The 60,948-nt window shown below is 39.6% G+C and overlaps 3 protein-coding genes across 10 annotated transcripts in view; 2 read left to right on the top strand and 1 right to left on the bottom strand.

Moving 5' to 3' along the window:
- The first annotated feature begins 235 nt into the window (after nt 1-235).
- On the top strand, nt 236-14,842 carry Prp16 (ATP-dependent RNA helicase l(1)G0007). Of its 4 annotated transcripts, none has more exons than XM_045729445.2 (3): nt 577-713; nt 5,128-5,212; nt 9,028-14,303. In XM_045729445.2, exon 3 carries the CDS (start codon nt 9,034-9,036, stop codon nt 12,778-12,780), a length of 3,747 nt encoding a protein of 1,248 aa, XP_045585401.2. In that variant the 5' UTR covers nt 577-713; nt 5,128-5,212; nt 9,028-9,033; the 3' UTR covers nt 12,781-14,303. The 4 variants fall into 4 exon arrangements, with proteins under 4 accessions (XP_045585404.2, XP_045585400.2, XP_045585401.2 ...); XM_045729446.2 differs by lacking the exon at nt 577-713 and adding an exon at nt 1,488-1,503; XM_045729448.2 differs by lacking the exons at nt 577-713; nt 5,128-5,212 and adding an exon at nt 236-316.
- A 1,648-nt stretch (nt 14,843-16,490) lies between these two features.
- Nucleotides 16,491-39,975, bottom strand: LOC123747329 (targeting protein for Xklp2). 2 transcript variants are annotated; one of them, XM_045729452.2, is made up of 12 exons: nt 39,835-39,975; nt 35,601-35,705; nt 34,256-34,684; nt 29,705-29,823; nt 28,814-28,908; nt 27,624-27,972; nt 26,895-27,063; nt 24,387-24,534; nt 22,496-22,613; nt 21,000-21,188; nt 18,721-19,113; nt 16,491-18,308 (listed from the first exon to the last, which is right to left on the bottom strand). In XM_045729452.2, the coding sequence occupies exons 2-12, from the start codon at nt 35,695-35,697 to the stop codon at nt 18,069-18,071; spliced, it is 2,346 nt and encodes a 781-aa protein (XP_045585408.2). In that variant the 5' UTR covers nt 35,698-35,705; nt 39,835-39,975; the 3' UTR covers nt 16,491-18,068. The 2 variants fall into 2 exon arrangements, with proteins under 2 accessions (XP_045585408.2, XP_069176017.1); XM_069319916.1 differs by having other exon boundaries at nt 26,916-27,063; nt 39,835-39,974.
- A 13,812-nt stretch (nt 39,976-53,787) lies between these two features.
- Nucleotides 53,788-60,948, top strand: part of LOC123747330 (putative inorganic phosphate cotransporter) — an 82,225-nt gene continuing 75,064 nt past the window's right edge. Inside the window, exons 1-2 of one of the 4 annotated variants that reach the window (XM_045729454.2) lie at nt 53,788-53,935; nt 55,374-56,180. In XM_045729454.2, the coding sequence (XP_045585410.2) occupies nt 53,905-53,935; nt 55,374-56,180 (838 nt within the window). In that variant the 5' untranslated portion in view covers nt 53,788-53,904. Of the gene's footprint in view, nt 53,936-55,373; nt 56,181-56,850; nt 56,921-60,948 lie in introns of those variants that run through there. The other 3 variants (XM_045729455.2, XM_045729457.2, XM_045729456.2) reach the window with 3 other exon arrangements.

The raw sequence follows: 60,948 nt of genomic DNA, 5'->3' as shown, positions 1-60,948 counted from the left end.
CTGTACCAGGTCAAGCAAGTGTTCGTGATGTCAAGAATCTGCCCGAAACGCTGCGCGTACTAGTGGCTTTACAAGAATGTAATTACTATGCTATGTATCCTCACAATCCCAATGTACCTTCTTGTATATATATATATAAATAAAATAAAATAAAATCACTGAAGCTATAATTACAATGGGCACGTATCCCAGCTTTGTTTATTATTTGTGTTGTGTGTGTGGGGGGGGGGGGGGGCATTATAAACTCGTTCTCATACAGTAAAACTGGGCGCATCCGATCCCACGATCGTCGTCGCCCCTAACTCAACAACATACAGTAAAACTTTCATTTCAAACGTTTGGGTTCCGCATTTATTTAAGAGATTTTAGTCTCTCAACATTAAAAACTAATAAGTGTTTGTTTTTGTTAACAATTGTCAGTTTGTGATGTGTTGTGTGTGTTTTATGAAGTGTTGATTTTTGGGGGCTTATGGGATTTAGTGTTTTGTGTTGGTATTTTGGGTGTAAGGTGGGGGGGGGGGGGGGGGGAGTCGTCCTGGCGTATGTGAAGCTGGCCTCGGCAGGATGATGACGCTTCAGTGTGGCTGGTAACAAAGTGGGTGAACACGGTGTTCCTCTCGTCTTTCTGTGGTTGTCTTGGTGATGGGCGACTGTGACCACGGGTCTGCACCTCCTCCACCTGGCTGCCCTCTGCCCAACATCTCCAGCAAAGGGTAAAGGCTTAGTTTGCAGGCTCACGGTTCCTCTTATTTAATGCACCATTAAACGGCAATCTAGTGATTATACTTCTATTTATAGTAGTGTTTAGTGAGTCTTGTCAGTGGTTTTATGAATGTCCATACTCTGTGTAGGAAAGGTTTGTGAAATGGGATACTCCATTACTAATTTGAGTGTATTGTACCGTAAATTCCGTATTTGTTGCCTTTGTTTTGCTTTTTTTTTTCCTCTCTTCATTTGATTTCCTGGCAAGTTTTTTTTTTTCGCCTGCTAATTCACCCATTAGGTTCAGTTTTGTTCTGTTCATTAAAAAATTGTAGGACTTAAAAATACTGTAAAGTAAATATCTGTAACTGTGAGTGGGGTTTGAGAAATTTATAACAAATTTAATTAAATGTCATTGCTATGTATACATGCTTTATTTAAACCCAATCTATCTTATATCTTATCCTAACCAAATGAAAATTAAATTTTTACTCTGTAAGGTGTGATTTAAATAAGTTTATAGAATAGAACCACAACATCTTTCCAGTAAGCATTACAAATATTGCCGAAACGAAGGTGGATGCAACATTTCCACACAATATTTTGTGGATGCAAAATGGGTTGAATTAAAGAGGCGCTTGCACAGGTTCTTGCAAGAAGTGCCGGACCAACCAGGCTGTAGTGGATATGTGGGCCTGAAGGCCTCTCCAAGCAACAACCTGTTGGACCAAGTTTTCACAAGACGAGCCTGGGCCTCAAGCTGGGCTCGGGGAGTAGAAGAATTCCCGAAACACACTCCAGGTATGCTCCAGGTATCGAGATAATGAAATACTACATCTAAAATGGATAGAGAAGCTTAGGCTATGTCTACCCTCGTCTATTTAATGTCCCTCAAGGGGCTCATAAACTCATAGTACCCAAATATTAATCATATTTTACATTTTACATTCTAATAGTAATCACTGAGAGCTCTTATTGGGTATGGTGCACCTGTCATTTCTTGTTTTGATAAAGGTAGACCAAACTAGTTGGAGGAAAAAATCAGAATAATCTTGGGATGCCAATGAAATGCTTTGAATGAGATAATGAGGATGGAATTTAACTTAGTCTTGGGGATAAAATTTCAGAGATAAATAAAGCTTCAACAATTGGATTACTGAGAGGTGAAGGAGCTAATGAATTAATCCTCTCACTTCAAAGGGCAGAAAGAAATGAACAATGCATGTTAAAGTATAATAAAATGGCATATATGAGATCCTTATGTTCTAATGTTACAAAATATGATGTCTTTCAAAAATGTATTGCATTGTCAAAGAAACAATTGACACCAACATAGTAGGAATGTAACATATATTTGGTGATTATTCACTCTATTTTCTTCCTTGACAAGTTTTCAGACTTTTAAATTTGCCGCTATCTGACTGAGAAGTAATAGCGCCTTGGACATAGGCTCTCAGCATTTTAATACTGCCTCTTGCTCAAGACTTGTTCACCCACTACAGTCAAATGTAATGCTATTCTTAACTGTGTATTCAACTTCTATTTTATAAACCATTTTTCCTGAGCTTTTGTTTCAACATTTTTCACCACACTGGGTTGAACACTGCCATCACTAGAGGATAGATAATTTTCATGAGACTCTTCCATCCGTGATACTCCATCCTCTTACTTACCTTCTTCCCCCTCTGTTTCATTCCCCACTTCACTCTCAACTACATGCCATCTGTCTGCCGTAGCTAATTTTTCTAGTGCTTCAATCCTCGTGGCCAACTTTTTGAGGTGTTCCAAGATCTGTGTACTAACCTCAGAATTCATGACGCTGTCCTGCACCTCATCACTATGAGGGTGCACTTTTTCGGTTTTGTTTCCTACTGCCACTAGGCTAGCTTTAGTCGTCACTATTCCTTTCTCCCAAACTTTGGTTACAGGGGCCATCTTTGTTGCTCATCTGTTTATTCTGGGTTTCTGCTGTATGATTTTGCCTTCCTTCAGACCTTTATTTGCCCTGATTGTGAGTGACGATTTGGAATCTTTTACATGGGGCTTCATGGGACATATAGAGGAACCAGCATTGTGAATGTTTTGACAATTGCTGCAAGATGGCAAAAATTCTTCTCCTTTTTCCAACCCTGACACTACACTCATGAGTCGTGCTTCTTACTACAATACCGACATCTGGGGTCAAACTGGCATTTCAAAGCTATATGTTCCCAGCGAGAACACTTCATGCATAGTGTAGGCTCCTCAGTATATTTTGCCACTTTCCTGTATCCAAGTTCTAGACGCTAGTGCTCTCTAGGGTGGAATACTGCTGCACAATGACAGCCGTTTTCAAAGCTGGAGAAATTGCTGACCTGGAGAACTTGCAGAGATCCTTTACTGCTAGAATCCACTCAGTAAAGCATCTAAACCATTGGGACCGACTTAAGAGCCTAAATCTGTATTCTCTTGTGTGCTGGCGGGAGAGATACATAATAATTTACACATGGAAAATAGTAGAGGGGCTGGTCCCAAACCTGCACACAGAAATAACATCACATGAGACCAGAAGGCATGGCAGGATGTGCAGAATACCTCATTGAAAAGCAGAGGTGCAACAGGTACTCTGAGAGGGAACTCTATCAACATCAGAGGCCCGAGGCTGTTCAACACGCTTCCAATACACATAAGGGGTATAACTGGCCGACCCCTCACAATGTTCAAGAAAGAACTTGACAAACACCTCCAAAGGATACCTGATCAACCAGGCTGTGACTCATACGTCAGGCTGCGAACAGCTGCATCCAACAGCCCGGTTGACCAGTTCAGCAACGAGGAGACTTGGTCGACAACGGGGCCGCAGGGTCGCTAAGCCCTGGAATCACCTCAAGGACGCTCAAGGAAGGAAGGAAGTCTTTGCACAGTCTTTTTGGAGCCTCGCCCTTTAACAAGGCAACAATCTGGCTTTATTTTTCACCACATACATTGTACCCATTAGCCCACACAACACTTTCATTGATGAGAAAAAGAAATTCAGGATTAGGGTACACTGTACAGTGGTAAGTTCGTGTACGAATTTAATCCGTTCCAAGAGACGGTTCGTAAACAGAGAATTCGTAAACAGAATGCAAATTTCCCATAAGAAATATTGTAAATTGAATTAATCCATTCCACACACCCAAATATATCTACTTAATACATTTTTACACAGTACTACTCATAGGTACCGTACCTTTATTTAGGACTCTTGTTGGCATATGGAAGGTGGTGAGGAGGGGAGGGGTGGGGGGGAGAGAGAGAGAGAGAGAGAGAATGTTAGTTTGGAAGGGGGAGTCCCCTTCCATTATAACATAACATCAGGCAGTCATGACATTATGGGATTCTCTCTCTCCTGTGTTTTGCAGGCATACCACTAGGACCTGGTTGTGGCTCACTGCTTCCTTGTCTTACTAAGAATCTGTCTAAAGACACTGGTTTTTCCCTACGTTTTAACACTTGTCTGTAGCGAGGCATCACATTCATTCACTATGAATGATCTCTTGTTTTTCCTCATTCATGATCCTCAGAACTATTTTCTTAGCTTGAACTTTACCATGATTTTTTTGGGACCCATGGCATGATATATAATAAGAACTTTTATGTTCAGAAACCAAAAAAGCAGGTAAACAATTAAATTCTTCACAAAGAATTCAAGCGCTGTCGTCACTTGGCAGGATACACTGGTAAACTGAGGGTGCCTCGCTCCGCGCCCAGCAGGACCATGTGCTTGTTGACCCATACATGTATCTACAAACTCGACAACCGAGGCAAGCCTCAAATACAGCATCAAATTTTATGAGGAAATAGACCTCGTATGCCGAAAAATTCGTAAAGACGGGCATTTCGTCAACCAGAGTTCCACTGTATGTCGGATTCTTAAAAACGATAACCTTAGGATAAATTATTCCTGCTTCAGGGGTAATGAGAACAATATTATTAAATCTGTTAGTCAGTAGTTGTCCCACTGCCTCTTCTGCCCCAACTTTTATGTAGGGGTGGTAAATACCCTCATTAAATAACGGTTCATATTCCCCAAATTCCTTGGCCAACTGAACTATCCACTCCAATTTCTGATGAAAATTCAGTTGACATGTCAAGGGGCCACTTCCTTCCATTAATCTGTTCCTCTTGCCGTGTGAGGTCCTATTGCATCCTTCTGGTGAGATTTTCCTTCTGAGATTGTATAACACTTTGAAACTCTGGTCCCCATCTGTCTTCGATCACTATACTTCTTTGGTTGTGGTTTCCCTGTCACTGTCACTATCTCTTAACTGTCTATGAATATTTGCCCTTTTTTCAATTTTGTCATTGCTACCAGAATCGTCGTGTCCATTATCCTCACTCTTAGTTTCTGCGAACATAGCACAAAATCTCCTTTCACTCATGCAGCCCTTCTCCATTTCCTAGGTCCATAAAGGCACTGGATCACAAGTTCACAACTTTCTAGAGCGCTCCAAGACACATCAGTTCACCACTAAAGCTGGGATAGAAGGTGTGATGCCATTGGCTTGTCTCTTTTTTATTTTTTCTATGGGGGACCCCGTCGGCTTCCTGGAGCTATTGGACTGATATTAGCTAATATTAGGATGGGTCTTTAGTCATGTGGAGTTGTCATGTCTACCAGGGACTACTAGCCAGAACATGGTTCCCTCCGAGAGGCACAGGTATTCTTCTTCTTTGTGCATCGGACAGGTGCTTGCATCTCTTTATTACTGCATTATCCCTCAGTTCTAGTTGATAGGAGCTATTCCCCTTATCAACAAAACATTCTTCTTTTTTAAAAAAGTTGTCTAAAATCCATTTCTGAAAATATTGGGATGAAACTTTTACGAAGCTAAAGCCAATAAGTTGGAGATATTTTTAACATTTAATATTAATTTTCACATAATTCAAATATATTTTTGTCCAGCCCCAGCTTATACCCCCATTTACAGCCCAGGCTGTAGCAGTGTAAGGGTTAATATTATGCCTATTCTTAAATCTTTCCAACCATTCTTCACTAGCTCAAAAATTGGGAATGTTCATCTTTAAACATCAATTACATCATTGTGGCTAAATGGATTGGTGGCTGACTGGTGGTCAGGCGGATGGACAGCTATTCGTGTGGGGTTTGGATGGATTTGGGCAGGCGGATGGGCGGCTATTCGGGTGGGCTGGGTGGGTTTGGGCAGGCAGATGGGTGGCTATTCGGGCTTTGAGCAGGCGGATGGGCGGCTATTCGTGCGGGCGTTTTGGCCAGGCAGATGGCCAGCTTACATAGAGGAACTAGGTTTGTACACCCTACAGTAGGCTGAAGTTTAAGCGAGATCCCGTAACATAAATTTTTCTCAAATATTGGATTTATATCATATATATTTTTGGGGTTATATATTTAGTTTAGCAAAATTATTAGGATAATAAGAGCTATGAAAGTACAGTACTTATTTTAGAAATGATTTATTAATTTTATCATTTCGAGGTCGTAGGTCACTGAACTGTAGCGACATTCGAACGAAAAGCACATCGTGCTGTGTGTACAAGGAATAGACAAATCCACCCGTGCTTGAGTTGTTTTGAAAGCTAGAGCCAGTAACATAGACATCTGCTATTTGAGAAATTATTTATCATATTACAGTATATTTTTATTTTATATTTGGTTTAGAAATATAATTGGGATAATAAAAATCTACTAAAACACCTGTTTTAGAAAAGATTTATTAATCTGAAACTTTCACAGTCATGGATCGCTGAACTATGACGACACATCGAAGGAAAACCAAGTGAGGTTTACAGTACAGTGTTCCCTATATCTCTCCACCCTCACTCATGTTGTTTCATCACAGAAAATATCTATAAGGAGATTCCACCACATGTAGCTAGCTTCTCACACTTCAGCCTTTAAATTAATTTACAAAGATAGGTGTGCCATAAATAAGTGAACGAAAATCATTGAAACTCAGTTGTTCACTTGTTGTGTGGACCATTCTGGCTGGTGTTTGATTAATATGGTTCACTTGTTGTGTGGACCACTTTGGCTGGTGTTTGGTTAATATGGTTCATGTGTTGTGTGGACCACTTTGGCTGGTGTTTGGTTAGTATGGTTATCTTGAGGTTATCTTGAGATGATTTCGGGGCTTTTTTTTTTTTTTTTTTTTTTTTTTTTTGTGTCCTCGCGGCCCGCTCCTCGGCCAGGCCTCCACCCCCAGGAAGCAGCCCGTGACAGCTGACTAACACCCAGGTACCTATTTTACTGCTAGGTAACAGGGGCATAGGGTGAAAAAAAACTGCCCATTGTTTCTCGCCAGCACCTGGGATCGAACCCAGGACCACAGGATCACAAGTCCAGCGTGCTGTCCGCTCGGCCGACCGGCTCACTTGTTGTGTGGACCAGTCGGGCTGGTGTTTGGTTAATATGGTTCACTTGTTGTGTGGACCACTTTGGCTGGTGTTTGGCTAATATGGTTCACTTGTTGTGTGGACCAGTCTGGCTGGTGTTTGGTTATCTTGAGGTTATCTTGAGATGATTTCTGGGCTTTTTAGTGTCCCTACGGCCCGGTCCTCAACCAGGCCTCCACCCCCAGGAAGCAGCCCGTGACAGCTGACTAACACCCAGGTACCTATTTTACTGCTAGGTAACAGGGTCATAGGGTGAAAGAAACTCTGCCCATTGTTTTTCGCCGGCGCCCGGGATCGCAAGTCCAGTGTGCTGTCTGCTCAGCCGACCGGCTCCCTTTATGGTTAATATGGTTCATGTGTTGTGTGGTCTACTTGTCCATTTGTGTGATCCAATTTGTCATATATCATATTGTGACTGAATTTAAATAATATATCTTGCATGAATGTTAAGATATAGTTGAATAAAGAATACCTAACAATCGCCAATATTTGGACACCCAGGCAACGTAGACTGACCAAGGGGCAAACACAGGCCACACAATACTGATAAACTATGTAATTCATATTGATGTTTGCAATTCTCTCTATTTTTTGGTAAAGAACGAGTCAGTGGACTTTCAGAAGTGTTGGTTATTGATGCTTGATCAGTTCAGCCAGGGGTGCATCATTGGTTTTGTGTTTGGTGGCAGCTATTATTCGCTACCTGTGTGCAACCACCTCTGCTTCAGCGGATGCTCTCTGGGTTGATCTAGTCTCCTTAGCCTCCTGTTACAAGGCATATGTTTCTCATGTCCGCAGTATTAAGGCTAGCCAACCCATAGTCTGTCCCCAGGCCCATGATGTTTGCAGATATGCTGCACTCACTGTGGTCTTTTCTAATATATCTTGGGCAGATATTTGGGCTTGGGGGTTTTGGCCAACTAACAAGGTATCTGCCAGGTATTTAGTTATTGTCCCTGTCCTCTTTGGTCCTGTGTTGCCCTGGGTCATGTTTCCTGGCTGTTGGTCTACTTCGATAGAGTGTCTGCTGCCTCTCCTCTCTGGTAAGCCTCTCTTCTTTTTCTTCTCTCTCTGTGATTATTTAGCTACAGGGGCTACCCCAAGAAACCCAGCATTGAATGTAATGAAATGCATATTTCTGATAGATTCACAGTGGCTCCCTGTCTCTCTCTCCCCTTCCTTGTTCAGCAGTTCGTTGCAATGTTTATCTGTTCTTGAACTGATCTTATAGCTGACACTGGACTGAGAGCTGGGTTGCCTGGTTGCTGGATTTGGTACTTAATAAAAGCTCTAGCTAGTTTTTTGTTTTCCTTTGTATTTACTGTATATTGTTTGGGGAGTTATTTGGCAGTTTAGTAGTTTTTGAGTCTTGTGAACCCAGTAGTTGTCTGTAAAGCTTCGCTGACTTAATGGAATCTTTTCCAGTGAAATGACAGAATGTCATTTGCTCCCTGCGCAACATGTGAAGGGGCCAGGTTTTGACTCCAGCCCCTGGAAGGCCAAATGAACGCTTGCAACTGATGTGATTGGTAGATTGGAGCAATCTTGGCGTGATAGCTACAAGGAGCCACTGGGGCTCTTCCAGAAAGATGCATTTCATTACATTCAATACTGTTTTTTTTACAACCATGAAATTAAATTTGTATAAATTAAAAATTAAGTTTTGCTGATTTTTATTTTTTACTGGATTCAAATACTTGAACAAAATATTGTATCACAGACAATATTCTTATGGACAGTACCATGCAACACAAACCCCTTAAAATTAAATTCAAGCCTATATAACAGTTCAAAATTGACTAGATAATGTCTATAGGGTGTATTGCATTATGTAAAGTGTATGATAGTCCAAGGCTCTTGAACAAATGCATGATTACTTTATTATACAGTACTTTAATAGAGTACCTGAGTAAATTATTTTGTATATTGCAGGTGATAATGTCTCATATTCTGGAAGGATCAAGTGGTGGCATTGGTGGTCTCATAATTCGCAAAACCAAAAAGGAAAACGATGATTTTCAGTTTAAAAAGCCTGCTATTCCAATACGAGGATCTGTCTTGGGTTTGGACAAGCTTGCAGCTCTCAAGAGGAAAATTCGTGAAGATGGAAATTTTGAGAAAAGTAAATTGAAGAGTAGAAAGCACTCGTCTTCAAGTGACTCGGACAGTGATGATGATGATGATGATGATGATGATAATGATATTGGTGATAGCAACAGAGAGAGACAAATAAAGGACATCAATATAGGTAAAGGAAAAGAGAGGGAGTATCGTTCCAGGTATGATGAGACGCCAACATATACAGGTGGAGTGAACAGACAAATTAAAGATAAAATTATTGAAAAACAAAGGAAAATTAGAGATAAATATGTTAAAGCATCAACAAAAGAAAAAAAACGGGAAAAAGAAGGCGACCCAAAGGATCGTGATGAGAACAGGGACAGAAAAAGTAGAGATAATGAAAGAGACAGAAAAGATCAGCATAGGCATAGGGATAATTACTGGGATAAATATTACAAAGAAAGAAGTGACAGGAGAGATTTTAATGATAGAAGTGAAAGAAGTGAGAGACGAGTTGACCGATCAGAAAGATCGGGGGGGATAGACCAAGACTGGTCAGAGAGATCCGATAGAACACCAAGGTTTTCTGAGGCCCCAGAGACTCCTAGGATCCCGGGTGTGAAAGATACACCTTCTCACTCATCTTGGGATGATGATGATGGTACACCATCAAAGTTATCTTCATGGGATCTGCCCACACCCTCTTCATCCCAACGCCGATCTCGAGATATTGATTGGTCTATACGCAGTGGTAACCGGTCTGTGAGAGATGCATCTCCAAATAGAAAGTCCTATCAATATGGTGACAGAACTCCACTTCCAACACCTTCATACAAATATAATGCATGGATGAGTGAAAGGGAAGGGAGAGAAGAGAGAGAATTTGAAAATGAGGAAGAGCGGGAGAAGTGGGAAGAGGAGGAAAAGAGATTAGATCGACAGTGGTATGACATGGACCAAGGCTATGATGACACTAACAACCCATTTTCTGATGTGTCTGCTGAATATGAGAGAAAAAAAACAGAAAAGATTGAGAAAAGTAAAAGAAAGATGAGTGCTAAACAGAGACAGATTCACAAAGATAATGAATTATGGGAAACAAACAGAATGTTAACAAGTGGTGTTGTACAAAAAATTGATTATGATGAAGATTTTGAAGAAGAATTTACTAATCGTGTACATATTTTGGTACACAATATTGTCCCACCATTCTTGGACGGACGCATTGTATTTACAAAGCAACCAGAACCAGTGATTCCTGTGAAGGACTCCACTTCTGACATGGCTATTGTATCCAGAAAAGGCTCTGCAGTTGTTAAAGTACGGCGTGAGCAGCGAGAACGGCGAAAAGCTGCAAAAAAGGAGTGGGAACTTGCAGGAACACAACTTGGCAATCTTATAGGTGTCAAAAAAGAGGATGAGACTGATGATAGAAAGATTGAAGAGGGAGAAACTGATTACAAAGCTGATCAGAAATTTGCAGAACACATGAAGGTAGCAAGTGAGGCTAGTAGTGACTTTTCAAGAAAGAAAACATTCAGAGAACAACGTCAGTACCTTCCAGTGTTTGCGGTAAGAGAAGAGCTTCTCCGTATCATTAGAGAAAACTCTGTGGTAATCATTGTAGGTGAAACAGGAAGTGGAAAAACAACACAACTAACACAGTATCTTCATGAGGAAGGCTACAGCACACTAGGTATGATAGGATGCACACAGCCACGTCGTGTAGCAGCCATGTCTGTTGCCAAGCGTGTATCCGATGAAATGGGTACTCATCTTGGAGAAGAGGTAGGTTATGCCATTCGGTTTGAAGACTGCACGAGTGAAAATACCATTATTAAATATATGACTGATGGTATACTACTTCGTGAATCTTTGCGTGAGAGCGAATTAGACAATTATAGTGCAATCATTATGGATGAAGCTCATGAACGTTCTCTTAATACCGATGTATTATTTGGCTTACTCCGTGAAGTTGTGGCTCGTAGACAGGATCTTAAACTTATTGTTACGTCTGCTACAATGGATTCCCAGAAGTTTGCCACTTTCTTTGGTGAAGTACCTGTGTTTACAATTCCAGGAAGAACTTTCCCTGTGGAGTTATTCTTTTCCCGCAATGCAGTGGAAGACTATGTGGAGGCAGCAGTGAAACAGGCACTGCAGATACACCTTCAAGCTGAAGAAGGTGATATTTTAGTTTTCATGCCAGGTCAAGAAGATATTGAGGTAACTTGCGAACTAATTGTTGAAAAGTTGGATGAGATTGATAATGCCCCACAGTTGGCTGTGCTACCCATATACTCACAGCTTCCATCTGATTTACAAGCAAAGATTTTTCAGCGTGCACCAGATGGTCTTCGAAAATGTGTTGTGGCTACCAATATTGCTGAAACTTCACTCACTGTAGATGGTATTAAGTATGTGGTAGATTCTGGATACTGTAAATTAAAGGTATACAATCCACGGGTAGGTATGGATGGCCTCCAGGTATACCCAGTTTCACAAGCTAATGCCAACCAACGTCTTGGGAGAGCAGGTCGCACTGGTCCTGGCATGTGCTATCGTCTTTATACAGAACGGCAGTATAAAGATGAATTGTTACCTACAACAGTCCCTGAAATTCAGCGTACCAATCTAGCCAATGTTGTTCTTCTTCTTAAGTCGCTGGGAGTTGAAGACCTTCTTGTTTTCCATTTCATGGATCCTCCTCCACAAGACAACTTACTCAATTCACAGTATCAGCTATGGACTCTTGGAGCATTGGATAATACAGGAGTTCTAACCAAATTAGGACGTGCAATGGTTGAATTTCCTTTGGATCCAGCACTCTCCAAGATGTTGCTAGCTGGTGTGGAAATGCATTGTTCTGAAGAAATCTTGACTATAGTATCTATGTTATCAGTGCCAGCATTATTTTACCGCCCCAAGGGCCGTGAAGAAGAGGCTGATGCAATGCGAGAAAAGTTTCAAGTGCCCGAGTCTGATCACCTGACGTATCTCAACATCTATCGACAGTGGCGTCTTCAGAAGTATTCCATGAACTGGTGCAACAAACACTTCTTACACTTTAAAGCCTTAAAAAAAGTAAGAGAGGTGAGACAGCAGCTCCATGATATCATGGACCAACAAAAACTAGTAGTAGTCAGCTGTGGTATGGATGAGGATTTGGTGCGTAAATGCATTTGTGCAGCTTACTTTCACCAAGCATGCCGTTTGAAAGGTATTGGGGAATATGTCAACCTGAGGACAGGGACACCATGCCACCTGCACCCAACCTCAGCATTGTTTGGTATGGGCTATACTCCTGATTATATTGTGTACCATGAGTTGGTCATGACAAGCAAGGAATTCATGCAGTGTGTAACTGCTGTAGAAGGAGGTTGGCTGGCTGAAGTCGGAGATAAATTTTATAGTATCAACGAAGGTGGTGCATCACGAATGGAAAAACGTCGCCAGGCTTTGGCACACAAGGCTGCCATGGAGGCTGAAATGGACCGGGCCCAAGGTACCCTGAAGGCACGGGCTGAGGAAAGGCAACGCAAGCAAGAGTCATCACGCCGCCAGCAGGTATATGATATTGGCACACCTAGACGAGCGCAGTCATCTGCCCACTTTGGTATTTAATTAACCAATAGATGTGTGTTGATATTTTACAGGTGTTTGGCTAAAAAATATTATTGTTGAGCAATATTCACTTTGTGAACTGTTAATGACTCCAGTCTAGTACAGTACTGTATATAAATCATGGTACAGCAAATTGGAAAACTAGGTACCATAAAAAGGAACTTTTACCATGGTTATTGAAAACTGGTGAATTATTTTGTTGAAGCTTTGGAGATCTAATGATTTAGGTTTGGAAAAGTCTCTAATTTTAAGATATTAGATGTTGGAGCACGGCTCAATAATAGAATACAGTATTAGAAGTATTTTGACCTATTAATGAAATATCAGTTTAGTACATAGTTGTGGGCAACTGAAAAAAATTGCCGCCAAAAAATATGGATGTTTGTACTTTCATGCCTCAAGAAAATGAAATCAGTAAGTAGGCATGCATTTTTACTTTTGTTAATTTTTATAGGTTGCATTTTTATAGTATAATATTGATATTACATGCTAAATCACAATTGCATAGGTCAAACTTGAATAATTTTATTATCTAATATTTTTTAGAGCTCGGTCAGAAACTGTAAACACTTCTTCCTTGGCCTTGTATTCTCAGGTTTACATAGCCATACAGCAATTGGTATTTTAAAATTTCTTTACCTTCATGTGAATTACAGCATTAATTGAAATGCCCCTCAATGTACTGTCATTGACTATTTTTATGCTTGTATATAATTACTTCGTCTGTTAGGAATTCTGAAATGTCATCTTTTAATGGAGTTCATTACCTATTTTCTCTGTATACAATTGAAATATAGTTGTCTGTAATGTTTTATGGTTGAAGAACATAACAGTACAGTGTTTAGTTATAATTATTCACACATTTTTCTTATAGAAATTGCAATGTAGTACAATAATATTTTTGTAAAGTTCAGTGTACTTACAATCTTTAATGTTAAATATTTTATAAACAAGACATCCATATAAACTTGTGCATATATCATTAATATGAAATTTTACAAGGACTTTAAAATTATATTTTTTTACTAGACACTACTTTAGTGCATCTATGAGAATTGCATTGCTGTATGATTTGGAAAAAAAATACATATTTTAATGTACTTAGGCCACTCGGAAATACTGTCATTATTCAAGACTTGTGTAGCGTACTGTATTTGCAATTGGAAATCAAACCTGCTTGTGGTGGGCCTTCCTGCTGTTTACATAGAGAAGCATCATGTTAGGAATCTGAGTATTAAAGATATATTCCAAGTACTTGTTTTTTCAAGCAGGTTAAGAATATAGTACAGTACATCATTGCTTCAGTAAATTGTGTACCATACATGTATTTTACTGTATATATTTAAGAAGCACTAAAGTACAAGGATGTGCTAGCTTAAAAAAAAATGGGTTTTATTATTTCTTAAAATGAAGACACTATTTTTGTTGAGAAAAGTGTGCAAGTTATTCTTGACTTTAAAGCAGTCATAAATTAAATACTGATTACTTGTTATAATTACATAATAGACCCCCCAAAATAAAAATGTTTTATTAGTATCACAATGATTGGTCCTAAAGCTTCCTTAGCATTCTGATAATGTATTTTCATTAGTGATATGATACAACACACTTATGCAAATTTTGATACAAAATTACATTGGGGGGGGGATAAATTTTTGCAATGCTATGGATGTTTTGAAAAATGTATTGTCAGTAAAATTCTCATCCTCCTAGGTTAGCCAATATTGCAGATCTCGACATTTTCCACAGTATAACATATTGGAAATTGGAGAAAGAAAGGAAGAAAACTCGTAGAGTGAGGGAGGTAGAGAGGTGGAAGAAAGGAGTGAAGAAGAGTAGTTAGGAGAAAGGTTAAGTTTAGAATGAGAGAAAATGGGAGGGTAAGGAAAGAGGTAGAAAGGAGGAAATTAGAAAGTGCTGCTACCATCCTTCAAAAGTAATAAGACAAGGAATGGAACTTGTCTGTACAACAATATTAACTGGTGTTATCAAGTACTAACTGTACGAATGTAAATCATATAGTCATGAATCTTTAAAACATAAAACTTCAGAGTGCTCTCCACTCAGGCTTTCACTATCCATGGGATCAACCAAAGATCTAGGGATCAGAATTAAAGACAATTTAAAAAGTAAATTAACCCATAATAGTAAATATATATAATTGATTATCATAATTCAACCATTTCACTCGACATATTTGGAAACCCATACCTGGGTCCTGCCAATGAGACAGCTATACCAATACAGGACAAAGCAGCAGCTAGGCTGGTGGCTACCTGCTTAGAAGGGGCCTAAGTGATATGCACTGGTCCAGCCAAGGTTAAAGCTAACATGGGTATCCACCATCAACAAGGTACTCTTGTACGTGTAAATCATCAGGGAAGGTAAGGTCATCCATAAAGATATCAAAAACATTTAGGCCACCAGTGGTTGAGAAAACCAAGAGTTCAATTTTAAGTACAGCACTGTGGTCTCATTAAAGTAATGGGTAAGAGGCACAGTTTAATTAACAACCAAAAATGGAGTAACTCCCGGTGATGAGGCAGTTGCCACTGGTGGACTTTGTTTGACCATGTCAATAGTGGCAGAAGAACAGGAAGGATTAATAGGGCAAGTAATTATCAAAAAGCTCCAAGCCAGGAAGACTATGTAGCATCATCAGATGTGTGGGACATTCATAGGATGCTAAATATCACTAAGGGTGCCAATACGAGAACACAATAGCACGAGGCGAACGATATCAAAGGTGTCAGATTCACCAAGAATTCAATTGAGGTATGGTCGGGAAGCAAGACACTCACGTCCTGGAAGTCCAGACATTCAATAAGGATATATACAACCGTAAAAGGAACAATAAGGAGCAAGGTGGTGCTCCATTAAGTGCCTGCGAGTTTACGTAATCTCGCCAGAGCCATTTCCCATCCCGGTTATGGTGGGAAACTACCCTTGGAGCATGCAATTTGTTACAAGTAACAGAAGAACGACCCTGCCAATGGGCAACAACTGAGGAATGAATAATTGGGTAGAAGTCAGAATAAGGAACACCTTTAAGGGAGATGGGACAAGTGCGAATAGCCTTCTTAGCGGCAGCAGCCGCACTCATTTAAGGACACCAATATGGTTGGGTCAATAGGATTAGTGAAAGACATACCCAGGTTCGGGCTCGCTGTAGCCAGGGCTATTGATCCCGATCTTCCATGATGGGGGTAGGTTGTCTGCCCTAGAAGCGAGCGAGAATCATTTTCCATATACATCTTTTCAAAAGTTTGGGAGCAGAGCCAAGGAATACTAGTCTGAAGAGTTCTTCCATTTTAACTGGTGTCCTACTGCATTGTAGGACACCACACTGGTACAAGACCCTTCTGCCTCTCACCTGTCTAGGCACCTAACTTGCCTTTGAAGGCAGTCCTTCCAGCAGATGGTCTGATGACCCAAACAAAGAGCCCAATATTTGTTTCAAACTATGCCTGGAAAAGGGGACAAAGACAACCCCCCTCCCAATAACCCCACTGAGTAATACACGAACACCCGCACTACAAGGCACTCTTGGGAAGACCCACCAAGGTGTAGGAGCAAGGTATTGGTACAATACCTTGTTCTATACAATACAGCAAAGTCTATGGTATACAAGTTTCTGTAGTACAGAGCCAGTTTGCTTACCAACTAGTCAAAAGACAAGGAGTTTGTTGCAAAGGTAGGTTAAAAAAAAATTATTACATACAGTATGTTTATTTCTTTATACAGCTGTTATTTGTTTTTTGTTTTTAAATAAAAGTACTGTTACCTGTAAACTGGTGAGGGAAAGCAGGATTATTTTGCCCAAAATGGACAAGTCTACACCAAGTAAATAGAATGTGACAGGATAGTATCAATGAAGTTGTTCAATCAGGAATGCACAGAAATATAATACTCATTACTACATTATTTACAAAAAATAGCTATCATTACAGTATTATTACTAAAGAGTTTTCAATAGTTTATTTTGGTTCAGAGCCATTTACTGATGGAAGCAGCAACATTTCAAAATCAAATGCAAGTAATTAAGATTAAAAACTATGGCATGTGCCAACACACCAAAGCATAAAAAGTAGTTATCAAAAAGCATAAAAAGCTACTTTACCAATAATAAAGTACCTCACTTCATGACTTCGTTTCACCATGTAGAACAACAAATATGTTGAACTGTATTACAATTATGTAGGAATGAAGCTTTCCAAGTACTGTACAAACCAGCACAAAGGTTAACAATAGCTAATACAATTTCAACTTTCAATGAACTGGACAAGGGAATGTAGTTGCTATGCAAGTAGTTTGCACATTTACCCAAATTGAAAGCAAGAGAAGATTTTAGCATAGTATTCATTAAATAAAAAGTTGCAATAAACTGAACAGCTGATGGGGAAAAAATTATAAACATTATACTAAAGTAAAACTAAAGTTGTACTTGGTTGCCTAAGTGACCATACAACTAAATCATATTGAAGGACAGATAAAGAAGAACTGGAATTTGAAAGTCAATGATACTGTCATCATTATCATCTGCCTGAACCGTAATGCTGCTATAAAACATTCCTTGTGCACCCGGCATCATCCTCCCTATTAGCATCACAAGTTTCTAAAATACCAATTAGGCAAATAGGTGCAGTCAGCATTTTTTCACAAATATCACTGCAGAAGGTAACCAAAGCAGTCTATAAAAACTACTTATGAACCCACATACAAATTTATGAAGAATTAACAAGCAGTCTTTAAAACCTTGAACCTGCCTCTATATATAAAAGGCAAAATATCAACTTCAAACACCTTTGATCATGAAATTGTTATTTAGTTTCAACTATCATCAAATTTAAAAAATAGGAGGTTCAAATACAATTTAAATAGGATATATTGGGCTATACACTTTACCTTCATTCAAAATAAACTATCCATAAGATCAATTATTTTCATAAAAAATAAAATATGTAATAAGGAAGGAAGTTTACAGGAAAATAAGTTAAATGCTCTGATTAAACTACCTTAAAACAGGCTCGATAACATGAAAAAATGGATTAAAGTATTAAAATAAGGAAAATATTGTAGTGTAAATGCATATCATCTACAGCAACAAAAACATTTCCATATGTCTAATTTGATAAATTCCACAATGCACAAACTGAACATGGACTATACACATTGTGTAAGCAAATAAACCTACAGAAATGAGAGTATCATGCAAGTAACTTACAATATGTGAATGCAAAAAAGGTATAAAATGGTGATAATATTTTAAATTAAAGTCATCCTCTTGATCATTCTGCCACAAATGTCCTCGATGTACTGTCCATGGTCGAGTTCACAGAACCTGGCCTGGACCGCCCTCGTAGCCTTGACTCGGTGGCAAAATTAGGGGATATGGGAACAGTAGGCACATTCTGCGAGTGATCAATAACCACAGGTTTATATTTACGTACAGGATTTGCCTTATGGACAGCTTCTCGACGCACTCGAGCCACTTCTGCCAGTTCTTCTGCAGCCTGTCTTTCCTCTTGCTGAAAAATATTAAAAATCTGATTAAACAATGTTTTTCAAGATATTGGTGGCATTCATAAAATACTGCATTAAATCTCAAAAAAGTAAATTTTATTACAAATCTTTACCAAATAGCTGGCTGCAATTGAGTACACAGCTGTGATTTTTTTTTTAAATTTAAAGTAACCTTCATTACAGGAGTTCAGACATGCATGAAAATGTTAACACTTATTCTTTGATTGAACCACTGTGGATCTAACAAGCGACAACACGGCAGTAAGAAACTTTATACATGTATATATATGTTTGAAATATAGCATGCAGTATTAATAGTGCCATAAACAGGTATGGTACAGGACAGTAATTCAAACTCGGCTAAACCAAACGGTTACAAGTGCTTTATGAAATTTAAAACTAAAATAACTGCCTCACCTCTCTCTTGGCTGCCAATATTTCGTCTTCTTTTCTCTTGCGATGTAATTCATATTCATTTCGATCAATAGCTCTCACTTCAGTATTGAGAGCAAATGTCGATATATCAGTAAGAGGTTTCTTTGACTTTTCAGGAATAAATGGTTCCTTGTGCAAAACTGCATCAGAACGAGCACGGAATTTCCTTTTTTCCTTATCAAGTCTAGCTTCTTCCAATAAACATTTCTGGAACTGCTCTTGTTTAGTCACAGCACGTTCATCAATTTTAAGGGCAAATGGTTGAGGCTTAGTAGGAGTGGGAGGCTTTTTAGTAGGTACACCACGTACTCCACTTTCAAAGTATGGCATCGGCTGGGCATGGAACTCTGCGAGCTTCTTCTCTTCCTCCAAAATCTAAAAATAAATAGAAGAATAACAGCATAAAACGAGGGAGGAAGGAATTGGCTCGGAAAAAGGTAACTTTAGTGAAAGGTTACAAGTATTACAAATTTCATTAATGCCATATAGCAAATGAATAAAAACAAACAATTACCAATACCACCACTATCAATTATGAGAGTAGTTTACCATGCTGCTTTCTAATTTGTAGGAACAGTAGGCTTTAGAAGCCTATTAGGCTTATCAAAGGTCCTCCATAAGCCAACAACTAACCTTTCTCAAGATGCAATCCACTACAGGTACCAACAAGTCAGCAAGGGATACTTGAACCAAATAAGAATTTCAAAAGGTTTATTCCTATTAAAATACTATCACAGGTACAGTACTTATGTGTCAAAATAAATGGCAATAGAAAACATTTAAAATTTGTTTAATTTTCTTCAAATATTCACAATCTAAGTTTTCCAGAAACAGATAAGATTAATTGAGAAGGACTTTTTTTAAGAACAAATACTGTACTGTACATTCACACGTTACAAACTGCTTCCACCCACCCTGTCCTGTCCACTGACATTCCACAGTTCACAATCTGCCACTCGTCCTCCACCCTCAAATTCAATCTCACACATCACCTGTCGACCCATCATCCATTTGCTGAATATGCCCAAATCATCACTGTATGGTAACTACAATCTCTCAATTCATCAACATTTACATACATCTCTCAAGACATTCATTCCTTACCATTCCAACACCATACATGCTTCACAAATAGGTCATTTCTATAGGTCTATTTTGCAATTCATGTTTTCATGTTTGTATCGCACCATCATTTAGCATCCATATGCAAGGGTCAACAATACCAACACTTCATGCAAATATCTGGCAACATTTCTAGCATTTTTCTAACCAAGGCTTTCATAGAATCAGCCGTTTTCTTCCCTTTCCTTTCCTTACTTTTTTTTTCTCCTGACATGCTTCATTTTACACTAGGATTACTGCCCCAGGTGAAATGTTCTAACAAATTATTAAAATTTACATTTTATATTGCACTAAAATATTAGTGAAATCATTAAAACAATGAGCCAAAGCATCAATTTGACTACAATGAGTCGGGGCTTAAGCTCTGAACATTCATAACAGAAACCCCTGCAATTTTTGTTAAGAAAACCTTTCAAGGATGATGTGTCATTATGCAGTTGCATGCAATTTATTCCAACCATAAAAAAGCCTGTATTGTCAACAAAATACAATAACCTCCTATTTATGATAATTCAAATACATAAAGGAAGGGGGAAAACTTCATGCACAACTTACCTTGTTCTGCCCAAATGGTGTGCACCGCAGTTAATATACCATGCTGTGATATTAACCCATTGAAACTTATTTGTGATCCAAATTCTTTCAAGTGTTCTCTGAACTAATCTAAATATTGTATTTGGCACTATAATTTGATGCCTATTGTTTATAATGACTACTACACAAATAAAATAATGTGGCAGTGACCTCAGATGATAAAGCAACCTGTTCTCTCAAATAGTACATCACATTGATGTACCGTATAAATCCCTCAAGGCCACCGACTGATTTTCTCAAAATGATAGTGGCTCACAACATTAACATGATGTTCTGTTCATGGATCCTCAGTTAGGATTGGTTTGTGGATCAGTTTAATGATGCTGGGATCACACTAGAGGACAGGCAGGATAAAGAGTACAACTTGCTCCAAGCCAATGGTCCAGTCTGTTTGAATAAATTTTCCAACAGCCCTATCATGCGAGGGTTTATAGCATTAAGTGTTCAAACTTCCACATCACTCAAGTGACTAATAGTTATCCTAAACTATCAATGTTTATACTAGTGAACTACAATCACAATTACTATAGCTATTTCCATTTTACCTTTTGAATATTTTCTAGCTTGCGTTGTTGTTTAGTTTTGTCACGAGAATCAAAGCTGAATGGTTGAATTGTTGTCGATGTCTTGTCCCATTTGCTTGGAATACCACCATGCGGAAGTGATGCAACAGATAGAGCCGATTCACTCAATTTATTACACATTTCTTGAAACTTTAAATTGATTGGGTGAACCTAAAAATTATAAACAATAAAAACAAATGAGAAAATAAGTCTTTCATTTCCTTATATTTTTAAGCACTACTTCAGTACACCAATAACTCTTATACCTTGTGTACCACCTCATATAAACCCTTAAAAAAATAATTTAACATTACATTACTGCAAAATAATTAGGAATTCATAATCAACTTTATTTTAAATGATACACTACTGGCACCAGAAACCTCTTGGTATCGCATGGGTATCAAGATATACAGCCACAACTTTATTTACTATGAAAGTTCAGCATAAACATGCTAGGTTTTCTTTTAAAGGTGTCAAAATAATAACTTAAGATACTGTCTTATTCAACTGCAGCTGATCACAGGATATTGCCCTTTCCTGTGTCAGGAAAACCTCACAACACTGAGCAGTGTTGGTGATCAATGTTTGCATGGGGGGTTGAGCTCTATAAATATACACAATGAATAACAAATAAATATTCTAAATATAAAATATGGTATAATGATAGAAACATGTTTCTCATTAACAAATGAGTAACAACAGCAGAAGTTCAGCAACTTCCAGGTCTTCCAGCAACTTCTTATTAGAAAATATAGAAAAAACTTTTCATACATGCCATTAATTATTACAGACTTCATAATGCTAACTAAATCCTCATCAGGTATAAGGCATTCCTAATCTACCATATGGACTGACAGCTACCTAGTCAAAGCTCCTATTTTGAATGACAAATGTCTGAACAAGTATTAACTGCAAAAGCTTCTGTTTTGATAACATTTGGTAAAATTAATGGCGGTGAACTATTTTCTGAAGCAAGTGTTCCAACTTATTGCATCAAAGGGATTAAGGGGCTCTTGTTTATTGTCAAGTAGTAAATGCAAGCAAACCAATCATAATGAGAAGTGCACAACCATAACTGTTAAGACAGTCAGCACCCATCCAACAGATAAAGGGAGTCACAAGCACAATCTCTTTAAATACAAATTTTGCATCTTGAGTGTTTGTAGGCCAGAAAATTCTATTTATTATGGCCAAAATTGATGATGGATGGAACATTCATAAAATAAAGCTTAAATGTACCCGAAATGTTTTGTTACATTATTGGTAGGGACACTTGCAGTTTAATTATTGACTATAGACTGATCCTGCCACAGCTCTGACATGTTAAAATCCCCCCTGACGCTTCTGAAAATGTACCACTATTCATTTATATACACCACCAGACTAATACCATATTCTTTACATGTATACATTATTTGGAGAATAAGGAAATACAATACGTACAATACAATATTAACCAATAAAAACAAACTTACTCTCTTGGAATCTGTGATGTCAAAAGGTTCTGGAACTGTTGGGACCTTCTTTTCCACATGATAACCTGCAGGAGCCTCCAGTACTTTCTTGTTTACTGGGTGTGCCTTAAACACATGCCTGAAGAACAAAAAAAAAATTTTAAATGATAAAAATCTACCTGACATAGGTTTCATACAAACACAAAGGAAACTGAAGTAAAGTAATTACCAAAAATAGGCACCAAGCCAGGAAAACTATTGTGACGGTGTCCCACCCTATATCTTTCCTATCCCGGCATTAAGAATCATCTCTCTTCAACCTGCACGTTCTCTGATGTTCAGGGAACATTTTGATATATATGAAGGTATTGAGAGTAATCGTGTGGGGAGTGAATTTGCTGATTTAGTCTTGGTTTTACAAGTAGCTTAGGCCCTTTTGTGTTACAAGATGGCACCGAGGCAGGACGCTTCCCGCCAAAGGAGCCCGACGCCAGCCGTCTGGTGATTTGGCCAATAAGGTCAGGTGACAGGATTGACCAATGGCACGGCACGGCGGATGGTGTGACGTCACAAGGCAGAGGACTCTGGGCGGCTCGAGTGCCCTATAGCGCTCAGTGTGTCACGGCCCGTCATTGAGAGCGGACACACTCAAGTGAGCTCCAAATTTGGAGGCTAGGAAGCCCCAACCAGTAGACCCAAGCGGCCGCATTGATACTACAGACGTCAAGGCAGTTTAGTTACTCCAAGGGAATACAAGCAAGGCTTAGTTGGTGTTAGAGCGCCAAGAGCTTTTTTGCAGAGTCTATGGCAGAGGTGAACGTTGGGCGGGGTCGTGAGAACGCCCTGCGGGCCGCGTTCACACACATCAAGCGGGCTGCTGTGACCGGGTCAAGTCCACTGGAAGATCAAGAAGGGGACACTGAACCGAGTTGAAAGTTTGTCTACAGTTCCAATGTGGGAGAAGGGAGACGACATGTGCAGGGACCTATCTTCAGTACCAAGGAGGAAGAGGACCTGCCTTCAGAGAACGAGTACGGAGAGGACACGTTTCTACAAGTCAACTGAGGATCTTGTGTACCGGACCTTGATCAACTGAGGACCGACCACCAGGACAGATTTTCCTGGTGATATTCTTGGTCAAAATTTTTATTTTACCTGCAATGACTACAGTACTATAATGTTACTTCCAAAACATAAAATACAGCAACTGTGAATGTTAAAAATACAAGCATCAAAGAAATGATAGGAAGAATTAGTACACTGTACGAGTCGTCACCCAGTGTAAGGCGCTAAAGTTAATGGGAGACACCTTCACCTACAACTTTAAAACCAAAGCAAAACACTGCACAGATTTTTTAAAGCCACAATTTTATACCTTACTCTTTACTCTTATGAAACACTAATCATTAAGTGTAAGGCAAAGGTAATAATTATCAGGAAAGAGCACAGACATTTTGACTATACCGTATAGCACTTTGAAGGGATATGGGAATAAGAATTTGGGATAGGACAGAGGGAAGTAATGATGCCTGACCACCTTGACAACCAGGGATTTAATGCTGACCAGCCAGACCATTGCTCAGAAAGTCAGACCATTACTCTACCGCCAAGTCCAAGTGGTTGGTGTGCAAGGCAAAGGGCAATTAAGAAATGTATATCCAGCAACAATTTTGAAAAGAAATTTGGTATTCCAATCCAAGGGAAGCAATAAAAGGGAACAAGACTAGAGAAATCCAGAACTAAACATCTCTCGGTAATAGCCAGCGATATATGATCTGTTAAATCAGACTCCCATTTTTAAATTACGACTTATAATTAATATAAATTATCTTGCATCAGTGACAAGATATCTGACTACCTTTTACAATATAGGGCAAACTAAGAACAGTGGAAACTTAAAATGCCATCTTGCCTTTGAGCTTCTTCAAATGCCTTTTGTTCCATTTCTTCATGTGTGAGGTAATTAACTTGACGAGAGCGGCTGCGAGTACAAAAGTTAGGGGTGTGTGGAATGGTCACTCCTGGATTGGGTTTCTTCCTTCCTTCCTGGTTCAGGTCATCTGAGGTACGAGGAGAGAGCAAGGAAAGGGAGAACTGTAAAACAATATATGAAAAATGTGCACAAGTATTGGGCTTTTAAGCAAATTATTCCTGCCAGGAAATGAATACTAGTCAGACCTTTACTGTGGATTCCCACTAACAAAATACTACTGAAGATAAAAAATGTAAACTAATCAGCTCACTGCCTCCCAGTTAAAATTAAAAGGATTGAAATTTCCCAATGAACCACTTTCTTTAAATGGGATAAATTATGTATACAGTACATGTATAACCCAGAAGGAAGAGTAAAACAAATATTACTTATAAATAAATCAGTGATTAATGAAAATAACAAATGTCACAATTCCCCAGCATAACAGGAAACTGCCTCTTCCATCTTATCTTCATTGTTCATTACACTGCACACCGCGTATTATGACTGGTATGGAGCTCAACCCAAACTAATGTCTGGACCCCACCACCAGTAAACCCTCCACCCAGCCCAAGAGCCCCAGGCAGGTAGTGGCTACAAGACCTGCCGGTTCCTTGTTCTGTCTAGATAACCACCTGTTACGCCGCCGGCTCATCATTCCAAACCTCGGTGACAAAAGATGTGACATCACCATTAGGGGTATAAATACCCATGACCTCAGTCACCTCAGCAGCCTCTCTCAGGTACTCAAGGAAATCAACATTCGTGCCTCCGCACAACACTTGCCTGCAGCTGTTGTGTCCAGGTTGTAATAAGTAAATTTCATTGTCGCCTATATTTTTGTATAAACGTATATTTGTATATGTATTTTTCTGATTATTATTTCATGTACTAACGATGTATGTCAACTCGGGTGTTGAATATTTTTTCAATGTTATTTGTTTATTTTGATATTAGAGTAAACTCTATTTTTCACTTGAGTATTCCTTCAGTGTGCAATTATCACACTGCAAAGGCCATTTTTTTTTTTCAAGTGCAAAGTGTGCACCACATTCCATCTGCCTAGTATAGGCACACTACCGAGTTACATCACAAGAAAAACCTAAACCTAGGTGATTTAGGATTAGGGGTGACCACATGCGGGGTCTTAAGTCGAGTGGCCTGTACAGTATAGTCCTTTATTTGCTCTTTTGACTATAGCATTACTACCCGTGTGGTTAAATCACAGGCACATTTGAATGGTTGAAATTTGGTCCCAAGAATTAATGGAAAGGCAAGCAAAATTGTCATCAAACTTGCAACTATTTAAATGCAAGGCCACATTTATATATATATACTATGCATAACATTCATAGCTGAAAATCTTTTGCCCCCCCCCCCTGCAAAACTATAGGCAACAGTGCTAAGAAAACTCTTAACCTTTTACACAGTTTCAGGAAACTTATGATTCTTGAGTTGTCTTGAGTTATCTTTATTATAGGGATTACTTAAGCTATTTTCCAAAAACAGTGGTGCCTCGGTTAACAAATTTAATCTGTTCCGGCACCAAGCTCATCATGTGAAACGCTCGTCTTGCGAAACTAATTTCCCATTTAAAATAATGGAAATAAAATTAATCCACTCCACCACCGAAAAACATCAATATGATATTCGATTTGTTTAATTTTTTCATAGAAAATGGAGCAGCATACCTGACATACACTGAACAAACCTTTTGAAATTTCTTCTTTTTTCAAATTTTTTAGAAAACAAAAAAAAATCAATGCTTTGCAACATTACAGCAGTCACCCCTTTACATCCCAGCAACATTATTATCTTTTAAAATTTTTTTAATTGATTTGCATCATTAGAGGCTTCTAAAAATTGGCGAGTACCAGCGGCAACACTAGGAAGCACCACATGGTTCTCGTTAACCGGGTGGAAGCTCGTCAATCAAGAAATTTTCTGAGAGTAGCTTGTTCGTTACCCAAAATGCTCATTGATGGAGCCGCTCATCACCCGAGATTCCTTTGTACTGGCTAGTATAGTAGCAGAATTAATTATTACACAATTAGAAACTTGTATTCACCAAATTTTTCTATGACTACTTTCAAAGGGACAACCCACTAATATTCCATGAATCCGGCTTATGCTTATTAGTTCATAAATTATAGTGTTAGTGCATGCATTACTATTTGTTAATTTTATATGGTTAAATCACTAACTTGGCTTTCATATCTCAGTGACTTACAAGGTTTTTGACAAACTAATTCTGCCACAATACTTCCCATAATTTTAACTGTACAATTATAGCTCTTCTACAAAGTAGTACTCATAACTTCCCCTTCCAACTACCCTCACCAATGCATTTAATCATTTCTGCATCTTGCCTATTAAAAAAATTATTTAAATTTAGAGTTAGTAGCTCCAAGAATGAGTGATTATACAAAACCATACTAAAGTTCCTACCATTGCTTCCAGCTCGCTTACTACGGAATCTCTGTGGAGTCTTTGTGTGGAATTTGAGGTTCAGCTCTGCAACAGATACAAACTTGTTCCCCTCTTCTGTCTTTCCTTTACGAGATTCTGTCAAGTTGAAGGGTTGTGGAATTGTTGGCCCCTTTCTTGCCTCGGTGTTCTGATGAAAGCACAAGGTCAGCCATTACATGAAAATTTAACAATTTTGATTAATAAAGCAAACTAATTTCATATATATAAAATACAGTACAACTATACTTAAGAAAAAACTTTTGCTTTTCCACAATAGATCATTCAAATGCTAATAGATAGCTTATGTGGTATATGGAAAAGTAATAAATGGTAGTCAGATTTCCTATGGTTTTATCTAGACTGAATCAAACACTTCTACTCTTGCAATTTGGTACTCATGAATAAAATTGAATGAACATACCATTCCCAGTGTAATAAAAGCATGTATTTTAACCTCTCAATTATTGTGAAAGCTTAATACCAATGCAATTATATTCAATAGTAAAGCATTCTTTTAATAATTTAGTGCACACACTCAATAAGCGGGTTGGTATTCAGAAATTTCTCATAAGGTAATATTTTTAGGATGATGAAAAATTTAGAGTAACTCAGATTTTTTGCAGTGATAAAAGGCTGCGAGTAAAAAAACAATCTTCGACAAGATTGTCATTCAGATCTTGACTATTCAAGGGAATGTAACATACTCACATCAGCTGCTGTGCCAGAACGCAGAGATTTTGTAAAATCGACAGTTTCTTCTTCAGTGTGATCTTGATTCTTTATGCGACTATCAGTAGCAAAATGAAATTCCTGGGGCACTGTACGTTCAAGTTTACCAGGCTTTGAAGAACCCTGAGTCTTGGGCTCTTTAATTTCTGGTTCAGCTTTTTTCTGGTTTCTTAATCTACTGTCAGTAGCAAAGTGAAACTCTAGGGGCTTTGTGGCAGTTTTCTTCTTATTGTCAGCCATTTTTTGTCTAAATGTTGCAATCTTTTCTAAATCTATTTTATCTTCTGGGCTTAAGCCCTGTACTCCTGTAACCTTGGATACAGATTGCCTGAAAATACAAATAGCCTTTAATGCATTAAATAAAAGGGGGTGCTAAAAAAAATCATTAAGGGTGTATACTACTTCACACACATTTAAACAAGCAGCCCTAGGATTCAAAAGGGGGTGAAAATGTTTACTTTGTCCTCCAAAAGTAAGCTCTCCAGTTCTGTCAATTTGCATAATTTTGAGAATTACAAGCCAGTGCAATTCAAAAAATCCCAAATTATATAATGTGTGACAGGCCAGGACCCAGCAACATTCTTACAAGACACAAGTTTATGGTAGGCCACAGAAACAACACATCTTGTCCCCATGAAAGTGAAATGCAGGGGTAACAATTTACGTACATTTCTTTCAAACTGAATAAATGAACGACAAAATATTAGGTTTGTGTATTCAAGTGAATTTGAGGAAAAGGCAAAATTGACAAACACTGGGTAAAAGGAGGCTGGGATCAAATGTGAACACCACACAAGACATGGTATGGAGCAAGGCTAAATGTGATTTGGTTACATGTTAAGAAGTCCAAGAAAATCATGGAGAGCACGTTACACCATGTTTTATGCAGCTCTTTGGTCCTGCAGTGGAAGTGTTGCTGGAATGTTGAATTGAATTATGAAGTGGTGGTAATACAGCAAATGGATAAGTTTGAATCCCCTTCAACCTATTTGCACTTATTTTTTCTAAAATATCCTTGCACGTAGTGGAGAGGTACAAGACGAGGTAATGCTTATGATTATTGCAATTTTATTTAAACGTTCCATCAAGCAATTAAAATATTTATGGCTTACAACTGGTGAATGTAATTGAGAATGCAGTAATATAAACCAGATCTTAATAAACCTTACTTGTGTGTCCTGGTTTTGTGAACTTTATTCTTTTCAAATTCATGGGGACTTGATTTACCAAGTGACTGTCTGGAAGCACTGCTTCTACGTATGGCCTGCAAAACATTTTAAGTTTATTTAATATTAAGAATAATTTTGACTTCTGAAAATAACAGTAAAAATCCTTATATTATAAAAATTAAAAATAAAAACCCATTACCGTTTGATAATGGAAATGCAACACTTTAAATTATTACAGTATCCTTACTAATGAGATGAACGATTCTAAATTTGAGTAATTATCTCACCAGAACCTTGCTCTTAAATTATACTGGTATTGATGCATTAGATCAGTTTTTAAATGTAACCTAATGAGGAACCCCTGGTCATCGCTTGACATCTCAGAAACACAAGATGTACTAATACTGTTTTCTTAAGGCATACCCCAACTACCATAAAAAGACTGGTGCTCTAATACCATTACTTAATATCTTAGATGTTGGAACTATACCCACCAGCAATACCTAACAGACTTGTCAATTTACCCTCAAATATCCAAGATCTCGCCGTTCTAATTGTCAACTACTGTACAAGGTTTTTCTATGGCTGTAATACCTGTTCACTCCAGCCAAAGCAGTTTATAATGTTTTGGCTGGAGTGAAAATATAATTCCTGTTCTACACTCCATCTAAACTCAAATCATAGTATATAATCATAATGTTCTTATTGACTTGGGTAATTAATTTACTGTGCTAACTATTCTAAAGGATCACTATTTATAAATAAAAATGCTTATTTGATTATTAGGTATTATTGTAAGAATCAAAATGTATTCCTTTAATAATCCTGGTTAAGCAGACACACACTTTAAAGATCTTTTACACGAGTACAGAAGATTGGGTAGTTGTATACCTTAGCAATTGCAGCAAGTCGTGGGGAATATCTGACACCAACACTTGACGTCCTGCCTGCGAGGCTTTTCCTACGTTTCACAGATTTGTTGCTCTTAACCGAGTTGCCGTTAATGTTTTCTGTAAAGACATTATGCACTGTATGAAGAGGGAGCTGGCAGAATCTGATGCTTTCAGAAATGTACAAGCAGTCCAATTATAGCTTGAGCAATAGCTAAATTCTTATTAATAAGATTTGTGACACTATAGACAAGATGCCGAGCACTGTAGCTTGAGTAGTCCAAATGGCTGTTAAGACCAAGAAATACTGCAGTGCACCCCCTAGACCATGACTTTCCTCTAACAAATCCCTCTTAAAAGGACCAAATCCACTCACTGATTTTCCCTTACAAATTTTGGATGAAATCTGGATCTGCATAACAATTTCCATCAAAGTTTCTCATTTTTTATAATTTTGTTTTTTATTTATACGAAAATTATTCCAATTAAAATACTGCAATTATATTTTAGAAATGTTTTAAGCTTGTAACCATACTATAGTTTTACAAATTAGTGACTTTTCTGAGGCCTCTAAACTTCCTGCAAAGGCATTGTAGCAAAAGTGCAGTGCCAATTTTATAGGTGACGGAGCTCTGGTGGGCCTGACAAAATCCTGTCATTTCCTATCCATTGTCTATACAGTACATGGCACACAATTAAGTATTGTGTTTGTACTCACGAATCATTAAATATAATTATCACACAAAGAAAAAACATCATGTATTTATCAATTTATGAAGTTAAAATACTGAGTGCTCACAAAATACAACCAGCGAGAAGTTTCACAAGTTACCACAGAGGGTCAGGTGCGAGATTTTTTCAGGGGTGTGAAGCTACTCTTCTCCTGATGTCATCTGCCAATCTGTGGTACCGCAGCCATGATATGGCATATGGCTCAGGATTCCACTGAACTAGGAGGAGATCCATGTAGTTTAACAAGCTTAAGAGCCGATACATGATTCATGAAAATTATTGAGCGTGTTGTTAACAGGTTCATGTGACTGAATCCCCTCACACTCAGCAGTACTAATAGTCAACTTGTAAATAAGGAAGTCAACTTGTAAACAGCTCAGTAATGGGTGTAAATCTTGGGGGATGCAGCATCCACAATCCTCCAGTCTCTAAAGGCATCTAGTGCAGAGTAAGAAAGCTTAAACCTCTTAGAGATAATATTTCAATGTATCTGTAATCGGGTCTTCTTACAGGGACATTTCACTTTGCAGTGATTTACATACACCCAGGTTCAAAAGTTTGAGAGCCTTTCATGGATGTTGTCGGGAACATATAGTGCTGCAAATTGTTCACAAGACTAGTAAGAAACTTGATAATGGAGACAATTTTCTTGTTGCTTGTTAGGGTAATTCCTCCAAACTTTCCCTTTTCAATTACCTTTTGAGCTAACATTCTTGTGCTAGGTTTCTCTTAGGCCATGCAATGACCTTATGCTCCACTGAATCAGTTTGTCAACATACACAATTGAAGTAGTGTGTTTCTGTACACACACTGACAGTAAACCAAGGTCATGCAACATATCATACATTAGAGCTAAATCCAATAGACACTGTTCTGAAGTTAGCTTTTTCAACAGACCTGCATAGGTTTTTCCATCACTTCCAAGTCTTGTTTCAGCTTTGACTGCTTTTTCAAAATGAAAAAGTGCTTCACAGTATGTTCACAGTGCTGAAACTATTCAAAACGAGCTGGCCACCCACCTGGTGCTCAGAACACTGTCTATTTTGAAAATCCGTTGTTCAAGTTGAGAGGCATATTCAGATAGTTCCTTTTGATTTAGAGGTGATCTACTGTAAACTGAATACAATGTCCATAAATGCTTGAAAATGGTCAATTCCATGAACCCCTCTCACTGAATCACCTACAGCAAGTTCTAATCTGTGATTAAGACAGTGCCAGATTATTATATCAGGGTAATGTTCCTTGAGAATTGTTGCAACTCCAGATGACACTAATAAGAACACACAGTGTTAGCACTTTTGCTGTCACTTTCAGCACTTTTGCTAAAGAACACAATAAAGTAGCCGTCACAACTGCAAGAAAAATGACAGGTTGGATAACAAGAACTTTTCACACTAGAGATGCTATACCGATGATGATACTTTTCAAAACGCTTGTGCTATCTAGAGTGGAGTACTGCTGCACAATGACAGCCCCTTTCAAAGCTGGAGAAATTGCTGACCTAGAGAGCGTGCAGAGATCCTTTACTGCTAGAATCCACTCAGTAAAACATCTAAATTACTGGGACCGACTAAAGAGCCTAAATCTGTACTCCCTTGAGCGCAGGCGGGAGAGATACATAATAATTTACACGTGGAAAATAATTGAGGGGCTGGTCCCAAACCTGCACACAGAAATAACACCACACGAGACCAGAAGACATGGCAGGATGTGCAGAATACCCCCGTTGAAAAGCAGAGGTGCAACAGGTACTCTGAGAGAGAACTCTATCAACATCAGAGGCCCGAGACTGTTCAACACGCTTCCACTACACATAAGGGGCATAACTGGCAAACCCCTCAGTGTTCAAGAGAGAACTGGATAAGCACCTCCAAAGGATACCTGATCAACCAGGCTGTGACTCATACGTCAGGCTGCGAGCAGCCGCGTCTAACAGCCTGGTTGATCAGTCCAGCAACCAGGAGGCCTGGTCGACGACCGGGCCGCGGGGACACTAAGCCCCGGAAGCACCTCAAGGTAGCCTCAAGGTAGGTCACACCGGGCAACCCGCAACGCACTCCAAGGTCGGCCGAGCAGTGCACATGAATTCGCCATCACCCATAAACATTTATACTCCTTTTAGATTTCTGACCTCAATTTTTGTGCTACGTCGTTCAATTTGGTATCAAATTGTTCGCAATAGAATGCTGTAAAGGAATATCTGGCTATGAGAACATACAAGTCTCACTTTTCTATACTTTCGACGAAAACTATCTTTATCGTGTTTCTTTCGATGCTTTCGTCATTGATTGTTCTTGATCAGTATCCAACTGGAAGTCAATTTGCAGTGTTCATAAAACTGGTAACAACAAATACAAGATAAAATAACCGGAATGAGGAAACCTTTCGACTTTAGTGAAGACTGCGGCTGTCACAAGGTCACGATAACAGCGAGCCTCCAGTGTGGGTGGGAGCCCATATGGCGGGGTCAGGATGCCACATGGGGTATACAGAGAATGAGCAGAAGTTGGAGCTCATTTTAAAACAAGTTCCATAGATTTTGGACAATAAATGGAACTTCTATAAATTTTTTAAATTAATGATGCCATTTGGATCATTAGGCATCTTCTGTATTTTGGTTCCATGACGGAATATGCGGCATCAGGCAGCGAAAGTGTCGCTATAAGCACCACTTGCTTAAAGATGGGGCAAGCAGAACACTTTCTCCATCACTAGCAAATGCTACACTGTTTCAAATACAAGTCATCAAACCCATGATAATCGAGACAGCTCAATGGATGCCTAGCAATAGTTGCTGCTTTTTGATCAGGTAGTTCAATTAGATCCAAGAACGTGAAATTGGGATTACCTTCCTTAACATTTTCACATTGCAAGTAAACTATCAAGGTTGTTTTAATGCTCAGGCTTGTCGATTCATCAACGAGAACAGAAAATTTGCCATTTATCTGCTTGACATGCTGACATTTCCATTTTCATATTAATGGCTATGTGATTAATTATCTCTGACACTAGTGTAGGAATGCAGTCCCATTCCAATGTCAACACCATTTTGCTTTTGTAGTTCCAGTAAGCCAAAGTGATCAGAATATGGTCTGTCATTCTGAGCTACATAATATGCAGAACACAAAATTTAACAAGTTGTCTTTAGATGCGAAGCATTCATTGCATCACACAATTTTCCAAGAGCATCTTCACTAGCTACATTTTCAACACGTAAAGCAGCAGTGCGAGCTTTCGGTAGCTTATGATCAATTTTATTTTCCGAGACACATTAAGCGTGTACTTCGATCTGCTCCATAATAGGATACTTGGTAAATCTGCCACTCATTTGATAGTCTTAAACCCTTAGAAGTGAAAAGTGTTACATTGCTTATGTTTGCACATACTTTACACTCAAGTTTATCATCCATGAAGTCTAACCATGCATAGGTTTCCTTTTTTTCTTCCACATTTCTTCAGTCTAAACACCAGATTCGTACCAGTACAATTCAGCCTGTTTACTCTTAATGCAGTATATAAAAATTTAATTATTATTAAATCTAAAAAACAAAGAAATATAACATTAACTTAGTGATGTAATAATAATATTTTCCTGCCATGATAAACCATCACCCACAAGACATCTCCCTTTCCCCACATGCCCTCATCCATTTGCAGAGGTGCCCGAGCGCCACTCTAGCATCTCTGCAAATGGAGTGGCACTCCAATGCCTCCAATTTAACAAAGCTCACTACAAATGCAAGGCACCATTTGTCATTAACACAAACCAATTTATTTAAAGCTTAAATAAATGCCTTTTATCCCCCTATTTATCACTTGCCTTTGTTCTCTGGATCTGGATCTCTGTCTCTGGTACTTTGAGAGACAACGCGTGGTCTCACTGGTGTCTCCATGGTAGCATGTAAAGGACCAGCTGATACATTTGGAATCTCCGCAGTGGTAGCAGGCGAAGGTGCAGCTGGTGCACTTGGAATCTCCGCAGTAGAAGCAGGCGAGGGTGCAGCTGGTACATTTGGAATCTCCGTAGTGGAAGCAGGTGAAGGTTCAGCTGGTGTACTTGGAACCTCCATAGTGGAAGCAGGTGAAGATTCAGCTGGTGCACTTGGAACCTCCATAGTGGAAGCAGGTGAAGGTTCAGCTGGTGCACTTGGAACCTCTGTAGTGGTAGCAAGTGAAGGCGTATCTGGTGCATTTGGCTTTCTCCGAAAATTGCCTTCCTCTTTAATTATTTCAGCACTCTTTGGGCAGTCTGAAAAATATTGGAGATATTATAGTACACAGCTATAATCTAAATACCAAACCATAATAAATTGTTTCCCCATTCTCGGAGACATGAAACCTGCTAGGATTATTGAGGTCCCCCTGGGTCAACTACTGACCTTTCCAAGATGCAACCCAAAACTATTGCCTAACCAAAGTACTGTACCTATTTTCTGCTAGGTGTCAGGTGTAAGGAAATGTGTGTATTGTCGAACAATCGATCAAAGGGCATATCAATGCCCTCCAATCAAACCAGGACATAAGAATGAAGGCAACTGCAGAAGGCTTATTGGCCCATACGAGACAGCTATTTATTTCAACCCAAACTCATTCATATACTGCACATGTCTAACCTACACTTAACAATCAAGGGGGTCTCACGTTGCGCGGTAATTGGTTCCACAAATCAACAACCCTGTTAGCAAACCAGTATTTACTCAGGTCTTTCCTAAATCTAAACTTATTCAATTCATACTTATTGTTTTATGTTCTATTTTGTGTTACTTTTAATACCCTATTAATATCCCCTTTGTTTTGCCCACTCATCCACTTGTACACCGCTATCATGTCGCCCTCGATTCTTCGCCTTTCCAGAGAACGGAAATTAAAATGTCAATCTTTTTTCATATGACAAGTTTCTAATTTGTGGGATCAACTTTGTCATCCTACTCTGGGTGCATTCTAGTGAATTTATATCCATTCTATAGTACGCGACCAGGAATATTCAGCGCTTCAGCTGACCACTACTGTGTACAGTATATCTAAAAGAAGAACAGATATGTTTAATTTTATCAATACAGCATCTTCAACTCCAAATCATTACATTTTCCTTAAAGCCATGTGTATTTGACAAATTTTCTTCCACAAGTCTCCAGTAAAACATGCAAAAAACAAGGAAACCTTACCAAAATATGATTCATCCACTTCATTGTCCTCTGCATTTAGATCAAAGTAGTGTTTAGGAGCATTAAACTCATACGAGTCATCACATGTGCGAGCCATATTCAACTCTGAAATTAATTCATAAAATTAGTACTATTTTAATTATTGCAATTTTTTTATAAATCAATGTGCATGTGAAAGAAAATTGTTTATTCTACAATATTTTATATAGATCTGATAGCGTAAATGCATGATGAATGTCCAATTTTAAAATGATCCAGGTCTTTCCCAAGCCTAAACGTATCAATCTATATCCATTGTTTCGTGTTCTAATTTGTGTTGATACTCCCAACATCCTATTAATATCCCTATTAATAAATAAATGTAATCTAACATAAGCCTGCCCTTCCTTTTATCTCGGTCTCTCTCTTTTTTTCTCTTTTCCTATTATTACACCTTACCTTCCGTACCTTTTGCCTTGCTCTTATCTTCCTTTAAGATTTCCATCTTCTCTCCTACTTGATGCCCCTGCCTCCCTCGTCTCATCACAACTGACGTTATAATGGTCCAGGTCGGACCGAAACGTCATCTCTTCAAATTCTAGCGTGTGGTTTGGTCAATTATTTAATATCCCCTTTGCTATGCACCCATTAATCCACTTGCACACCTATCATATCACCCCCAATTCTTTGCCTTTCTAGAGAATGTAAATTAAACTATCATTCTTTCTTCATATGATGGGTTTCTAATTTGCAGGATTAACAACTGTCATCCTAAGCTGGACACGTTCCAGTGATTTTATATTCATTTTATAGTATGTCAACCAAAACTGAACTGCATAATCAAAATGGGGCCCAACAAGAGCAAGACAGTTGAACACCATGTGTTCCACTACCAATGCTTCGAGAAAAATCCCAGTGTCCCATCTGCCCATTATAAACATTATGCAATGATTCCTTGGTTTTAAATTCTCACTAATCATAACTCCCAGATCCTTTTCACAATCCGACTTTGCAATCTTAACACCATCTAGCTCATATCTTATAACTATTATCATTACTTAGCCTCAAAATCTTACATTTGACACTATTCAAACTATCTGCCAATCTTTTGACCATTTCAAAACCCTATTTAGATCATCTTGAAGTAATAGCGAGTCTTTTTCAGTGTTTATATATATAGTCATGCAAGATTTTACACTGGCTATGCAAGTCAAGAACAGAAAACAAGGAGAGGGAGAGAGAAAAATAAAAATAAATTTATCAAGTAACTAGCACAACTGTTTTAAATAAACCAGACATGTCAAAACTTATAAAAGATGTGCATGAAATTGAAGATGTGAAAATGAATAACAAAATATTAAAATTGAATAAATCAAAGTCTGATGAAAATCACCAAATAGTAAACAAGAAAGGTTATGGAGGAAAAGAAGTACAGTACAGTATATGCTAATAGATAGTTGTCAGCAGAGATAAACATGGTGCTGGAAATTAGACCTGACAGCTTCTCCAGTTTAATCTATAAATTAGTCATATTGGAACATTAAATCCAAGCTCTTTAGCTATCTTTTTAATCTGAAATTTTCTGTACTGCAACACATTAAAAGTAATGTACCAATTAGTTAAAATACTAGATAGGAATGCAGGGACAATCATTTGTATTTTTTTATAAATTACTTGCTTATCTTTAAGAACATTGAGTTTAGTTTCTGAACTCGTTATGTAATTAACCAAAAATGCTACTGCCCACAAAATGGGCAGCGAATCCATAAGAAACTAGACTAATACTTTTATACAAGTATTTAGCATTGCTCCATTAAAGACCGACATCGACATGGTACAGTGTGTTTTCACCAACGTCATGAGCTACTTTAACTGTTTAGCAGTTATAACTGGATTCCAAAGTAATCGAGGACAATCAGTACTGTATATCAGTGTCATGGTAAAACAAATCAAATTCAACTCCTTTTATCGATCTCATTGTTAAGACCTTGACAATTATGAAAGGAAAAAATTGACAATTTATCTAGATCCACTGATTTTTTTGTTTATTATATTTATATAGACAAGAGTTCTTACATTCTTGTACAGCCACTAGCATGCATAGCATTTTGGGCAAGTCCTTGATCCTAATTTTCACACACATGTACATCCCCAGGAAACAGCTCGTAGCAGCTGTAACTCCCAGGTACTGTACTTATTTATTGCTAGGTATCGGGCATCAGGGTGAATGAAACTACCCATTTGTTTCAGCCTTCCACTGGGGATCGAACCTGGACCCTTAGGACTACAAACACTGAGCGCTGTCCACTCAGCCATCAGGTCCCCCAATCTGATACCAAGTCCTTAGAGAAGCTTTTAAAAACTGCTATAATTGATTGAACATACATTTAATCAGAATGCATTCACAATTTGACTACATGCATAATAAAACTATGACTAAATTCTTACAACTCTTGGTGAAGCCAAAACATTGAGACCTTAATACTGTACTTATGAATGTTGCAAGAGAAAACTAGTCTTGTATAATAAGCAAACTGTTCCAGCAAGAATTTCTAGGGATGTGCTTCAGGATGCTCTGGATGTTAAATTCCTTGATGTAGCAGGGGGGAGTGTGGGATTTGGAGCTTTGCATCCCCCTACCCTCTTACTCTACCCTACTGTTTTTAAGGACATCCTAGCGCATAATATCAGGCTAAGTAGGCATGCATCTGGACACTGGGTGATGTAGGAACTTTGTTAACTTGTTCAGAGATTTGCAACTAGATTAGCACTAGAATTAAGAGGCCTCTGCTATGAGGACAGGTTGAGAATGTGGCCTCAACCTTAGAGAAGAAACTGTGGGGTTATGACGACTACATACAAGATCTTGAGGGGGAATAAAGTGGATAAAGCAAGCCTATTTAAATTAAAAAATTAGGTAGGTCAAAAGGACATCAGTGGAAGCTGAACATGCAATAGTTAAACATATGTAAAGTAGTTCTCATTAGGTTGTAGGAAAATGGAATGCACTGAAGAGATTATTGAAGCCAATTCCATTCACTTTACAAATTACGAATGTTATATATTGAGAGGGACAATTAGGGTGCCAGGTATAAATGTAGTTGGTGGGCCATAAAGAGCTAGAGCTAAACCCCCAACAGGTTGCAGTGGTGGTGGTTGTGTATGGTACGACAGCACCATCACAAGTCCATATGTGGGACAACATCTGAGGTGTTGCCACGTCTGGCTGAGCTGTGTTAAAAATAGTCAATGTGATGGTCATAAGGTTTTAAAAAGAACGATCTTAAAAATGGCCTCTTTCTGGTCTCTGGATACCAAACTCAAGTACTGTACTGTATTGTTACTAAATAGAAAAATGCCATCAATGCACACTAAATATGCCATATTACCTAACATATTAATACCACATCTCAGTCGGGTACTTGGATACCTAGTGGTACCAGAGTAAGGAGTTGCCCTATATGGGTGGCTAAATTGAGAGTACAGTACCGTTACTTCACTAACCGATTTTAAAACTTGCCAAACCTTACCCAATCCAAGTTAACACAGCCTAACAATATACAGCACTTATAAAAGAAAATGAACGGTCAAGAGGCCGTGTAACACCTCCACACACACGGGAAGCAAACAAACTGGCCAATAATACGGAAACAACTAATATACTGTTACCAGGTCCCATTATCACCACACCTCGCCACTTATCAGTTATCAAGACGCCTGCTCAACTTTTGTATAAACCTGTCACCTGGTGTTTGGTAACTCAGAAGCTACAAGAGGGAATAAATTATCTTTAAAGAACACATATGTTATGAAAACTATTTTAGACAAAAGGGCAATAAATTGCTTGAATAAATCCCCCACACTATGTAACAATCTATGAACCTGAAAACTCAAGTTTCTTCAAAAAGCCTGGAAACAAGTCCATTATAATTCATTATTACACAATACTGAAGAAATTCACTGAATTGAAGCCATTTTGCTGCCAACCCGCAAAGTTCAGAGGCTCGTCCCGGTACTTCAAATTTGACACCAACTTCCTCTCAAAAACACCCTAGTTTACCTGAATAACCCATGGCCGGTAACAAAATAACACACCCTGGACTGCTAACCCAACAGGAGATAACCAAATATATAAATAAATCCCAGGAGATATTTCCCACACAAACTCTGATGGCGGACCTCGCCTCTACTAGCCCAGTCTGGAGCACTATCCTTGTCTCCTCCACTCGACAACCTGTCCCCGCCATCCACTCACCTCTCCTGTGTCTCTCTCTACTGCTATCCTCAACAAGGCACGCCGCAACAGTCCTTAATAACCACAAGTATTCGCTGCTCAGCTGGTCGCCGATCTCAGTACTTTAAACAACACCACAAAACTGAACAGTTCAAATCTTTGGCCAATCACAGGCGGCGCCGCCCGACACGGTCAAGCGAGAAGCTGAAAATGCAAACGTTATAGCAATATGTCCCTATGTAGATACTTTATCACATCATTTACAATAATAAAATACTAATTTTGAAATTATCAGTTCGTTACTTGATTATTCATAATATTTGGTATTAATTACTAATAAGAAAGCATTTTGTTCCATTTGGTTTCCAGAGACGAACTTTCAGCTGGATAGATACATTTATTCATATATGTATAATTACACAACATAGTACTAGTTTAAGTTAAAAATTATATATATACATTTATTAATTTTTTCTGAGGTCGAGCGAAACACAGAATGGGGAAAATAATTATAAGTATTACTGTATTACTATTATAAAGTACAAAAGTAAGAGAGTAAATGAACATTAGTAAGTTAATCTGTAGTAAATTACCTGAGTTTACCTGAGGGCCACTAACACTAGTGGCCGCGACGAGGACAGTTAGCCGACGGCTTGTCGAAGGTCCCCTCATTTGCCTGGACCAGAAAATGAACAATAATGAACTAAAATAAACTTTAGTAAATGAACATTAATGAACTCTGAAATAACAGATTATAAGGAACGATAAAGTAAATGAGTACATCTGTGTATGCACGAAGGGGGGGGGGACCGACAAAAGGAAATTAAGAGGATGAGTTTACCTGAAGCATCCAAAATTTGCTTACTGCAGGTGCAGCCTGCACATGACTGTAAAGCTGCCGCCCAGTTGGGTGGGTGTGGAGCACATGACTGTAAAGCTGCCGCCCAGTTGGGTGGGTGTGGAGCACATGACTGTAAAGCTGCCGCCCAGTTGGGTGGGTGTGGAGCACATGACTGTAAAGCTGCCGCCCAGTTGGGTGGGTGTGGAGCACATGACTGTAAAGCTGCCGCCCAGTTGGGTGAGTGTGGAGCACATGACTGTAAAGCTGCCACCCAGTTGGGTGGGTGTGGAGCAAGACTAGTAACTGTGTGACTCACCATAGATGTAAAGTGCCTTGTATAGTGACTGTTGTGAGCCTCTTGTTGAATCACTTGTGATACACAAAGATTATCGATGTTTATATGTATTTGTGTAAATAATTGTATATATATCTATGTACATGTATGTATAACATTAACAGTTGTGTAACTAGCTTCAAAAGATTGTCACTTGCTTAGCTAAACTCTGAGGTTCAGTTCCTGAACCCATTATGTGCCTCTGTAACCCTTTCCACCACCGCCCACGGAATGGGTATGGGGTGCATAATAAAGAAATAAATTGAATTGAAGGCCACGTACTGTCTATAGTAGACTTGACGAGGACAAAAAGCCGGCGTCTTGTCAAAGGTCCCCGCATTTGTCCTGAGGAGTTTCTCTAATTGGATTTTAAAATTCAACAGTTTTGGTAATAACCTGTGGGTGAAAAAGCATTTCAGTCCTACAAAGTACAAAGTAAAGACGTAACACGGTAATAAAGATGAGTGAAAGTGCCCAAGTGACAATCACCTGACCAGCTAGAAGGGTAAAGCTCAAAAAGCTGGAATCTGCACAAGTATAAGCAGGCCGAGTGAGCTTGGGTGACCACGGGTCAGCCCTGAGGAGTGACCAGGAGGAGGTCTTCCTCCAGGTCACTCCTCAGGGGCACAGGAGTGGCTCTGAGGCCACTCCTTAGCTGGCTCCGTGCAGATCGCCCTCATCACACCCGGCTGTGACCCGTGGTCACGCAAGCTCACTCGGTGTGCTTAACTTGCAGGCTCCATCTTTTTTAGCTTTACCCTCCTGGCTGGTCAGGCCATTGTCACTTGGGCACTTTCACTCATCTTTATTACCGTTTCTTATTCCTCGCCAGCTGTGCTGACGGGAGGGGGGGGTCATGACCGGCCCCCCCTCCCTCCCATCGTTAGTTTAATTCATTTATTATGCACCCACACCCATCCTGTGAGGTAGTAGTTGAATGGGTACAGAGACACATAATGTTGTTATATCAACAATTCACAGACAGCCCATGTGAGCAGGCTAGGACCTCTGCTTCCTACAGGATCATCCCGGAAGACAGTTAGTTAGTTTTAGTTTAGTTCATTTATTATGCACCCCATACCCATCCCGTGGGCGGTAGTGGAAAGGGTTACAGAGGCACATAATGGGTTCAGGGACGGCCATCGGCTTCTGCATGGACACACTCTTGAAGGCTGGGAAGATCGTCCCACCCTGCCTAGGCTTCGAACCCGGGGCCATTCCCTAGATGATATTAATTATAAATTTGCGAATAAAAGATCTTCCTCTACCATCTCTGGGAAGATATATATATATATATATATATATTAAATTAATAATAAATCACGAAGCAGGAATACGTATGGTATTTGTTTGATTCTTCTTTTTAGTTAATATTAATTTAGGAACATTTTTCATAGTTTCAGGTACACCGTCACAGCCCAGACATAGTACCTGGATACCTGAATTGTACCTGGAGAGAGTTCTGGGAATTCTTCTAGTCTCCCAAGAAACTTGCGAGAGCATGGTCCAACAGACTGTTTCTTGGAGCGGCCCGCAGGCCCCCTTACCTTGAGGTTACCTTGAAGTGTTTCCGGGGCTTAGCGTCCCCGCGGCCCGGTCGTCGACCAGGCCTCCTCGTTGCTGGACTGGTCAACCAGGCTGTTGGATGCGGCTGCTCGCAGCCTGATGTATGATTCTGGTCTCATGTGATGTTATTTATGTGTGCAGGTTGGAATCCCCTGACGTAAATCAAGTCACATTAATAAGTAAACTGGCGTTACAATAGTTTACCCAAAGTTGCATTGTTCACATAAACCAAATAAACAATCTGACTTTGACTGTGACCCCCACCAGCCTCACCCTGATGAAGAGTGACGCTGCCAACTATTACACAAGCATCCCCCCACCTACACTTCATACCTCACACCTCCTCCCCTACACACACCTCACACCTCCTCATACCTCACACCTCCTCCCCTACACACACCTCACACCGCCTCATACCTCACACCTCCCCTACACACACCTCACACCGCCTCATACCTCACACCTCCTCCCCTACACACACCTCACACCTCTCACACCAGCCTCACACTCCTCACAAATAAGTCCACCAAGAAACTGACAAGACAAGAATTACCCAGCTTCAGGAATTCTATACCACTGTTCTCCCTCTTTACATAATATATATATATATATATATATATATATATATATATATATATATATATATATATATATATATATATATATATATATAAGGCACAACTCTCCTAAACACGAGAGTGAAGTATACAACTTTAGAACACTTTGTGTTCTTTAGAAAGTGTTCTAAAGTTATATATATATATATATATATATATATATATATATATATATATATATATATATATATATATATATATATATATATATATATATGACAATGTCAGACCACGGAGGAAAAATGAAACAGGAATTTCCTTAAGTACTTTCGTATATTAAATACATCTTCAGAAGGTCTTCTACATCTTCAGACCTTCTGAAGATGTATTTAATATACGAAAGTACTTAAGGAAATTCCTGTTTCATTTTTCCTCCGTGGTCTGACATTGTATATCACGAAAATAAACACGTGATTAAGAATGTGACAATGTCAGACCACGGAGGAAAAATGAAACAGGAATTTCCTTAAGTACTTTCGTATATTAAATACATCTTCAGAAGGTCTTCTACATCTTCAGACCTTCTGAAGATGTATTTAATATACGAAAGTACTTAAGGAAATTCCTGTTTCATTTTTCCTCCGTGGTCTGACATTGTCACATTCTTAATCACGTGTTTATTTTCGTGATATACACACATATATATGTATATATATATACTGGAATAGGAATCTTAAATCTAGGAAATAGGAATAGGAATCTTATATACTTAAGAATCTTAAATCTTTATTTCTGGATGAGAATAAATCGGAGGGTAAGTGGAGCAGTGTGAGGATAGATGAGTCAGTTTGAGGACGGGTGGGTATATGGCTTGGGTCACCTTCCTTGCCCCTCACTCACCTTCCTCAAACATGTTAGGTGGCGCCAAGATCAGGCTACCGGCAACCCCACAATGTCCCTCTAAGTGCCTTCTTTTCTTATACCAGAGGCCTTCTTTTGTAAGTGTTCTTCGCTGGCAATTGTGATTCTTTTGGTAAGTGCGATATCTTCTTGATAAGTGCGATATCTTCTTGATAAGTGCGATGTCGTCTTGATAAGTGCGACGATGTCTTTCTGATAAGTGTGCTGTCCGTCTGATAAGTGAGACCTCATCCCCATATGTGCATAAAATCACGAGAATATAATAAAGGAATCTATAGAACCTTAGGCAGCTGTTTATATCCCCCAAAACCCATAAACATATATGTCTAACTTAGGTTTGAAATTTGCCGTGTTAAACGTTGCACGGTAATTGGTTCCATAAATCCACAACCACGAGCCTACTAAATTTTCCAATTTATATATATTGATTCATGTTCTATTTTGTTATATATATTAACACCCAACTTCCTAAAATAATAGTACCATAGCAACTATTTGGTCAAACGTATGAATATGTCCTGATGAATGGTGAAAATGTCCCTGTTTGTACTATTATTTTTTTAAAGGCCGAGAAACAACTAAAATCCCAACTTAAATATTGTTAGGCTTAGTATAGTATATATATGTACTATATTATCCCTATGATATCGTATATTAGGCCTAGGATTGCTTGGACAGGTTAGGTTCTTTAGTTACACTTCCAATTTTCTAGAATGCCATATGAGCTAATTCAGTAATAGAAAACGTGAACGTTTTGGGTCCAAGAGTACATACTGGTATGTTTGACCTGATAGTCGCTATAAGTACTGTCATTTGAAGAGGATGGGCTGTATATGTCACACATTAATATTCCCTTTATTATACCCTCTCATAAATTTGCAAACTTCAATCATGTCATTCTTTACCCATCATCTTTCGAGTTAAATTAAAATGACGTTTCCTTAACCTTTAACCTTTCTTCTTAAGAGAGGCTTCTAATTCCTGGGATTAATTTTGTCATTTTTCTCTGTACGCATTCAGGTCAATATATATCCATTCTATAGTGCGGAGACCCAAACTGAACCTCATAATCTAATGGGTCTCATCAGCGGTATGATAAAGCTGAAGAATAATATTAGATGTCGTGTTACTAAGCTTCTATATAGATATTAATATCATAATTGCTTTATTCTGAACATTTGTATATATATTTATTGCCTTAAGATTTATTTTAATTATCTGGTAACACTATTTCTAGTACCTGAGCTCAAAACCCTGTAAACTTCACAGTCCAATCTTTAGTCCATTTCTATCTATCTTAAATAGTTTTGTAGGATTCAGTTGACCTGCGAGAGTTCAGGAGGGTGGAGCTATGGGGATCAGTGACCCAGGTGAGCGCCAGGGTGCCCACACCACACACCAGGCGCTGCTATACACTCCACCTGTCACCAGCACTCACCAACAATGACAGAAGCGGGTTAAGATGTGTGAAAACCATATATACTTAGCCTCGCGTGTGGGGGTGTTGGAGGTAGGTTGTTGGGTTATAAACCCGGGGGTCCCAGAGCCCCGGCACCAGGTCATCACCCCCAACACGTTTGACCTACATTAAGGAGTCTTGCAGTGCAGTGGTCTACGTTCTCGACTCACAATCGGTTGGGTACATTTCGTTCCCTGTGATCCCGTTGAAATAGGTACAGTACACAGGGGGGTAGACATAGCCTAAGCTACTCTATTCCTATGAGATGTATTTCTTCCTTGTCTCAATAAACATACTTGGACTTGGTACAGTACACGGGACTTAGGCAGCTGTTGTGAGCTGCATCCTGAGGAGGGTCAGCAGGTGTCCCATGGGGGACCACAATAAACCTAAGTACAGACTTCCTGTCCCAGACACAGGAAGTATTATCGAGGGCACAAAAGTCAGTGCCCTCAGCGGGTTTTTTTTCCTATACAGGCTTTGGCATGAATGACGCATGCATACGACTGATAGACGCATGCGAATGTTTGGTTGTGAGCCTAGGAAACTATAACAGCCTTACCACATACCAGCTGGATAATGTTAGTATTGTCATATCTTAATGAGAAAAAGATCTCGAATCATAAATGTTTAAAATAAAAAAATGAGGATAATTGGACTAATAATACAAATATGTTAGTAATATGACAGCTTATGTTATACCTCGGCTTAATCTTACCCTTGTTAGGACCTAGTTACGCAGTTTATGTTTGTTCTCCGTACTACACAAGGAACACAATTCTCCAGAAACCATGCACAGAAAACGAAAACGCATTACGAACTTTCTATGTAAAGATATGTTAACAAATATTCATTTACATTTTCTAGAAAGGCAAAGAGCAAGGGAGACATGATTGAAGTATACAAATTAATGGTAGTACATAAGGAGGATGTTAATTAGGTGTTAAATACATCAACATAAAATTGAAAACAAAACAATGGATACATGTTGGATACGTTTAGAATCATAAATGACCTGGGTAAATACTGGTCTGGGAATAGTGCTGTTTATTTAAGGAAGAAGTTGCCGTTTAACATAAGAGACGTGGGATCGATGGATTGTTTCAAGCGGAGGTTAGACATATTTATGAACGATTTTGTTTGGATATAAGTAGGAGCTGTCTTGTGTGTCAATATGGTCTGCTGCATTTGTTATTCCTTTGTCCTTAATCATTTAATGTATTGTCCTTCCCTCTAGTTCACTCTGCCAGTAAACTTCCTGGAGGAGTAGAGAGAGTGTATGTCTGTACTCGTCTGTACGTACTCGTTTATATATGATTTCAAGACGAGCTTCAGCTTCTGAGCCCTGTCTTGTTCAGTGGCTGATGGCACATTTGGTTTTCATGCTTATCATTGAAATTCATTCAATTTCTCTCTATTGTACCGAAGAAGTGCTTCCTTGTATCCCTGTGATTCGTCTGGGTTACTAATTTCCGCGTATGACCTCTTGTCCTGCCTCTGTTCATACTAAACTCTTCGAATATCTCCACTTTATCACTGCCTCTAAATCATAGATGTCGTGATCGTGTTCCCCTCTTGCCCCCTTCTCTCTTCCAGCGTGGTGAGGTCCAGGAGGTGGTGGTGATGAGGAGGTTCAGGAAGAAGGAGGAGGATAGTGATGCTTGAGTTATCCTCGAGGTCCTATATAATGTGCTCACAGCACATGCTTCTGCTATGATTAATTCGTCTTCAGGTTTCCCCTACCTCACTTGTGTCAATACTTCCCGAGGCAGGGTCCACTCTGCGTGTGTGTGGTGTTACCAACTTTCAAGAACATGAAAATAAAGGCAACTGCAGGAGCTGTATACTAGGCTGCGCCTGCTCATTTCCACCCAACCTATTTATACGCAACTTTTTATGATATTGTGGTGTGATTGCATGTCTCGGTGTGTATGTTCTGTATGTCTGCGTGACTTCGTGTGTATGCTCTGTATGTCTGCGTGACCTCATGTGTATTTTTCTGCATAACCATGCGTTCACGCAGCCTATCCTCCAGTTTTGATAGTACTTATAGTAACGATGAGGGACCATAGTATATATATACCGACGTACAACGAAATTAGAAAGTAGAAATCTGAACCACTGAGTTGGACAAACCGGAAAATAATTTTTTACTTATGTTGCAAAGACAAACTAAACTAACCTAACCTTCCCAAGCCTAATACACCATATATGAGACCTAATATAGTACATATATGTGTGCTATACTAGGCTTTGGAATATTTACGTTTGTTTTTTTTAGCTTCATTTGCTTTAAAGCCCTATAAAGTGAATAGTACAAAGTTCTACTATCTAATTGCTTAGAACGGTAATCTTTATTCTATGGTGTACATAGTTACAAAAATTCTCCTGAGTGTTTTGTCAAAGGCTGAGTGTGTGATTAGGACGAAACTTACTTCTCAACGTCTAATACACTGATTGAAATTGAAATTGAAATTGAAATAAGTTTATTGAGGTAAAATACACACAAAGGGATGAGGTAACTCAAGCTATTCTCACCCCGTTCAGTACATCGTGTTAACTGATTAGACGTTGAGATGTAAGTCCTAATCACACATTCAGACCTTGACAAAGCACTCAGAAGAGTCTGAAAGACTAAGTGTAAACAATTCCTTACATAAATTTCACAAATACACAAGTGTGGGTTTTTATCCTATGTTATTATGTCTGTGAGAAGGCAGTACCATTACTCATTATTATTGGTAGTGTCATTAATAATATTGTTGTTATTATTATTATTGTGATTCTTGATATGGCTTATGTATTATGCAGTTACCGGGGCCCATGGCGGGCTGAGAACATGAAGGTAACGGTGTTATTGTTAGACGTTACCGGCCGTGCGTATTTATCTCCTGTGTCAATATGGTGCCTGCATACTACGGGCTCACCATAGCCCGTGCTACTTGGGACATTTTGTTCCAAGTAGTGAATCTTTAATAACAACAACAACTGCATCTCTGGACGCTGAGAGAGAGAGAGAGAGAGAGAGAAAGGAGGGGGGGAAGGGGGAGAGATGGTAAGGTACAGTTTTATCCTACATTGAATCCCAGATGAGCGGAGGCTACACTCGTCAGTAAAGGAGTTTCAAAGTGTCATGACTAAGAGTACTGGGAAGGCTCCGCCAGCGCACCTCTCACCCTGCTCATCATGTTACTACTCTCAGGTAATCACACAGGGCTGGAAATGAGGCGCACTAGATAATGGTTAAGGACTGGAACCGGTTTACTCATAATTTGTCCACTTTTGTAATACCGCAAGAAAGTAATATTTAGCTATATTTTGGGCTTGGTTTGAAAGACAACTCTTACCTTTTTTTAATTTTTAATTCACCGACGACTTCGCAAAAAAGGCAGCACCACTGAAAAGTTGCCAACTAGTATTTTTTATGAAAACTTTGATAGTAGACAGTTAAATGAAGCATATATAAAAAAAGTTATATAATTAAAAGAGGATTTAAGGATTTAATGACGCTGCAATTTTTGCGGGAAATTCCAATTTGAAAACTCTGTTTTGATCTTTTTCGTTGTCATTGCCATTAATGCTTTTCCGATTTGGATGAAATTGTCTCACAAGTTAACAGGATTTACAAATGCACAACCAAATACCCTCTAACAAATTAATTTTATTAAATAATTTAAAATACATTTGAACTATTAGGATACATATATTAATAAAACAAGTTGTGGAAAATATAGAACTTTGATTGGTCTTTCAAATGATACAACAGCAATGGATACAATATGGTAATGTCTTCTCACATACAGGATAAAAACCCACACTTGTGAAACTTGTGTAAAGAGTGCCACCAAGTCTTTCCCACTCTCCTGAGTGCTTTGTCATGGTATGAGTATATGTTTAAGGCCAGACTTACATCTCAACGACTAATACTCTCTACTTTTTTGCTACTCTCCTTTTTGACCTCCTGACCAGGTCACCACTATTCCTGACTGCCGATGTTCCCGATGGAATGTCTGCTATTGAATGATGATCAGCTGTCTTCTCTGTCATCCTGATATTCTGAAAAATGAAGTTATTATTAATAAAGATATTCGTCTGGATGCTGTCCCTCGTAACACTCTCATAGCCTAAGAAGAGCGCCTATTGGGACTGCTTACATTCAGTCATTTATTCAGATTTAATATTAATTCACCTATTATAATTTTTCTTGTAAAACTATCCTCGGAAGTAAAGCTTTTGTTACCAGTTAAAATATTCAGAGTATTAATTAGAAACCCTCCTTCTACCTTCCAGTTCAAATATTATTAATTTTATAGATTATTTCACACTTCTTAGAATCAATATCGCGATCCTTTTCCCAACTATGGTTTGCTACAGCACTATTACCAGCCAAGATTCTACATGCTTTTTCGTTCTCTTCAATTCTGATCTGAAGCTTTCGCCCTGTTTCCCCCACATAGACTTCTTTCTAATCCCTTCAGCGTAATATATAAACGCTTTCCGTATATCTATCATCTCTTATTCTATACTTACAAACCCTTTCCCTAGTTGTATTGGGGTAACTGAATTTTTTTTGTCTTGTATCAATTACATTATGGGTCAATTTATTTAACTAGTCCCTAGTCTTTCCTGATAGTTTAATCCTCACAGTTCTGATTTAAATAACATTAGATGTCTCTACACTCTTCAAGCCGAAAACTTTATTTAATTGAATTTACGTGAGAACCACCATCTCGGCGGGGACTGGAAGCCGGTGGCTTGTTAAAGATCCTCCCATTTTCCTGAGGATTTTTTCGAATTGGATTTTCAATTGCAAAAATCGAAACGGATTTTTAATCTTGGCAAGTAAGCTTCAGCGGGTAGGCGGTACCATATAGTTGTTCCTCGCTGGCGTGGTGTTGTCTATCATGACGTTACCCTTTAATATATTGTGTCGAGGGACAGGCAGCCAGTGCATATATATATACATGTTAGTCTTATATCGAGGTTCCCCGAAGGTCAATGGTGAACAAGTGCATTAGGTGATAGGAAATGCGCCCAACCATTTCTGTCCCGCCCGGGATTCGAGCCCGGAACTCTCTATTGTGAGTCGAGAAGAAACTCGACTGTACTACCGGTGCCTCCAGTGTTAGGCTAGGGTTATGTGGACCTCCAGTGTTAGGCTAGGGTCATGTGGATCTCCAGTGCTAGGCTAGGGTTATGTGGACCTCCAGTGTTAGGCTAGGGTCATGTGGATCTCCAGTGCTAGGCTAGGGTTATGTGGACCTCCAGTGTTAGGCTAGGGTCATGTGGACCTCCAGTGTTAGGCTAGGGTCATGTGGATCTCCAGTGTTAGGCTAGGGTCATGTGGATCTCCAGTGTTAGGCTAGGGTCATGTGGATCTCCAGTGTTAGGCTAGAGTCATGTGGATCTCCAGTGTTAGGCTAGGGTCATGTGGACCTCCAGTGTTAGGCTAGGGTCATGTGGATCTCCAGTGTTAGGCTAGGGTCATGTGGATCTCCAGTGTTAGGCTAGGGTCATGTGGATCTCCAGTGTTAGGCTAGGGTCATGTGGATCTCCAGTGTTAGGCTAGGGTCATGTGGATCTCCAGTGTTAGGCTAGGGTCATGTGGATCTCCAGTGTTAGGCTAGGGTCATGTGGATCTCCAGTGTTAGGCTAGGGTCATGTGAATCTCCAGTGTTAGGCTAGGGTCATGTGGATCTCCAGTGTTAGGCTAGGGTCATGTGGATCTCCAGTGTTAGGCTAGGGTTATGTGGACCTCCAGTGCTAGGCTAGGGTCATGTGGATCTCCAGTGTTAGGCTAGGGTCATGTGGACCTCCAGTGTTAGGCTAGGGTCATGTGGATCTCCAGTGTTAGGCTAGGGTCATGTGGATCTCCAGTGTTAGGCTAGGGTCATGTGGATCTCCAGTGTTAGGCTAGGGTCATGTGGATCTCCAGTGTTAGGCTAGGGTCATGTGGATCTCCAGTGTTAGGCTAGGGTCATGTGGACCTCCAGTGTTAGGCTAGGGTCATGTGGATCTCCAGTGTTAGGCTAGGGTCATGTGGATCTCCAGTGTTAGGCTAGGGTCATGTGGACCTCCAGTGCTAGGCTAGGGTCATGTGGACCTCCAGTGCTAGGCTAGGGTCATGTGGACCTCCAGTGTTAGGCTAGGGTCATGTGGACCTCCAGTGTTAGGCTAGGGTCATGTGGATCTCCAGTGTTAGGCTAGGGTCATGTGGATCTCCAGTGTTAGGCTAGGGTCATGTGGATCTCCAGTGTTAGGCTAGGGTCATGTGGATCTCCAGTGTTAGGCTAGGGTCATGTGGACCTCCAGTGCTAGGCTAGGGTCATGTGGACCTCCAGTGCTAGGCTAGGGTCATGTGGACCTCCAGTGTTAGGCTAGGGTCATGTGGACCTCCAGTGTTAGGCTAGGGTCATGTGGATCTCCAGTGTTAGGCTAGGGTCATGTGGATCTCCAGTGTTAGGCTAGGGTCATGTGGATCTCCAGTGTTAGGCTAGGGTCATGTGGATCTCCAGTGTTAGGCTAGGGTCATGTGGACCTCCAGTGCTAGGCTAGGGTCATGTGGACCTCCAGTGCTAGGCTAGGGTCATGTGGACCTCCAGTGTTAGGCTAGGGTCATGTGGACCTCCAGTGTTAGGCTAGGGTCATGTGGATCTCCAGTGTTAGGCTAGGGTCATGTGGATCTCCAGTGTTAGGCTAGGGTCATGTGGATCTCCAGTGTTAGGCTAGGGTCATGTGGATCTCCAGTGTTAGGCTAGGGTCATGTGGACCTCCAGTGCTAGGCTAGGGTCATGTGGACCTCCAGTGCTAGGCTAGGGTCATGTGGACCTCCAGTGTTAGGCTAGGGTCATGTGGACCTCCAGTGTTAGGCTAGGGTCATGTGGATCTCCAGTGTTAGGCTAAGGTCATGTGGATCTCCAGTGTTAGGCTAGGGTCATGTGGATCTCCAGTGTTAGGCTAGGGTCATGTGGATCTCCAGTGTTAGGCTAGGGTCATGTGGATCTCCAGTGTTAGGCTAGGGTCATGTGGACCTCCAGTGCTAGGCTAGGGTCATGTGGACCTCCAGTGCTAGGCTAGGGTCATGTGGACCTCCAGTGTTAGGCTAGGGTCATGTGGACCTCCAGTGTTAGGCTAGGGTCATGTGGACCTCCAGTGTTAGGCTAGGGTCATGTGGACCTCCAGTGTTAGGCTAGGGTCATGTGGACCTCCAGTGTTAGGCTAGTGTCATGTGGACCTCCAGTGTTAGGCTAGGGTCATGTGGACCTCCAGTGTTAGGCTAGGGTCATGTGGACCTCCGGTGTTTGGCTAGGGTCATGTGGACCTCCAGTGTTAGGCTTGGGTCATGTGGACCTCCAGTGCTAGGCTAGGGTTATGTGTATCTCCAGTGTTAGGCTAGGGTCATGTGGACCTCCAGTGCTTAACTATGGGTTATCTAAATTTCCATCTTTTTCTCTTTTGCGGTTTCAGGAAGCTGTATTCCTTTTACTGTGTATTGCTTAATGAGTTTTCTTGCTCCATCCCCAAGTCTCATTATCTTACACATACCTGGGCTGAAGACGAATTGCCATTTATCCAGCCATTCCTGAAGCTTATCTAGTTCACTTTACATCTGTTTACAATCCTCGTGTCATGATTCTCTTCATCAATTGTGCTTCATCCGCAAATATCAACAGGAATATACAAACTTTCTCATTTAAGTCCTTTAAGTTTAAGTCTAGGCCTCTCTGCTGATCGTAATCTTCTGATTCCTGACAGAGATGTCCTCGTTAATTTGATTTAGCACCGTCCTCGTTACCCTGCTTGACTCTTATGTTTGATTAGCAGTCTCTGTTGTGAACCTGTATCAAGTCCGTCTGACAATACTGGAAGATATTGCCCATCCTTTCCTATGTGTATATCAGGAGAGGTCACACAACGGAGGGAGGTGGAAGGGGGGGGGGGGGTGCCACGTGTAAAGGGTTCCAGTGAATTGCGAAGGTGGGGAGGGGGCGTGGCCCCTCTGTATTAGTTGGGGGAGGGGACCTGCGTCCCCCACCCGGCCATGCGAGGGCAGTTGAGTCACCTTCAAGCGTCCTCTGGCTCCCCTCACTTTTGACGCGTCACTTCCCTCACTCATCTTGCTTCTCCCCCCTCCCCGCCCACCTACTCTAACAACTTCAACCATCACTTCTCAGGTCACAACTGGAGTTTAAGATCGATATTGCACAAGTACCACGCAACATACGGGTGACCTTGGCGTACATGGACGACCCGGAGGGAGAGCGGGGGCGGGGATGGGGGGCGGTGTGATGTAAATGGAGGGGAGATGAGGGGTGCGCAGAGCGACCATCGCGGCGGCTACACCCGCCACACACCAGTCAGTTGAGCGCGTGACGCTACAGAGACAACACGTACGAATCCACTCTCAGGAACCATGGAGGACGGAGACAAGAAGAAGTGTACAGGTAAGACTCCTGCTTCTCGATTCCTTTTGACCGCTGTTGCTGCCAGAAGCCTATTTAGTGTTTTCTAAGCGTAGTTATAGTATTTATCCCGTGAGGACGCGGCGAGAGCAGCTTATTATTTAAACAGATCCAGCAGCATGCTGGAACATCCTGGATTAATGCATGCAAAGCGAAGATACACCTACAGTATTACCGGAGCATTTGCCGCAAAATGTAAACATTTTCAATATATAAATCAGAAATTATACACAATGTAAATAGTCTCCATCATAAATTTGAGTTTAGTTAATTACATATTATTCCGAGTGGTAGTGGAAGACACACCTGGGCCCAGGAACTGAACCCCCAAATTCGTTTAACTAAACAAGTTACAGCATTGATTTTTGTGCCAGTTACTGAGTATGTTAATACATACGCAGACCCCAGGGCGTAATGGTAAGACACGCCCGGCGCCTCGCCACCACTTTGGCCTGGATTCGTATCCTGGCCGGGGAGGATTGACCGGGTGCCAGTCCTTGACTGTAGCCTCTGTTCCACCAGCAGTGAATGGATACCTGGTTGTTAAACGATTTCGTCGTTTAAACGTCGTATTCCAGGGAAATTGCGATTAAGGACTTGCCCGAAACGCTATAATTGCCAGTGGCTTTACGAGTGTAAGAACTCTTGTATAAATAAATAAATAAATAAATAAATAAATAAATAAATAAATAAATACAGAAGTAAGTTTTTTCACATTTGATCACACTAACATCATGATCCGAAGTGGCTCTGACAACGAGCCAAAGTTTGTTTAGATTATTTACTCCCCATATCCATGATGTGTTCAAGTACTCGGCTACAGGGATTCTAATGAGGGGCGGCGATGGAAAAATTAAAATCAAGTGCTTGTACTACTGATAAATAGGCAACTTTTGGATACTTCGCCAAGATTTTTTTTTGAGTTTTACATCTGTAAATGGGATCAAAAGTGCAACGAAGGAGTCAGTGTAATAAAAACTTTCGAAAAAATACCTTAATATTTAAGTGTTGACATTCTAACCAATATACAAGCGTGCACAGAAACCATAACAAATAACAGGTTATAAAGTTTATTTGTATTTACTGACCTTGTTATTGGACGCATTACTAACAGCAATTATATATCTTTATTAAATAACTTTCATTATACATTTCGAGTTTTTCTAGATAAAAGTAAGCCCGTTGTTATAGGGGCTAACCTAATCTCTGGCACTTCTAAGCTCACAGTGCTCCACGTATGTCCAGGTTTAAATTATTTGTTGTTTTAATATAGGAATCTCCAATTGTGTGTATGTGTATTGATGTATGCGAATCGTAAATTGCTCCGGCAAATACGATGAAAATATAATTTTAAATTGGCAGTAATCAAATTCTACATTGGATACTATACTAGATTAAATTATCTTTTACACGCTACCAGAGGATGAAGACAAGCCGGGAACTGCAGCAGGAAATATGGGTGATACCAATAAATCAGTGAACGGGTCAAACAAAACAGGGGACACAGCTACCAAAATAGGAGACGCTATAAATAAAACAAATAGCGGGACAAGTAAAACAGGGAGTACAACAGACAAAACAGGAGACGGGATAACGAAAACAGGAGATTTGACAAACAAAACGAATGACGCGACAAACAAAACAGGGGACACGACAAATAAGCCTAGCAACGACGCGGCTTCCGCCAAGACGATACCTGCGGACACAGATAAACTAGACACATCATCACACGACACAACTAAGGACATTTCTGTTGACAAGAAGGCTGATAAGACTAGTATTGGTTCTAAGGATCACCCAGATGTAAGTGCGCCTAGATCAGAAGCCAAGGCAGCCGGGACTATAACCGATGCCAAAGCAACAGACGTTTCAGGGACCAAATTAACAGTTATAACTGTTAACGAATCAAAAACACCATCAGTCACTGACAAACCTAGTGCCCCTCAGAAAGCAGAAACCAAATTAACAGACAATAAAGACGAGGTAATGGATGTTAAATTAACAGAGAAGATAGACAACAATGTTAAATCATCAGGCAAGGTAGATAACAATGTTAAAACTGAAAATGAAGTAGATAAAACAGTCAGTGGTAAGAAAACTGAAGATGCGCGACTGGAAGACGCAGAAGACCAAGGTAAAAATGAGCCTGACGATGGTAAACAAAGACTGATCAAAAATGAAAGCAAGAAGAAGATGGATATGGCGGGAGACGAAGAAAAGGCGGGAGGTAAAGCACATTGATATTTGTCTTGTATGTTTACATTTTCACATCTATCATGGCGTAATGTTCTCCACTTCCATAGTATTTTTTATGTAGTTTAGGTAAACACACAGCAATGAAAACTGTTTTGAAGGGACGAATGTAATAGCATGAAATGCATGTGGCCGTGAGGCTTGTGTAACACGTAGGAGGCAGAGGAAGGCGCCCGTGCATGTGGACACGTCTTTAGTAGCTCTCTCCCTCATGCTATTATTTACTTATCCTTCCATCTATTGTTGAATGAATGACCGGGTAAGCTTAACCGCTAGAGAGAAGTGAGCGGGTGGGTGAGTAATGATGCAATTTCTAACGTCGTGATAATGAACTACGACAACGTTTTCCCGGAAAACGTGCAGGAATATACCGGCGGTGCGCATCCGCCCACCCGTCAGCCGTCCCAATCAATACTCATCGGGACCTCACTGGTTCGAATTAATAGATTCCTTCTTAAACTTACGTTAGGATATTAATAAACAAAGCGCGATACAGAATACTTCAGGACTGCATTTTGTATACTTGCACGGAAAGTTTTCATTGATTTATTTGGTAGAGGGGTGTGTGTGTGTGTGTGTGTGAGACATGCGCAAAGCCATGCTTGCGTCCCAGTAGTCGCCAGGTCTATCTTGGCGCCAAGGCGGGTCAGGCGGGCAATATGGTGTCCGCATCTTTCTTCAAGATTATAAGTCAGTGTTATATGGGGGCGGAAGGTGAGTGTCTGGGGAAGCTGGCACTCCAGTCGCCAGTGTTCCTGTGCTAGTTACAATGCACCAATCATCTCTTCTTGGGGACCTCTATATATGTTCACACCGGAACATATGTTTGTGAAATTCATCTAAATAGTTTATTTGGAAACGTTATTTAAGTTGCCTAGTTAGAGAATTGTTTATTGCAGTATAAATAAGACGTTAGCTAACAAAGCCTCTGCCAGAAATATATGTTACATATATGTTATGTTACATATATATTGTATATATATTAAATATATTTATATATAATAATATATATTTATATATATGTTATTATATATTATATATATATATACATATAAATACACACACACACACACATATATATATATATATATATATATATATATATATATATATATATATATATATATATATATATATATATATATATATACTTATAAATATATACATATTTATAAGAGAAATGGTTAGATAGTTAGATTATGCAGTGGACCACGTGACAGAGTACTTAAAGCACAAAGAAATCACAATAACGTGATGTATCAATGAGAAAATCAGGATCCATGAGGAAGATACAAACATGCTCAACGAGTATTGCAACCTGGAATTCAACTGCATCCTCCTCATGGTTCCTACTGATTTTCTCACAGAGTACTTAAGGTTTGATATTGTTTGTTATAAATATTTCACTTAAGTCACACTAGTATATTGACACCGTAGGTATGTCACACTGCAGCTATATATGTGATTCACCGTCTATGTTTCTGCAGTACACCGTATATATATATCATACTGTAGATGTGCCACGACAGTTCTGTGGAATTAAGCAAACCGTTTGACAACTGTACGAATGCACTGTTTACGTTATTCGACAGTAGTATATTTTACACGCATCCTGTCTGTTTTACGTGTAGAGGAATCTTTGATTTAACAGGTAATAAATTGCGTTGTGTGAATTATAATTCATTTTTGGCAATATTTTGTACCTGAGAACAGGTAGCCTGTTAAAACTTACTGATGTCCTACTAAGGCCTCGGCCAACGACAGACCTGCAGGATGCAACCCACAACAATCTATAACTCCAAGGTACCTTTTTACTACTTAGTGTAATGAAATGTACCCAAGTGTCTTTCCTTCCCGGGAATCACACCAGGAAGGTGAGGCTATTCGGCCATGAGGCTATTGCACAGGCCACTGCGCTAAATGCAATCTCTTAAGATATTTGTCTAACCTACGTTTGAAACAATCCAGTGACACTACGTATATTATGTATTCTGACAAAGTTTACCATAAATCGACAACCGTATTTCCAAACCAGTTTTTATCCAGGTCTTTCCTGAGTTTAAACTTAGCCAATTTGTATTCAGTGTTTCGTGTTTTATTTTGTATTGATACATTAGCATCCTATTAATATCCTGCTTGTTCTGCCAATTTCACCCATTTGTATTCTTCAGTGATGATCCCCTTTACTCTTCGCCGTTTTAGTGAATGTAAATTTTTATTTTGTTTTAAATACTGCACAGTATCTCCAGTAAGAGAGGCTTCAATTTCAGGATATAAGTTTATCTTCCTACTCTGTATGACTTCTATAGAATCTCTGTTCATTCTATGGTGCCAAAAACCGAACTACTGTACATAGTTACTGACGATTCTTGTTATGAGCTTTATATCAAGCAATTATACATTAATTTAAGAGACCTATTAATGGTGTCACCCAAATCATTCATATTCACACGCGAAAATTTCCACGTTTTTCATGTGACATCTGGTCACATATATTATGACCCATTGGTGCTTTACTCCAACAGCTGTGATTTGTTTGACAAATTACAGCTGACAGTTGACAGTATGTCTTAACATATATTTGCAAATTTATGTTAGACATACCAATAATTATGTACACGTGATAGCTTAGAAAGTTAGGAGATAAATGCATTTTTTTTAATTGAATGGTTTTATATATATTCAATTTAAATTTGTAATATGTTTATATTAAAACCATACATTCTCATATTAACACTAATAGTTTTAAAGCTTTAACTTTAAGGGGTTTAAGTCAGTGGTAAATATTTAAAAATTCAATTTGCAAAAGTGCTTCAAATTGGCGAGGATTTAACTTATTTTACACATCTCAATCATTCTAATTGCAGCTTTCTGTCCAGACTGAGATAAATTAAAAAATCACGATATCATAAATATATTCTTGGCATCTCACAACATGTTATCTTATGTCCTTAATCTCCTTCCTCCAACCCTCGTCCCTTCAACCACAACTCCACCCGCCACCAAAATTGTTCACTACCCACCACCACCACCACCACCATTTCCAATAGCATTGTTACAGTCCAATAAACTAGCGCCCTACTTCCCCCGTGGACAAAAAATACAAAATATAAACAAACGAAAGGTTGATGGTTCGTGTCCATTCGGGAGCGCTATTCGACCACTTATAGCACAGTGCACATGCAACCGAATAATCACCAGGGGCCAGATTCACGAAGCAGTTACGCAAGCACTTATGAACGTGTACATCTTTCCTCAATCTTTGACGGCTTTGGTTACATTTGTTAAACAGTTTACAAGCATGAAAACTTGCCAATCAACTGTTGTTATTGTTATAAACAGCCTCCTGGTGCTTCGGAGCTCATTAACAGTTTAATAATTGTAAACAAAGCCGCCAAAGATTGAGAAAAGATGGACAGGTTCGTAAGTGCTTGCGTAACTGCTTCGTGAATCTGGCCCTAGTTCGATTCCAGAGGCGGGCGAGGCGTCGGAGCACGCCTCCTTACACGTACTGTCTCTGTTCATCAAGCAGTTAATAGTTACTCAGGAGTGAAGTAACTGTTGTGGGTTGGATCCCGGGAAAGTTCAGTGCTGGTCTAGTCCTAGAGGGGCTGCTAGCTGAGTGGACAGCGTTCGGGATTCGTAGTCCTAAGGTTCCGGGTTCGATTCCCCGGTGGAGGCGGAAACAATTGGGTTGAGTTTCTTTCACCCTGTTCAGTAAATAGGTAGCTGGGAGTTAGACAGCTGTTACGGGCTGCTTCCTGGGGGGATGTGTAACAAAAAGGCCTGGTCGAGGACCGGGCCGCAAAGACGCTAAGCCCCGAAATCATCTCAAGATATGGGATTGGGTGGTTATAAATAGGAGCTGCCTCGTATGGGCCAATAGGGCTTCTGCAGTTGCCTTTGTTCTTATAACCCTCCAGAAGCCTAAGAGACTCCCTATTGCCGACAATTGGATAATCATTAACAACAAACAACTGTTGTACGTCCTGATTTCACTCTATTGTCTTTGTTCTATTTTTCATGTAAACAAATGTTGATGCGTTCATATTCCGTGGTGAAGAGGAGGCATGATGTGGACCTGGTGGTGGTGTTGACAACACCGACCTCACCCTCCTACACCGTGCCCAAGCTGCTGCTTCGTGCTTGAAGGGTTATCGTATAGCGCGGAACATTATGTTGTGTGAAGATTGCCAATAAAAAATTGTTCCCTCACCAGGAGTTAATGCCGGACGAGCCAGAGGTGGTGCTGAGAATGTTACTTTTAGTTTACAAACACTATTGTATACCTCGTCCCCTCCTTCCCTCCCAACCCTGACACACCTCGCAGATCCTCACGTCCCGCTGTTTACACTTCTTGGTCTACACATCTTGGTGTACTCATCTTGGTGTACTCATCTTGGTGTACTCATCCCCAGCTGATGTTCCCTCTGACCTGGTTATTGGTGACGTCCGCGGCTGTCAAAAAACATTATTTTTATTTGTCTTGTAAATTCTTACTGTTGAGAATTTATCATTCATCTAATAATTCTCTGGAACAGTACACAATTAGGCTTTAAAACGAGACCCGGACATACCTTGCGATGATTTCGGGGGCTCAACGTCCTCGCGGCCCGGTCTTCGACCAGACCAGGTTGCTGGACTGGTCAACTAGGCTGTTAGACGCGGCTGCTCGCAGCCTGACGTATGAATCACAGCCTGGTTGATAAGGTATTCTTTGGAGATGTCTATGGAGTTCTCTC

Source organism: Procambarus clarkii, chromosome 94 (genome assembly GCF_040958095.1).
Source record: "Procambarus clarkii isolate CNS0578487 chromosome 94, FALCON_Pclarkii_2.0, whole genome shotgun sequence".
In the NCBI taxonomy this organism is placed as follows: domain Eukaryota; kingdom Metazoa; phylum Arthropoda; class Malacostraca; order Decapoda; family Cambaridae; genus Procambarus; species Procambarus clarkii.
This window is presented reverse-complemented; position numbering and strand designations above follow the sequence as displayed.

What these genes read in the sequence shown, in the direction of transcription:
- Prp16 (XM_045729444.2), top strand. Translation starts at nt 9,034, where the DNA reads ATGTCTCATATTCTGGAAGGATCAAGTGGTGGCATTGGTGGTCTCATA.
- LOC123747329 (XM_045729452.2), bottom strand. Translation starts at nt 35,697, where the DNA reads ATGGCTCGCACATGTGATGACTCGTATGAGTTTAATGCTCCTAAACAC. An exon ending in TCCAGATCCAGAGAACAAAG is followed by an intron (nt 29,824 to 34,255) that starts GCAAGTGATAAA and finishes ATGTCTTTACAG; the next exon opens with AAAACATTAACGGCAACTCG. An exon ending in GACTTGCTGCAATTGCTAAG is followed by an intron (nt 28,909 to 29,704) that starts GTATACAACTAC and finishes AATGTTTTGCAG; the next exon opens with GCCATACGTAGAAGCAGTGC.